The following is a 72,089-nucleotide window of genomic DNA, read 5'->3' as shown; positions in this document are numbered from 1 at the left end:
AACGTTTCCCAATATTTCCCATAGCCTATATCGCTTTTCCTGAAGGGTGTCTTTATTATTTTAACTCGCGTCTTCAGCTTCTTTACTGTTGACTTAGCCTACTGTAGGCCTATTGATGCTTTACTGTATTGATGCTAGCCTTCTCGTGATATTTTAAGTAGGCCTATTTGTAGAAAATATATATTTAATTAATTTTAACTGACCCGCCGGCAAATGACCCGAATATCATTAAAATATTTGGTTTAGGCTATGACCCATAACCGCGGGTGACCTGCAAGCTTACGAGGGGAGTTGTGGGAGATTCAGGTAGGGTTGCGACTTTTTGGACTCGCCCACTCTGTCAAAGAGACGTGAATCATGTTTTGGCCTACAAACCTTTTAAAATATCGAAAACGGATCATTGATCAGGGGGAAAAAATATCATGTATCAGGAAAAAATAATTTTCCTCGGCCCTCCCCCCAGGCCAAAAAAATTCTCCTGGGCCTTCCCCTAAGGCTTAAAAAATTCTCTTAGGCCCTCCCCCCCCTGACGACCGGCCCTCCCCCCCCGGTAAATATCGTACAGGGCCCACTTCCCCGAAAGCATCTTAAGCCTAAGAGCGTCGTAAAGTCCCTCTTACGAACGTCTTAAGATTTGCCGACTGTTTCCCGAAACCATCGTAGCTTAAGAGCGTCGTGAAAACACTCGTAGATCTACGAGTGCTCCAGAGTACTCGTTACCGGCTAAGAGCGTCTTAACAGTACTTCTCACTGAGGTCACCAACAGGACATACAGAGGAATTACAACTTAGAATACATAATCCAACTTACGTTCCCATTCTTTGTTGTGTTTACCTGTGATGAATCAGATTTTAGCGTGCAAAATAGCCTACATTTAATGGTCATAATAATGTGATGAAAAGCGGACAAAAATGCAATCAAGTTATGAAACGAGACGTTGCCAGAATAGTTTGACATTATCTTTGCTAAGTGAATATTTTATTAGGCCTATGAGGTAAAAAGCAGAGAAAGCAACATGTGGTTTAGTCTGTAGCCTACTGCATCAAAATCTAAGCCTACACATTTCCTCTCTTTCTTACTCGACTTCTTTCTTATCTTCAAACGTGTTCTTAAGTGACACCGCGAAAAATTATTGCATGGTGCAACAATCTAATCTTAAAATAATTAAAATTATTTATGTCTCTGTGTGGTATATAACCTACTTGGGATGCTTACATGCAGATGTCAAAGTGTTTCTATTTTCGTATTGATGTGAATTAATGTGTAGATCCGAAGTTTAAATGGTAGGCCTATAGCTGTGACGTGCAGTCACCTGACATCACCGTCAAATCAGGGGATATTTCAGAACTATTAACGTGGACAGCTCCCCTTAAGAGCATCTTAAGAGCAGCGCACGCGCGTTCACGCTACGAGCATGTTCGGGAAACAGTCGGAAAAACCAAACGAACGATCGTAAGATGAATCGTAGAAAACCCTCTTAAGAGCGTGTCTCCGTCGTTATCGGGGAAGTGGGCCCAGGGCCCACTTCCCCGAAAGCATCTTAAGCCTAAGAGCGTCGTAAAGTCCCTCTTACGAACGTCTTAAGATTTGCCGACTGTTTCCCGAAACCATCGTAGCTTAAGAGCATCGTGAAAACACTCGTAGATCTACGAGTGCTCCAGAGTACTCGTTACCGGCTAAGAGCGTCTTAACAGTACTTCTCACTGAGGTCACCAACAGGACATACAGAGGAATTACAACTTAGAATACATAATCCAATTTACGTTCCCATTCTTTGTTGTGTTTACCTGTGATGAATCAGATTTTAGCGTGCAAAATAGCCTACATTTAATGGTCATAATAATGTGATGAAAAGCGGACAAAAATGCAATAAAGTTATGAAACGAGACGTTGCCAGAATAGTTTGACATTATCTTTGCTAAGTGAATATTTTATTAGGCCTATGAGGTAAAAAGCAGAGAAAGCAACATGTGGTTTAGTCTGTAGCCTACTGCATCAAAATCTAAGCACATTTCCTCTCTTTCTTACTCGACTTCTTACTTATCTTCAAACGTGTTCTTAAGTGGCACTGCGAAAAATTATTGCATGGTGCAACAATCTAATCTTAAAATAATTACAATTATTTATGTCTCTGTGTGGTATATAACCTACTTGGGATGCTTACATGCAGATGTCAAAGTGTTTCTATTTTCGTATTGATGTGAATTAATGTGTAGATCCGAAGTTTAAATGGTAGGCCTATAGGTGTGACCTGACATCATCACCGTCAAATCAGAGGATATTTCAGAACTATTCACGTGGACAGCTCCCCTTAAGAGCATCTTAAGAGCAGTGCACGCGCGTTCACGCTACGAGCATGTTCGGGAAACAGTCGGAAAAACCAAACGAACGATCGTAAGATGAATAGTAGAAAACCCTCTTAAGAGCGTGTCTCCGTCGTTATCGGGGAAAGTGGGCCCTGATCTGCCCGCTATTTATTTTTTGATTTCTTAAAAGATTGAGTTTGGTCTGGTGAAAGCCAGACTAGCCATGGACCTCAGTTACACAATGCAAGGGGACATGAATCAGCCTATATTTGCACGAACAATAACGGACAACAGCTCTTCAACTTTGGCCCGTTAAAATGTGTATGAACAGTCTAGCGACGCATTTCATCAAGGCCCATTTGGACATGTCAGTTATTTGCACCACTAGATGTAAAACAGCATTTCGTTTCAGACTACTGTTACTTAATTTATGCATTAACAATAACGTTTCAGACTACTGTTACTTAATTTGTGCATTGACAATAAAGTATTACATGAACTAAAGATGACTAAAATCTTATGTAGAAGAAGAAACATTCACAAAAAAATCCATCCATCCAAAAATGACCTTTGTTTTTGATAGCTGTTGAAAACGGCATGGAACTGACAGAGATGTTTTTGTAAATAAATAAATAAATAAATAAATAAATAACATTATGCTGATACCTTTTGCTTTTCCCAAATACAATGTAGCCTACAGGTGTAAGTGACCTTTCATCAATCCAGTTGCAATGGATGAACTGTGATGAACTGCCCTACTTGTGATTATTTAGAGATTTTAAAGGTTTTATAACAATGCTACATCTTCTTTGGCTATTCTACAATCTATTCACCTTTTCAGCACCAGTAGGCTACTTTCTGTGCAGCCGCACACACACACTCAGGCATGCCAAACAAGCATACACAAAAGTTTCAAGAGTGGGGGATGGAGTAAAATATGGAGACAAATTGAAGTGTGATTTATTTTCGCGGAACGGATGTACAGGACTGAGCGGCGGTCATATTTTGTACCGCTATGCGGTACATCTAGTTTGAGTTATATTTACTTACAAACCGTATTTGGCAGAACAAACGGCAAGTTCTATTTTTTACAGTGCAGTCGAACATAGAGCACCGTGCTGAATAATGGAAAAAAGACATACATGCATGGTTGCATCTCACAAGCAATATTTATTCAAACCAATGGACGGGAAGGTAGAAATTGGTTTGTATTCCAAACAAATGCAGTCGCATTTAGGCTACAATGTCAGTACAACATAATAATACATGCAAGATGCATTTTTGAATTGCATGAAACTAAAGCAAAGCAGCATATGTAAATGAATATTACATTCAGTTACATTCATAATAGGCCTATTGCATTCAGTTATAATTTACTTAATGAATGCAGCCTCTCATATGTCAAATCAATATAGGCAAACAGTGATCTATTACGTATTAACAAAAGGTCTATTAACTTTGGTTAAGTACTAACTCAGTATTGAGGGTTAAAGCAGATGAATAGCTTTCAGCATTACTCTATTTGTTTGTGCTTTTTCTCGTGTGCAGGCCACCAGCAGAGGTGCATGGCTTTGCATATTTTCCCTGGGACGTTCATATGGTTAGTCACAACATCACCATAAATGATATCCAAGTAGCCATTCACAAACTTCCTGCAGACCCATGAGAATAAAACATAACTCCCACACGCTTGATTCATCAGGTTCTTTAGGTGCCCCTGTTTGAGAGCAAACAGAAAAAAGATTTTTGTAATCCTTTACTTTTCGTATTATTTTTAATTAGAATAAAGATTGGTCTTATTACCCTTAGTTGCCCTCAATTTAAAAATAAATAAATAAATACTCGCAACTATTTTTGCAATTTTCACTTCCTCCTGTAAATTATTTACCAGAAACTCTTAAAAACAATGTGACTTCAATCACAATTTTTTAGAAATGTTGCCGCAAAATCAGGCATTTTAGGCTGAAACAATCTCAAAATAGGCCAGCGGAATTCTGGAGGGACTGATCAACAGATTTAAGGCATCTTGCTGTGAAAAAAAGATGCCTATTACAAAGCATGATTATCACACATAGTGTGACCTGTGGGGGCCTATTCAGATATCAGGGGTGGAGAACATAGTGACTTCACACAGAGGCTTGAGCTTCAGGGCCCCCTGAGCCCTTGGGCCCCTGGGCCTGGGCCCGGTAGGCCTGTTCAGTAATCCATCCCTGTCTGTGTGGCATAAGATTACAGAACGTCCAATACCTTTGTCTCATGGGCTGGCACTTCAGGGATGATCTTGCCCAACACCCATTTGCAGACGCTGCAGACACCAGGTATTTTATGAGTGATGTTGAGTCTCTGCAATACAATACAGACATGATTCATATAATTCATGGAGAGGACAAATAGCACAAGGGTGACGTCACTGCACAGTTTTTATTTTCTCCAGCTCTCACACTGGAGAACACAGATATGTACCTGTAACTCCATACGGACATCCTTCAGTTCATTTTCCAAAAGAACCTCTATTTCGTTTTCACCTAGGATGAGATGGGATAGGATGTAATGTCATTTATTTATCCCTGACAGGGAATGTGCTTTATAAAAGAGATACGACGAGACCCTTCCTCATGTATAGTCATTCACATGTTGTATGAGGGAAGTTTGTGTAATGAATATTTAAATGCATATATGTTCTACTTGTAAATTATTTTGGACCAAAGTGTCTAAGTCTAACTGTAATTAGCCTGTATGAGAGAGTACATAATACATATATGGATGGAAAAATATGCTTACCATTGGGTTTCAGGGTATGTTGTCCACGATCAAATCCTTTGGCCTGGCTGCTGTACACTAATATAAAGAAAGGGACATCAGATTCAGTTCAATTTAATTAGTGTGAGTTTGTGCATAAAAGTACTGTAGTTCTATGATCGTTGACTCACCAAAACAGGCAAGGAGGCTGACAGTCAGAAAGAGTTTCCCCATTTTTGAACAGTGCCTATGTTTTAATCTGGATTCCATCAATTTATACTGTTTTGGATTCAAATAAATGTGTGAAATCACATGGGTCTGTGGTGGGAGGGAACTTATAAAAATTGAGAACTGGGTTTGGGTAGAGTGCTTCCATCTGGTGGCTCACATTTTGTGTTCCTAGATGGTTTTTGTTTCTCTTACATAATAATACAACTGGTATGAAGAATGACAATGTTATGTCCAGTGTAATAGAGGTCTTTGTAAACTGGAAAATAAACATAGTTGGGTTCTACAGCTTAGTTTTCACAAAATGGTGACGAGGGTTTGGTTTTTGAAAGACTTGCATGCTTATTGTCATGTTCAGTCCATGGCAAAAAAACAAGTGACAAAGCTAAATGACTTTACATGTAGGTTTTTTTTTATAATACATTAATGAAGTATATTGTAAGCATGAAGACATACTGCCAGAAGCCCCACCATAGCACATCCTCAGCCTTTTACACATCAGGTTAACACCCTCTTTCTGTTCCTCAATTGAGGGAAGACAGTGGAGTCAGACCTACACCCAAACAAGGTCAAAATTTTGATCTGCTGTCGACAGATGATGAGACATGTCATGGTATCATGATGATATTGCAATGGTTGCATTAATGTGGTGTCCTACTTTAGTTGCATTGTAATATGACAAGACAATCAAAATAAAAAAAATAAACCAGATCTTTTGGAGAAATATTACACAGTGGCAAAAGTTAGAAAGAATGTAATTCTTGCTCAGATTAAAAAAAAAAGCCCAGAATCATGGCCCAGATAAATGTTTGTGGAGGGTGATTTATTTCACCCTCAATTTACCATCTCACTCTGTCCAACCAATCAGAAGTTTGCATTCTCACAGGCATTGATAAATTCAAGGCTGATAAAGAACCATCTGAAAAACCAGCACATAAGCATATTGCATTTAAAGTATTCATAATTGCTCTCATCATCAAAATCACACAAACACACCGCTGAATGAGATGGTGATATGAGATGAAGTTGAGCATCACGAAAATCAACAGTGCAGAAGCTCAATTACTCAATTATGAAAACATTCAAGTTCAAACAAATAGCATTCTGATTTATGCAGACATATCAGTTCCAAAAAAATGCATAGCATGAGTTACTTTGGTAACACTTTATTTTAATGTGTCACTGTTACAGTGTACCTACTTAATTAGTATTACTTACATGTACATATGACATGTATGTTGTGTCTTCGATGTCTTGGAACAGGTAATTAAAGGTAATAAAAGTAATTAACTGGTACACTTAATAGGTTTATTCCACTGTATCAAAGAGTAACAAGGTTATAGCAGCACAGCTGTTACATGACTATACCTGAAAGTCCAACCCAGTGCTCTAGTCTGTGTAGTAATGTGTTGTGATCAAGCACCCACTGAACAGCAGCACTCTATGGAGATTCTTGAAGTAGTCCCAAACTGTGCACGCACACATATATTTCCTTGCCTGACCACAAGGCTCGATAGTTCCCCTCATGGAGTATTACTGTAACACACAAATAGTTAACACTCAGTTATGAGTGTTTGTCAGTTGTTATGACCCTTCATTGATCTCTGGTGCATCCTATTTCTATCAATGTTCCTTGAGAGGCTACAACTTGATTGAAGTCCACCTGTGCCTAAATTAATTCATTGGACATTATAAGGAGAGGCAGACATCTGTCTATATAAGGTCTCAGAGTTGATGGTGTATGTCAGAGTAAAAACCAAGCCACGAGGTCAAGATTATTTTCACAGAGGGCACTGTAGCCGAGAGCCAAATTCAAATGTACATTACATACATTTACTAATTTGGCAGACGTGTATAACCAAAGTGACTTACAGCAATAGAATAACATTTAAGCCACAGAACTACAGCTATACATATATAACAATAAAATATGTAAACTTTTAAGCTATACAGTGCAGTGAGGCCAGCTAGGATTTACCACTGCATCTGTCAATATTAGAGGATAGGAGTGCCTATATTTTAGCTAGCCAAAGTATGGTAGGAGGAGAAGTGGTAGAAGGCGTTAGGACGATTCTAACTTTTATTTCTTCTCTTCTCTTCCCTTTCTTCTTTTCATTGTTTTTTTTTTTGCCAGACCCACCTAACAGGCATCCTGCATCAATGGAGCTTTCAGAGGCGTGGGTGTGCCAGGTTTAATTTGCAACCAGTTTGTGAACAGCTATCACGTCCAAGTTGGGTAACACTATTTTAAAGGGGCACCAGGCAAGCCTGATGCTTTTTCTCTACGAAACTCCCCCTCGCTCAGTCTGAAGCTCTTTTCCTTTTCTTTGCGTCTTCCGTCAAGGGTTTTCGCTGCTTCTTCGCCGGCTCTGCCATTATACACACGTTTGCAACAATCTCTAGCGTTTCATTAGCCTGCCTCTGTGCTGTAAACTGATCCTGCTTCGGTCGGCGGGTAGGATACACCGAACTTGCAAGTGGGATATTCTTCCTACAGGCAGTAGGGGCAGGCGAGAGAGCCTTCATTCGCCCCGTAATGAGACATTTAACCATATACCGACTTACGAAGATGATTAATTAACACGAAAACGTTGCCTGGTGTTCCTTTAATGTGTCGCTGTTACAGTGTACCTACCTAATTAGGTACAGTGGTACAACCTGTGTAACAACATGTACTATCAGGTACTATCATTGTACTTGCATTATGCATTTGTGGGTACCTACATATAGTTGTTACATTGTAATACTGAGTGCTTTTACAAAACTTTGCCAATTTGCCTAAATTTTCATCAGAGGCAAAGAGCTGACCTGAGACCTGCTGGATGGGGTAAATCTGGTCATGATAGATTTGATATACAAACCATTCTTAGCTCCAGTCAAGGCCTCATTGTCTTCAGTGCCGTGCACAGTTTGGGACTACTTCAAGAATCTCCATAGAGTGCTGCTGTTCAATGGGTGCTTAGTATAAACCTTTTATGCTTTTATGTACTATTGTCTTGTGTTTTTTATGTTTTCTTTTTTTATTCTTTACTTTTTAAACTATTCTTTGACTATCGGCCTTCTATGCTTTTATTAGTGTTTTTGTAAAGCGCATTGAATAGAGTGGTGAAGTCCCGCCCCTTCCGTTTGCCTCCATGGGACCTATCTTTCAAAAAAATTTGAACGGCAGTCTATGGCGAAACATAAATTATTTTCTGGTCCCGGTTGACTTGTGCCTTGAATTACCCATATGATGTTTGTCCATTTTAAAGACACATTTTCATGTAAAGACATTTGCAGTTTGTTTCGTAACTATTGAATTACAACATTGTGAAAGATCGTAATTCCAATGACTACAAACCCATCAGTCGCGCTAGTGACGTTAGCTCATTCACAGCCACACTAGATTGTACAAGCATACCAGCAACAGGTCTTAATTGGGCTTTCCTTGCCGAAGAAAATACCATGAGTCAGAGGATTAAACTCATCAGGTAAGTTGTATTCGTCCATAAACTGTACATTACATACTGTTAAGTGACATAGCAGGCAGCAAGATGCAACCGTTAACTAGCATAACAGCTCTTATCGTTTCATTACGTTGGTGACGTACATCGTTCGAGACGAGAGATGTAGTCCACTGAGTGGATTCGCACAAAACCAACATAACTTTTGAAGTCTATCGAACAACAGTACTTTCTTGACGTGAAAAATTATCTTTTAAATTCACACACATCATATGTGAAATTTGTGGCCCAATTCAAACTGGACCAAAAAATAATTGTTATCTCTCCATTAACTCCCGTTCATAATTTTTTGAAAGATAGGTCCCATGGACCGGAAGTAGAAGGGGCGGGACTTCACCACTCTATTACCTCTGTGTATGAAATGTGCCATATAAATAAAGTTGACTTGACTTGTGATAATAATAAAACCCAGAATCCAGACAAACATTTGTTCACATGGGATGGTTTTGTAGGACTGATAAAACATGTCAATAATAAAACCACTCTGCAGTGTCCCTATTTTAAGTGCAAAATTGATGGAATTAAGTCACAAAAAATACTGTCTAATGTTATAGATACTTCTCCTTTAAGTGCTTGAATTTCCCCTGGAGATCAATAAAGTATCTATCTATCTATCTATCTATCTATCTATCTATCCTTTAAGGTCAGTAAAATATAAATAAATATAAGTAAAAAGTCCATTTAAAAACCAAAACCAAAAACATTCCACACATCTGTGACATAAATAAATAATAAATAAATAAACATAAATCTTGCTACGTGTGTGTGTGTGTGTGTGTGGGAAAGAGATAAAATGGGAGGCACCTCACAAAAGGCTCTAGGTACTGAGGCCCTAGATCAAATGTGTCCAGACATCGTTAGTCCAGGCAAAGTAGCGTTTTACGACAGCCTAATTATAAAAGATTAGATCATTTCTATAAGGTGCCCAGATACTAAAAGTCCTAAGAAATCCTACAGTAGTTGAGGAAATATGTTAAATTCTCATCAATCCTAGATGTGTGCCAATAAGGCCAGGCAACAATACACCCCAATGGGGCTATTTTTCCCCCTTTACTCCTATCAAAACGAAACTTTCAATGAAAGTACCCATGAAAAGTAAAAATGTTTGCATTACAAGTTTCTTTGCAAATGAATTTGAATATGCAAATGAGCTATACACTCATCCAATATAGGCTAAAGAAAGAACGGCAAGTTCTATTTTTTCAGTGCAGACGATCATTAGCCGAGAATAGAGCACCATGCTGAATAATGGGAAAAAAAGACATACATGCCTGGTTGCATCTCACAAGCAATATTTATTCAAACCAATGGACGGCAAGGTAGAAATTGGTTTGTATTGCAAACAAATTCAGTCGCATTTAGGCTACAATGTCAGTAGGCCTACAACATAATAATACATGCAAGAGGCATTTTTGAATTGCATGAAACTAAAGCAAAGCAGTAAATGAATATTACATTCAGTTACATTCATAATAGGCCTATTGCATTAAGTTATAATTTACTTAATGGATGCACCCTCTCATATGTCAAATTACTATAGGCAAACAGTGATCTATTGACAGAAGGTCTATTAACTTTGGTTAAGTACTAACTCAGTATTGAGGGTTAAAGCAGATGAATGGCATTCAGCATTACTCAATTTGTTTCTGCTTTTTGTTGTGTGCAGGCCAGCAGCAGAGGTGCATGGCTTTGCAGATTTTCTTTGGGACGTTCATATGGTTAGTCACAACATCACTGTAAATGATATCCAAGTAGCCATTCACAAACTTCCTGCAGACCCATGAGAATAAAACATAACTCCCACAGGCTTGATTCAGCAGGTTCTTTAGGTGCCTCTGTTGAGCGCAAACAGAAAAAAGAGATGAAAGTTAAAAGCAAAAGGAAAAATATTGGCATTTCCTAAAGGAACCAGTGGAGGTATCTGTAGCGCATAATAAATGCATGAGCTGTATTAGCTATGATCTGTGTGCATGGACGGATTATGAGCCACTGGGCACAGACATGAAAAAGGCCCCCCACCCCCCGTAAGACATTTTTAAAACAATGTCTCCTTCAATGAAGACTTTCTGGCGAGTTTTGTGGAAAGAAATGGACAGATTGAGACGTATATTAGATAGCTTAACCATCAACCAGTCCCTCCAGGAATTCACAATGTTATGATTATTATGTTGCGACAATGGACGCAAATTGAACCAATCCCCGCAAATTCTGGGCGACGCAACTTTTCTGCAAATTTGACCAGTCATCAATTGAAATTTCACCTACCACAACAGTCCCTCGCACAGAATATTGAGACAGATGCTACGCTCACTTCTGCACATGGGCGGACTGGCCATCTGGCATACCGGGCATTTTCCCGGTGGGCCGACGCACCTTTTGGGCCGATAGAATATATATAATTTAATTATTTTGGCCAATGATCGGCCCAAAGGAAGGACAATCAGCGGCCCATTGGATACATTTCAATATTGACACTGGACTGATCCAATAACAGCTCACGTCAGGCCCCACCCCTCCCATTTTGGCTCAGACCCAGGATTCTGTGAGCGCATCAAAAGTTAATCGAAGTTGCCTACACGAAATTGCGGGGGGTGCCGGTAGTGAAAATTGTGCAAAATTAACACCAATGTAGAAGCTTCAAAAATGCAATATTGCAAGTAGGCTAGCATGTCAGCAACATGTTGAAGTTTGTTGAGTTTGAACGAGGATGTAAGCAAGCATACAGAGCAGAGGGACAGTGAGCAGGTGAAGGGTGCGAGCCTAGTTGAGGCTACATGATAAGAACTCAGTGTTGGAGCAGGTATGTGACATGCATGCAATGCTGACTATGATGATTATGATGACTTATTATTTGCGATAATGTAATGATATGGTAGCCTAATGATAACATAGTAAGGCCGTGTTGTGATTATAATAACAAATAGCGCGCAACTTAAATTTTCTAAATTAATGATTTGCAAATCCAGACAGCAAAATAGTGTCACATCGACGTTAATTGTTGGTGAGATTGATCAGTTTCCGTCAGACGCCCAAAATTCTACATCGATGGCATGAGTGGTGGTTGGGCTAAAAGACTGTAAAACGTCACGTCATGCACAAGCCAACTAAGCTACAGTATATATAACCTATACCAGTGTTTTTCAACCTTTTGACAAGGTTGTGAAGAAAAAATAAACAATACCATAGCCTAAAATTTCAAATAATACACAGATATGGCCTTATTATGGCTTCTATGCAAGACCTGTTCAATAAAACAAGTGCCCTCTGTTTCATTTGTAGGTGACTATATCTAATTTAATTGTTGTTATGAACTGGATAAGTGATGATTCTGCGAATACTGGATATGGGGCCCCCATTGTACAATGCCTGCATACCACAAATAGTGCAATCATACAATCAATGAGAGCATGTTGTTATAAATTCTTTGATGACAGTTGCTTTTCTGGACCAGTGAGTGACATTTGGGTAATTTTCTGCGGCACACCTGATGATCTCTCACGGCACACTAGTGTGCCTCGGCACAGTGGTTGAAAAACACTGACCTATACGATAGGCTACTGGAAAACACTAAAGATAATTAGTTCATAGCTGTACTGTTCCAAAATGTAACAGCAATGTAGGTAGGTAGTAGACTAGAAATCTAGACGCACCCTAGCAGTGGCAAATTAATTTGCTCAGCCTGTACGTCTAGTACCAAACCATAGGGATTTCTATTGGCTGACGCCGTGGACGTCATCCAATCACAGCGCTCTATTTTGTTAGAGAGTCTTAAGGCGGGCTTAACAGGATAACGACAGTCCTGCGACGGTGAACAACAAGGAAGGTGGCTATGGCGAACGAAGAGCGGTTGTTTGAATCGGCGTTGGCGTCAACTTTGGAGGAGTTGGACTTGTGCTTTTCTTTGAAAGTTGAGCAACACAATGCACTTAAGTCATTCCTTTCGAAGAAGGATGTATTTGCCGTTTTGCCAACCGGATACGGATATGGTCGTAGCGCTGGCCTATTGCATGCCTAGGCAGTTTGAAAGACAATGCCCGCCCCTTGGATTAAGCGAGGTGAATGGTTCGATTCCAGACTACACATTTCAATGATATAGAATGGCCCGCCAGGCTAGGTATAGCCTACGGGAATAAAACATTTCCAGCAACAGCCCTGTTTGTGTTGTTTCAGTTGTCCTACAGTGATAACTGGTATAAATTACATTAACCCTTAAAGGAGTACCGTCACACCAGTGTGACGGGAATGTTGGGAAATTAACATTCTAAAGAATATCTGGGTTCATTGAATTCAACATAGATTTTTAGAACCTTCAATTGTTGCGGAACTTAGAATGCTCAAAAACCTACACCTTTAAGGGTTAATGTGTAAGACAATCTGGGTAATTTAACTCTTTACACATAGGCTTCAGTAATTTTTGGTGCTGCTGTCAATTGTAGCCTATTGAATAATTTGAAATGATACTTTGAATTCAAACAGAAACTCTTCTTTAATAATTGCTTGTTAGCCTACTTGAATATGGAGATGCTCCATGCCTACCTCTGATCAGTCAGAGAGATAACCAATGAGGCCTACATCACTTTCAGTGCTCCATGACAGTTGAAAATATATGCATATTTAAGGGTAATGCAAAGATTTTGTATTCAATTAGGTGTGCCCGACCGATTTGAGGGCTGCTTGGGCCAAATATTCCAGGGCCGATTTTTGGTCCCAGTCCGCCCCTGCTTCTGCAGAGACCAGAGACCACCTACATCCTCTGCAGTTTTAATGTAGAAAGCTAACGTTAATGATCTGCTTACTTGCATCTCTCAAACTGGTGTTACTAACCTACCTGGGCTATGAAAGTTAAGTTCATGTAGGCCTACTTTGTAGACAACTGACAACCGAGTAGGCTATGCAACCCATTGGCAACTTTTACATCTGGAGATGTCCTTGCTTCTAGTTCAGGGGTCTCAAACTCAAATGAGCTGGGGGCCAATTCTGCCAACGTCATCTGATTGGAGGGCCGGCTATTTCTGAAAATGCAATGTTCTTTTTTTCAAATACCACACAAAACTGCAAACAGAAAGTGCAAGTGTTTTTATCTAGTTTTAGACACCTGTGCTAGCAACCTTAGCTTATAAATAAAATAATGATAAAATAAATATTAATACAAATTATAAAATAAATGAAAAACATAAAAACAGGTATGTGTGTGTGTTTCACACCAAATAAAAATATTTCCTCTCATAACTTTTTTAAACCTGGCAAACTAGGCATCAGGGTTAAGAAAGCAACACCATTGGATTTTTATATCAAAAGTTCAAAAGGCCATGGCTTGAAAGTGGTCAGAGATATAGTCCTACTGTAAATGTAAAAATCTTTGAGTAAAACAAAAATTTATGAAGGGGGTAAATTTACCCATCTAATTTGTCACTGGATGGCAAGCACCTCAAAATTATGCACCTTTCAGTAAATACTGGACAGGTTTACTTTCCTTTTTTCATATTACCCACATAACAAATGTACAGGAAAACACCTAAGATGTATACCAACACCTAAGATGTTGTGGTTTAGTAATAGATTACTACAATATAGGCCTACAATAAAGTATTCTGGTCAAACAGTTCCTATCGCGGGTAATCTGCAGTACCCAGAAGTTCGCATCATATTGCGGGTGACTTTGTAGTTCTTTAGAGCCCTATTTCTACTAGCCCTGCTGTCTGTACCACATCCATTACGGACACTCATCACGATTACCACTGCAACCTCCAAGCTATGTTGGGCAGAGGGTCGAAACAAGCATGGTATGCTTAGTGGACACCGTTGTATACACGCACCTCCATTCACAGACGCACCGTGACTATCACTGTCATAGACGATCGATCATAATCTCCAAAAGGATATTCTCCTTCAGAATTAGAATAGGTGAATAACATAGCTTACCTAAGACTTCATCAGACGTGAACGTTTTTCAACATTTGGTGTAGGCCTATTTCTGCTTAATTTCTGCTTCAATTTCTGCAACACTATGGGCTGCATCGCTTCCGCGTCATTACATATGCACGTCTTTGTGTTTCTCGCGTGTAGTATTTCCTGAAAACTTTGCGCAGCGATTTTGGGTTTGAATCAAGCTCTGGATGTCTTGCACATAGTGGAGCAGAGTAGGCCTACAAATGAGATTTGTCACCGTACCTGGATCTATCGTCTATTTTAATCAGTATCGTTGTTTGTCGCAATTAATAGCCTCAAGGGCCGGATTACATTATTATTTTGTCATACGTCGCGGGCCGGAATTGGGCAGGGCGCGGGCCGGATTTGGCCCGCGGGCCGGGTGTTTGAGACCCCTGTTCTAGTTCATAGTTCTTACCAAAATCATAGAAATTAATAACATTGCAAGATACTTATCTCTTCAAAGATCCAAGAAAGATTTCATTTGAGTTATTGTTTAACTTTTATTTTAACTAATGCCATAGAAAACATCCCAAATTGCATCCACATAATGCACTATGCAAAACAAATATTTCCACTCTAAAACAGTGAGAAACAGTTAGCAAGCATGTAATTAGGCTACTCTCACGACAGACACTCAATTAGACCTACACCACCAATACAATGTGATGACATTAAAGATAAGATGAACTTAATATGAATTCCAAAATATATGAATGTATTGAAACATATGACACGATGCCATCTTGTTAGGGGGTGGCTGTGTTTTTTGGACAGTTCTACAGGAGGTAAATACTGCTTTGTGAATTACCCCAGCCAAAGCATTTCTTCATTTAGCTACAAATAAAGTACTTTGATTTTTGTAATCCTTTACTTTTCGTATTATTTTAATAAGAATAAAGATTGGCCTTATTACCCTTAGTTGCCCTCAATTTAAAAATAAATAACTCTATAAATACTCTCACAACTATTTTTGGGATTTCCAAAATTTTTTTTTTTGAAAAGTTCAGGCATTTTAGGCTGAAACAATGTTGAAACAAGGCTGAAACAATCTCAAAAAAGGCCAGCGGAATTCTGGAGGGACTGATCAACAGATTGAAGGCATCTTGCTGTGAAAAAAAAGATGCCTATTATAAAGCATGATTATCACACATGTGACCTGTGGGGGCCTATTCAGGGCGGAGAAAATAGTGACTTCACACAGAGGTTTGAGCTTCAAGTCCCCCTGAGCCCTTGGGCCCCTGGGCCTGGGCCCAGTAGGCCTGTTCAGTAATCCATCTCTGTCTGTGTGGCATAAGATTACAGAACGTCCCATACCTTTGTCTCATGGGCTGGCACTCGTGGGATGACCTTGCCCAACACCCATTTGCAGACGCTGCAGACGCCAGGTGTTTTATGAGTGATGTTGAGTCTCTGCAATACAATACAATTCATGGAGAGGACAAATAGCACAAGGGTGACGTCACTGCACAGTGTCATTTTCTCCAGCTCTCACACTGAAGAACACAGATATGTACCTGTAACTCCATACGGACATCCTTCAGTTCATTTTCCAAAAGAACCTCTATTTCGTTACCTAGGATGAGATGGGATAGGATGTGATATCATTTATTTATCCCTGACAGGGAATGTGCATTATAACAGACGAGTTATACAACGAGACCCTTCATTCACATGTTGTATGAGGGGAGTTTGTGTAATGAGTATTGATAGCAATACATTTATGGTTAAAATGGATAATACTTTTAGTTAGCCATGTAACCCTTCATGGTTTTAAACAAAGACACCATCCCCTCCCCCAATGGAATGCTAATGTGCTGGTTAGTTACACAGGACAAAGGATATTACCTTGATATAATGTATCCATGTGTCATGAAATGTAAATGTATTCATGTTTGGTATCATTCTGATAGTCTCATTACAAGGATTTTAATGATGTGATTGTGAGAATGTTTGGAACATTCTATAAGTGATATTTCTGATATGATATCTCTCCTCATGCTATTCAGATAGGTGTGAAGTGGGTGTGAGTAGGTGTGTCTGATGCCAACTGGAGAACCAATCATGTGGGATTGTTCTTGGCGCCATTTTGTTCTTTGTTTAAAGCATTTAAAAGTAACTAAACTTAAACCATTTTAACCATTTTCTTTCTTTCATTTGAGGGACATCTTTTGGGGTTAACATGTTAAGACATATTTTTTTATTTTTGCTTGTATGCCAATGGGAAATGTTTGATACATGTTTACGCCTTGTTTGATGTGGGCAAATATTCAATTGAATGGATTCATACCCACAACTTGAGTTTCTTTATGTTTGAAATTACTTTTATTTGGTTATAGTTAAGAAACTATAAAAAGGGGGAGATAGATGGTATTGACTTGAAATATTTTCTTTTCTAAGTTTACTGGTTTCATTGCTCAAATTGTCATTTTGTTTTAAATGCCTAATGTTTTGTTTTACTGACCCTCACTTCTAATGCAAAAATCTCTTTAAAGAAAGGGATACCCTACCCACTCTCTCCAGAATCTCTTTCATGCCAGAAGGGACAAAGGGAGGTGTGACATGCCTTTGTCTTCGACTACCACTACGCAAACATCTCAAGAAGATCCTTTCAAGATGGCTGATGGCTCCACCAACCAGGCTCAGCTACCACGCCAGGTACAACCCAGAGCAGCCGTGGAGATCAGACCATGCCACTGGACGAGATTGATGGACCAGACAACTCTGCCCTGGGCTCAGGTACAGCCCAGAGCAGCAGCAGTGGCCAGCCAGGCATGTCATGAGACGAGACTGGACGAGGCTCAGGAACCACAGGTCCAATGGAACCTGTGGCAGAACCAACTGCCATGACTCTGGAAGCAACAAAACTGGACTGACTGAAAGCAACGAAAGGGGGTGCCGAAAGCAGCCTCGCACTCCGCATCATCAAAGACACTCATGGCCCATTGTTCATGGACTGTTTGGACTGACACAAGGGTGCACGCCGAACGCGGCCTGCCATGCACACCCTTTGCACTCGCATACACTTACACTGAAACAATGCAGACACATTCAAGTTTCATAAGAGGACCCTTCTTCAACGGAAGAGAAACGCAAGAAAGGATGTATGCTGAACGCTGCTTACCTTGCTCACGCACACACTTACATTGATTATGGACTGATTATGGACTATAAAAAAAAAATTAAAAAAAACAAAGAAAAATGTGTAAAATTGTTCAAGAAGGCTCATGTTATGGAATCTTATTTTAAAATTCAAGTCATTCAGACTTGAAAAGGGGGAATTGATAGCAATAAATTTATGGTTAAAATGGATAATAATTTAACTTCAAGACTACTTTTAGTTAGCCATGTAACCCTTCATGGTTTTAAACAAAGACACCATCCCCTCCCCCAATGGAATGCTAATGTGCTGGTTAGTTACACAGGACAAAGGATATTACCTTGATATAATGTATCCATGTGTCATGAAATGTAAATGTATACATGTTTGGTATCATTCTGATAGTCTCATTACAAGGATTTTAATGATGTGATTGTGAGAATGTTTGGAACATTCTATAAGTGATATTTCTGATATGATATCTCTCCTCATGCTATTCAGATAGGTGTGAAGTGGGTGTGAGTAGGTGTGTCTGATGCCAACTGGAGAACCAATCATGTGGGATTGTTCTTGGCGCCATTTTGTTCTTTGTTTAAAGCATTTAAAAGTAACTAAACTGAAATGAGATTTAGATTTCTAGACTTGGACTAAGGATGTAGCTGAGGAGAGGAGGAGTTGGCTACAGGCCAACCTAGGCCTTTCAGGCCTGGGCTAGGCCTACATAGACCATAGACCTTTTTGTACTGCTTGTAATAGAATAAACTTGATTCCTGAGTTTTTCCTGAAGTTCGCCAGTCTAAGATTAATATTAAGTAATTATTCACCACAATTACTTTCAGTATTTAAATGCATATATGTTTTACTTGTAAATTACTTTGGACCAAAGTGTCTAAGTCTAACTGTAATTAACCTGTATGAGAGAGTTGTAAGATCTGAGACTGTGCAGGCTGCACGTTCTGAACAGACACGCCCACTTCAGCACTGCACAGCTTCCCCGGAGTTTTAGCTACACCTGGGACTAATCACCAATTAACCTCACCCTTTATATTCACTTGAAGCACCTCACACCAACGTGAGGTATTGTTGTTTGTGACTCTACTAAGCCTGTATAGCCTAAGATTTGATTCTGATCTCTCGTTTTTTGACCTGTTTGCCTGAACTTGGATTACTCTTTGGATTCTCCCTTGGATTGTTTATTGGATTTGTGACCAGCTACGTGAACTTTATTAAATCAATTTGCTTGCTGCATTTGAGTCTGAGGTTCATTCGTTACAAGAGTACATGTAAAATACATATGGATGGAAAAAAATATCCTTACCATTGGGCTGTTTCAGAGTATGTTGTCCACGATCAAATCCTTGGGCCTGGCTGCCATACACTAATATAAAGAAAGGGACATTAGATTCAGTTCAATTTAATTAGTGTGAGTTTGTGCATAAAAGTAGTTCTATGATAAATCATTGACTCACCAAAACAGGCAAAGAGGCAGGCAGTCAGAAAGAGTTTCCCCATTTTTGAACAGTGCCTATGTTTTACTCTGGATTCCATCAATTTATACTGTTTTGGATTCAAATTAATTCATAATGTGTGATATCACATGGGTCTGATGTCAGAGGGAACTTATAAAAATTGAGAACTGGATTTGGGTGGAGTAGGGCGTTATGTGACATACACTTGTTTTGCTTCCATCTGGTGGCTCACATTTTATGTTCCTAGATTGTTTTTGTTTCTCTTACATAATAATACAACTGGTATATGAAGAATGACAATGTTATGACCAGTGTAATAACTATGAGAAGTATTTGTAAACTGGAAAATAAACATAGTTGGGTTCTAAAGCTTAGTTTTCACGAAATGGTGACAAGGGTCTGGTTTTTGAAAGACACTAATGCAGGAAATGATAGCAGATGCGGTCACAACATTATTATACACATACCGTAAATACTCAAATTATGGCCGGGATTCTATTTATAGTCGGGCCTTGGATAAAAGGCTGGGTGCGGGTCGATTCGGACAAATAAAGGCCGGCCCCAAAATACAAGCTGGGGTAATAATTGCATACCAGTAGGGCTATCAGTCTACAAGCACTAGAAGACATTGTTTTGATTTAACGTAATGAAATAAAAGAGCTCTTCTTAATATTTTATATTTTTGGTTGGTTTAATAGTGTTGTCCTACACCATGGGTGTCCAACACGTTGCTCTCAAGCTACCAGTCGCTTGCCACCCCCTTCTGAGCTTGCCAGAGGCTGAAGCAGTCCTAGCCTACATTTAAACACAATTGTTGCCGCGAGGCATTCCAGCCTACAAATGTAATAAAAAGTAAATCATGCATAATTACAAAAAAACCTCAATTTAGGGTACTTGGCTAAGTATAGTATAAGTATAAGTATATATACTCTTTTGATCCCGTGAGGGAAATTTGGTCTCTGCATTTATCCCAATCCGTGAATTAGTGAAACACACTCAGCACACAGTGAACACACAGTGAGGTGAAGCACACACTAATCCCCGAGCTGCCTGCAACAACAGCGGCGCTCGGGGGGCAGTGAGGGGTTAGGTTCCTTGCTCAAGGGCACTTCAGCCATGCCTACTGGTCGGGGTTCGAACCGGCAACCCTCCGGTAACAAGTCCGAAGCGCTAACCAGTAGGCCACGGCTGCCCCACAAATAAGGTTTCCATACAGCACAGCACACGTTCTATAAATGAATAAAAGTGGCTGCCTTGTCTCGCAATAAACAGCGGGTGGAAATCCTGACACTCTTTCAGCTACATGAAACTTAATAGTGAACCATCTTTTTTTTTTTTCAGTGGCCATCAGTCCCAACATTTAGCAATATAATATAATCAACAGTCCAAAAGTAAATTAAATCCCAAACCAAACCTAAACTCTTCTGCTTTTGATAGCCTACCGGTATGCCAGTTACAGGAAGTGTTGAACAGTGTTGGCCCACTTTAAGAGTAGCCTTTTACTTTATTTCTAAGAATAAAATTCTACAACAGAAGCCTAATAAGAAATAAAGGCCTGCCTCGAATACAAGCCTGCCCCAAATAAAGACTTGTGCTTTGCACAGCCTAAGTAAATAAAAGCCACAATTTGAGGATTTAGGAGGAGGTAGGTACTTACTTAAAGCACTATTGCTTGTTTATAAATCACTAAATGGATCAGGACCAGGGTAGGAATTTCACGACGGCCATGGCTGTCGTAGCCCCTTGCGTTGGCCATGAAGCCCCTTTGAAAATCATAGGTTTACAGGCCATGATGGCCTTGGTGCCCCCTTCTTTTAATATTTTTTGTGTCCTACTAATAGCAATTTTTATTTAGCCTGTGGCCTGTCAAAATAATCTTAGCATTCACAGCGCAAGAAAGAAAGTGCGTCCAAATTCACCCATTCTTCTCAGTTGAACTACTCGCGAAGTAGCCTATTCTTCACACAGACATCACAAGTATCACATGAAAGAGCTTTTTCTCAGCTTTTAAACGATGTTAGCCGATAATTGCTGTATTGAACGGTTCGCGAGAAAAGTAAATGACAGCTGACTAAGAGTTTGTGAAAGTAGCCTTTATCAAGGGCGTCGTAGTGGGGGGACAAGTGGGAATAAATTACACGGGCCCCAAGTGGGGGGAGGGCCCCTAAGGAGTTGAATTTTATTTTCCTTAATAATAAATAATTTCCTTAATTTAAAGATCTTAATAAATGTTATTAACTAATATAGATGCAAATATTTCGGGTAAATGCATCAGTTGATTGATGTATTAAATTGTGTCCAAGCCAACATTGTTTGAGGGCAGGCACCCTCTCCCTTGCACGAAATGGTTCAGTCCGCCTTCCCCTGCTAGGCGCATTTTTGAAGTAACGTTCATTCTGCCGAAAGCGGCAATGCAGACGGTCACGGTGTGAAGATGTCTAAGTCTAAGAAAGCTAAATCCGGTTCCCAGAAAAAGAAAAGAGAGGCAAGAAAGGGAGAAAAAAAGAAATGAGGGAAAACAAGTGTTAACAGCCTTCTTTCCCAAGAAAGGTGAGCCCAATGTGAAAGCAATAGGGCGTGGGATCCGCGTTGCATTGTGGGACGTGGCGGCCATGTTGATGGCTACGCGAACGTTAAAATAACTCTGACATAACGTTGTTGAATGAAGAGATGTAGCTAGAAGTAGAGTTGAGAAAGAATAGATAGAAAAATAGATAGAAGAAATATGTTAAAATCCCGAAAAGGATCTGGAATAATCCCGAAAAGGATCTGGAATTTACCGGGACGCTTTCAATAGAGAAGCCAGGTACCGGTATGTTGACAAAATCAGCATTATTAACGGCTGAGAGGGAGTACATTACGCAGTAGTCATAGGCAGTAGTCTGAGTAGCGGTAAAGGAGGCAATCAACATGGCGGAGTAATTACGTCATGACGCCCACACCCTATAGTCTACAAATTAAATTAACTCCTGAAGGTTACAAAACACTTGAATACCACCACGAATCCGCGATTATCAGTGCTAAAACAGCATTAACACAAAATTAGAAATAACATGATGCCTGATTTATAGCCTACCACAACATTTCAATAGCCTACTAATTCGAAAATTATTATGAGCTAATAGCTTAACTTAGTAGGCTCTATATAGGTTTATGAGGAAAGGCTGTCAAATTAGTAGCAAAGCTAACTTGTGAAACGCATCACACTCAGTTAGCAATAGATAGCTGTTCTCTCAGCCAAAAGTGTTCGGTTTGTATAGATAGCTGTTCTCTCAGCCAAAAGTGTTTTCATTCATTTCATGTTCTAGCTTTTAAACATTCTTTACACATAAGAAATTCAGTGAAGTCTTGGGTAATAAGATTATTTTCTGTTATACAGTACATATAAGAGTTGTTAGATTAATTCAATGTGTGATTAGATAGTAGGCCTAGTTAGTTGTGAACCTCATGCTTCATGCTTACAGCCGGTGGTTGGTTGGTTGGTTGGGGGGGGGCCCATGGCCACCACTTGTGCATAGGGCCATAGCCTAGCATGCATCTAGGCTATTTGAGTTTCTTAAAGCTGAGCTGTGCTTAAATTTAAATTGTTCAATACATGAATTTTAATAGCAGGCCAAATATAAAATAAATTTTATATATAGCCTAGATATCTGTTTTTATTAGATGATCAGATGATTTACAGTTATATGTAATATGTCATGTTTCATGTTTTTGTAATGTTTCATACAGTGATGCAGGTCTACTGCAGTGAATAGGCTAAATACAACTTTGATCATTTTTATAGCCTACTACTGTATAGTTAACTTTGGCCTTGGTGCCCTGACATGTGGCCTTTGTGCCCCCTACCAAATATGCCCAACTGAAGGCCAAGTGGCCTTGCCCCCAGAATGGTGAAATTCCAAGCCTGATCAGGACCTTATTACCTATCAGATATGCTTCAGCAGTACACACCTTCTAGACTACTCAGGTCTCATGAGAAAAACCTGTAAGTACAATCTGCTGTTAGAACTAAACATGGTGAAGCAGATTTTAGCTAATGTGCAGTTCAGCTCTGGAACCAACTTTTGGATGACATCAAAAAGGCCCCAACTGTAGCCCGTTTTAAAGACTTAAAGACTTAAAGGTGCTATAAGCGATGCAGGGTAACATCACTTCTGTTGACATTCAGAGAGCTAGCTCGCTACTCCCTCTCCCTCCCTCCCGTGCAATTAAAACTCTCCCAAACGCGCATCTCGTCAGTGATTTGCTGGAACAGTTTGTTATGTTTTTATGGGCAAGGTTGCCTAAGATGTTTACAGTATGTGGCCGTTTTTGGAGCCTAGGCTGTCCACGGAGACCGTGTTTTTTTTACAGTGTATTTGGGGCATAGGCAGCTAGCGGATGGTGAGGTGATGTTAGTTGTATGTGACAAAAATGTTTTAGCTTAAAAACTGTGTTACATCGCTTATAGCACCTTTAAGACCAATATGTTCTCAGATGCCTTCTGCTACTTCCTGTTACCACTGAGATTCAAATTCTGAATCTGTCTTTTAATTATGACCGCCGCGCAGCGAAGCGGCGGTCATATAGGTTTAGTCAGATTTTTTCTTTTTTTTTTTTTTTCTTTTTCGCATGCCCAAATTTCCGTCAATGATTCCCGGGACACTGAAAGACCGGGGTACACGAAACTTGGTGGGCATGTAACCCCACATGGATAGCATGGAACCATTGTTTTTCGTTTTGATCTGTAGCCCCCCCGCTGGACTGGACACCCCGAAAGGAGGGTAGGGCAGACACAGTTTTCTGTGAATATCTCGAGAACCGTAGGGTTTAGGAGGACCATTTTTTTTTTGTATGTTGATCTCAAGGGGCCATGTCAACCCATTCCATAACCACTCATTTCATGTATAGCGCCACCTAGTTAAACACAAAAAAGTAAAAATGAGGTGTTCTGCAGGTATCTGTGACCTAACATAGTCAAAACTGCACAAAATTGGAAGTGTAGGATCATTATGACACCCTCTGTATGCACGCCAAGTTTCGTGGAATTCCGTTCATGGGGGGCCACACAATAAATTAATTTATGTTACTATACACCAACTGGCCTGTAGGTGGCCGGAGACAGTTTTCTGTGAATATCTCGAGAACCGTAAGGCCTAGGAGGTCCACCTTTTTTATGTATGTTGGTCTTAAGGGGGCATGTCAACCCATCCCATTACCACTTATTTCATGTATAGCGCCACCTAGTTAAAAATTAAAAAGCAAAAAATTAGGTGTTTTCATCACAATATCTCTGGCTGACAAGGTCTAAACTGCACAAAATTAAAAGTGTAGGATCATTATGACACCCTCCGAATGCATGCCAAGTTTTGTGTACTTTCGTTCATGGGGGGCCTTACAATAAAATAATGTATGTGTACATTTAGTGACGTACACCAACAAGGATTCCCGGGACACTGAAAGGTCTGTAGCCCCCCCGCTGGACTGGACCCCCCGAAAGGAGGGTAGGGCAGACACAGTTCTCTGTGAATATCTTGAGAACCGTAGGGACTAGGATGACCATTTTTTTCCGTACGTTTGCCTCCATGTTAACCCATTTTATGTGCACCCATGTGCACAAACAGATACACACACACACACATACATTCACAGTAATCATACGTATGACACATACTCACACAGTAGACATATGTACGCTTGCATGCACAGGCACACACACAAGCACGCACACACACACACACACACACACACACACACACACACACATAACATAAATATGTACATGCACACAATTCAAGAATTTCTCAGAATTATGAACAGGCAAGATGGAGGTGGGGTTGTATAAAATGAATTTTACATGTGAAATCTATGAACTAATCATGTTTTGGTACTTGTTGTCTAGCAGATATCAGTGAGAATTGAGTGTGGATAATGCAATTTAGTGATACAGTTAGAATCATATAGGCCTTTCAGCGTGATTTATTTTTGTGGAAAAAATGTGCTGGACTGGGCGGCGGTCATATTTTGTACCGCTCTGCGGCACATCTAGTTATTTTACATTGTGTCTTTTATGTTTTCTTTTTATTATGTTATTTACTTTTTAAACTATTCTTTGACTATTGCCCTTTAATGCTTTTATTTCATATTATGTATGCTTTTTATGTAAAGCACATTGAATGACCTCTGTATATGAAATGCTCATGACAAAAAAACAAGCTAAATGTATATCTGTAATGTATAAGTATTGTATTGACGACATACATCCCCACCATAGCACATCCTCAGCCTTTTACACATCAGGTTAACACCCTCTTTCTGTTCCTCAATTGAGGGAAGACAGTGGAGTCAGACCTACACCCAAACAAGGTCAATATTTTTATCTGCTGTCTACAGATGATGAAACATGTCATGGTATCATGATGACAATTCCATGTTGAATTGCATGGCATCAGTGTGGTTCCTACTTTGGTTGCATTGTAACAGAACCCTGGAAGGGTCTTTGCAAGATATTTTTTTGGTGTATATACCCTGTAAATTGTGCGCACATTTCAACAAAACACACACACACACACACACACACACACACACACACACACACACACACACACGCACGCATGCATGCATGCACACACATGCACGTGCACAGATTCACATAAACACGAACACACACACACATAAAGACATGCACACACATACACGCATCCATACACACACACACAAGTATGCACACACACACACACACAAGTGCGCACACACACACACACACACACACACACACACACACACACAAGCACGCACACACTCACATGCACGCATACACACACACGTAAACACACACCCATGCACACACCCATGCACACACACACGCACAAAGTAACACACACACACACACACACACACACAGCATCAGTTAGCTGCCTTAATTATGCGAGCGCATCAAAAATGAAAACGAGCGCAGATTCGGGAATTGATTAAATACAGAAACTGAGGGGTGAAAAATAAGGTTATGAACTCAGTTTCTGAATTTACGCTCTCAATTCCTGAATCAACCACCTCCTACTCCTGTCTCTCTTTGTCTTACTTTTCCTCTACCTCTTGCTCTCCCTGCCTCATGCTTGCAAAGTTCTCAAAATGGCTCAACTGAGGCCTATTTGGAGCTGGCTGATTGGTGTTTAGTGTTGTAAGTAAGTATTTTCAAGTGTGTGTCTAAATATTTTCAATCACCCAATGTGTTTTGTATTTTGAATAGATGTGTTATCCCAATGATACCCATGAGATTTAATTTATGAACGAAGCGTCTTATGTATGAAGTGTCTAGTGTGCAGGAGCAAATGTGTTGCAGAATTGCAACTAAAGTGCAAAGCAGCACTTTTGTTTAAGTTATGGTTACACTGTGTATAGGTATAGTAACAAAAGCTTCAGGTTTTACTTTGGTCTAAGCATGTGTCTATAGTGTTCAAGCAATGGGCAAAAACTGTAACATGTTTTTCACTTAAAATGAACCAAGGCCATAAAGTTTCGGGCTGAAAATTGTTTTTGTTTTTTGTATATTTTTTAATTTAGTGAAAATTAAAAAAGGGTAAGATACATTTTAAACAAGTAACAAATAGTAAGTTGCACCTCTGCCGACTTATTAATGTGTCATTCAGAACTGGTTACCACAAATAGTTTCATTCTCACTCATTCAACAACTTGCACACATTGATCCACCACCTAGCCTACATAGCGGCTTAGCTGAGAAGGTGTGAAGTTATTCTTTCTCATATGTCAACTATTCATACATTTCCAAAAAAGGACAGCAGCTTGGTCCATTGCAATGCATATAAACCACAGTATGCAATGGTAGTTAAAGAAGACAGACACCACGACTGAAGCAATAACTTTGAGAGAACATTGTCACAACAGGAAACCACCAGACAGTTTCACAAAAATTAGACCACTGGTGAAGATGAATTGTGGTGAGGAAACAGTAGGCCTGTAATACCGTATTCCTTAATATTCAATGATCATACAACCTTGTTGAATAGACAAAACAACATGTAATCTGGTGGCACTATATGCTTGGCCAGCTATAGTAAATGGAATGGACATTGGCATACTTACAGTATTTCAGTGGCCTGTTCCTTATGTCACGTCCCAGTCTAGGGGTTCTAAGGGACATGAGCAAATGATAGGAGACAGCCAAAAATGGAAGTATAATTCAAAAATATTTATTTACAAAAATTATAACACTAAGAAAAATGGACGAACAAAAAATAAGGCTGCCCAAGCGAAAGGCCTCAAAAGTAGGCCCAGGTAATCCCCAGCCTTCTCCTCGACTCTCACTCGGGGAACAGGCCGGAGCGACAGCGACGGCCAAAAACCAGAGCGCGTGGCTTGCGCAGCGGAGCGGTGTAGCGGCCAACCCAGAATCCAAGAACGCCCTTCCTGTGACGTTGGAGGCCCCCTTTTAAAGGGCAGAAACCCAATCACAGTGCATGACAATTAGGAGTAGTTTGCCCACCGGACCGTCTGAAAAAAAGAGCACAAGACACAAAGAGAACAAGCTGACAGAAACCCAAAACACATGCAGACGTAACACTTATCCACTATTATGAATAGGCCTACAAGCTTGGCAAAACAGGGTCATTTGTACTAAGAGAGGTGGAGAATGAGGGGGAAAGAATACACTGCTATGCTAGTTAGCCTACAATAACATGGCAGCCTCAGCCAAACTATATAACACTTTGTACAGAAAGTACAGTAGGCCTGTCATTGACAAACAGAACTAAAAAAATAATATAAATAAAAAACAGACCTACTTATTCTCAAAGTGAAATATGCATGAATGAATTTAACCCTCGAGACTCTGCTGCCCTGAGCATAGCATAGGCCTAAGCCTCACAAATGAGTTTGGAAGAAGGAACACATTATCAAAGATGCAGCATAAGATTACCAAGTGACAAATAACACACAAGTTGCAGTGAAGTAAAGTACAGTTTGTTTAGGATCATTTGAGATAAAAGCAGTGCTATCTCTCTCTCTCTGTCTTTCTCTCTCTCTCTCTCTCTCTCTCTCTCTCTCTCTCTCTCTCTCAATACAAACACACACACACACACACATAGGCACAATGCCAGTGCACCATGCAAATAATGTACATTTAGCACCAAAGCATATTTGTTGTGGCAAACTAGTCTTAGTGTTAGTAGTTTGTATAGTGCACAAAAATGAGTAACCTACAGAAGAGTGTTAGCTTGGTTAGCACCAGAGCTTCTCAAAGCACATTTGAGATTCAAAGTTGCTAACAGGTTCGTGGGCTTGCCCAGGCGGCTAGATAAGTGTGACTTTCAAACATATGCCTAGCTTTCCTGGACCTCATCTGAGTTTCAGCTGTCACTGAGCGGAGAGCATGTGAAAGTTGCGGTTTACATGGAGTTGCAGTACAATAAGATGGAAAGAAGTTGAGAAACATGATTTATTTTCTTGTGCAGCGGACCACCATCCACCCACACCGAACGATCTGCCAAGTGCCACCAGAGCAGGGGCGTCCCTCTCTGTCTTCAAAAAATGATACCTCCTCTCCTATGGCTTCTGACAACCTGACAGCTGACGCACATGATGTGCTCTTCCCTCATCTACACTTCCCTCTCTTCCCTCTTCTACACCTTCCTCTCTTCCCTCCTCTACCTCCTCCTTTTACCACTTTCTACTCCTACCACACGTTGATTATGCGTGTATGCACTCCTATCCTCTAGTATTACTATTGACAGATGTGGTGGTAATTCCTAGCTAAGGTCATTAAATGTTATTCTATTGCTGTAAATTGCTGTGGATGACAGCGCCTGCCAAATGAATAAATGTAAAGATTATATTCTCTGACTTGTTATAGCAATCATATCACAGTTTTGCTCAGCCTTAAAGGCACTTTGGTCTGTCACATGTACACTTAAGTTTCATTGTAACCTCTGTGGTGTTTGTGTGTGTGTGTGTGTGTGTGTGTGTGTGTGTGTGGCGTGAAATAAAGGCGTGCCTGTTCCACCACCTGGGCTGCGTTTACGACCACCTGAAGGATCCGCAGCGCTGCAGCGAGTACATCCGCCGCAGCGTCTTCATCGCAGAGTGAGTGTCTGACCACCAGCCAACCTGTGAGCCAGAGCCAAGAAAGAAACCCCTTATTTAGCATGTAATGCTCTGTGCTGTGTATTGTGGAACTATGCAAAGATTGTTTACTGTGCAGAGCAGCAGAAGCAGTTATGTGCAAGGTGCAGTTATCTGCATTGATCTGAGTTCTTCTGGGTTTCATCTCATCACATTGTGTCAGAATATAAGTTTGCATTCTCCCAGATCATAATAGGCATTGATGAATTCAAGGCTGATAAAGAACAATCTGAAAAAACAGCACATAAGCATATTGCATTTAAAGTATTCATAATTGCTCTCATCATCAAAATCACACAAACACACCGCTGAATGAAAGACGACTTTATTGGTGATATGAGATGAAGTTGAGCAACAATTTTCACAACCAATCAGTGCAGAAGCTCATACTCAATCAATTATCAAAATATTCAAGTTGAAATGAAAAGCATTGTGATTTATCTATGCAGACAAATCAGTTACAAAACATGCATGTAACATGAGTTACTTTCTTGTATGCTTGTTCCAGGGCTCTGGCCACCAGCACAGATGAAGGGCTCGGCAGATTTTCCCTGAATCCCTCATATGCTTATTGATGATGTCGATGACAATTTGGACGTGATAGTTGTTCACAAACTGGTTGCAAATCCAACTTGACACACCCACGACTTTGCAAGCTCCATGCAGGATGCCTGTCAGGTGGGCCTGACAGAAAATCAGAAAAGAAGGAAGAGAAGAGAAGAGAAGATAAGAGACAAAAAAGGACAAATGGAAAGAAATTGCAGGTGGAGGAGAACATAAATTCAGATTAAGATACAATCGGCAGTTTACCAGCAGTTTTACCTAAGTGGGATATTTTTAAAGTAATCTCATTTTGCCTTCTATTCACCATACCTTTGACTCATTTTCAGGTATCTGGTTTATCACCTGGTTCAGCACTGCTTTACAGACACTGCATACTCCAGGGATTTGATGTGTGATGTTCAGTCTCTGTAACATAATCAAGAGAGGCTTTTTGCAGGTGAAGTTTGTATATAGATACAAGACAAGATCAAACCATCAAGCCATAGTAGCACAACTTTTCACATGCAAGACATGCATTTGATACCTTCAGCTCCAAACGCAGAAACCTCAATTCATTCTCCAGGACATCCTCTAGTTCACTTGGATCTACATTACGATTAGAGAGCATGCACCGCATTACATCTTGATATTCACAGATGAGAAATATGGGCAGTGTTTATGCCTCAGCTTAGCAGATGTTTTCATTTCAGCTCACTCATATTTTAACTTTCAGAACAAATTTGAAAACAAATTGGAGACCATCCTTACCTTTGGTATGCCTTTGAAAGTGCTGCTCATGGTTGGATCCATGCACAGAGAGGCCATTCACAGCTGCAAAAGAGGAGAAATGTTTAGCATGTTTACAATTTGACAGTTTGTGAAGGAAACATAATTGTTCCTGTAGACATTTTACCCACCGAAGCAGAGGAAGATGCAACCGATGAGCAAATATCTGCCCATCTTCTTAAGAGTGATGAAGAAGGTTATGCAGGTTAGAATTTATAGATGATCTCAGACCTCAAGATGGTCCAGTGAGGTGACACCTCTCACCACAAACCTCTGGGGCAGAGCAGGTTGCAGGTTTCTTTCAGGGCCAAAAAGCCCCCTCGTAGTAGAGTAATTAACACCCAAGGAGTTAACACTCTGAGTTTTATAGAGGTGTAATATGGACATATAGACTCCTGCATTCCATTGTAGCATATGGACTGGATCATTTCTTCAGATTCCGTTACATATAGTCTGGATTAAAGAGGCATCTTTGTAACCCCATTTCCAGAATCTGGAACTGAAAAAATAGTAAGTTGCACCTCTGCAGACTTATTAATGCGTCATTCAGATCTGGTCACCACAAACAGTTTCATTGTCACTCAGTCAACAACCTGTATTCTACATACTGATCCACCATAGCCTATATTTAGTGGTTAGCTGAGAAACCTGGTAAAGTTATTCTTTCTTATGTGTTGACTGTTCATACTAAATAAGGATAGCAGTTTGGTCTATTGCATTGAAAGCATAAACCAGTTTGAAATGGTAGTTAAAGAAGACAGATTTGATGTGCGTGCGTGTGTGTGTGCATGTGCGTGAGTATGTGTGTGTGTGTACTGGTATGTGTGCGTACGTGCATGTGCGCGTACCTGAGTGTGTGTGCGTGCGTGAATGTGTGTGCGTGAGCGTACATGTGTGCTGCGTGTTTGTTTTTGTGTGTGCGTAGCTGATATGCCCCCCATGAAGGGAATTCCACAAAACTTGGCATGAATTCAGTGGGTGTCATAATGATCATACTCTTCAAATGTCGTGCAGTTTTGAACATATCAGCCAAAGATATCTGCGATGACAATGCCTTGTTTTTACTTGTTAATTTTTAACTATAGGTGGCGCTGTACCTCAAATGAGTGGATATGGGATAGATTGACACGGCCCCTTGAGACCAATATATGAAAAAGTTGGTCATAATAGGCCCTATGGTTCTCGAGATATTCACAGAAAACTGTGTCCGCCCTGCCCTCTTCGGGGGTCCAGTCCGATCATCCTCTTGCACCCGTCTTTCAGTGTCCCAGAATCGTTGACAAGAATTACTGAAGAAGAAAAAAAATCCGGAAGACAAAAACTCTGACTAAACCTAAGCAGCGAAGCGGAGGTCATAATACTAAAAAAATACAACAGGCCTATGCTATAGCCCAGGGGTTCCCAAACTTTTCCACGACAAGGCCCCACAAATACCACTAGGTTCTGGCCAAGGACCCCCTTGATGTGTTATTAAACCCATCGACAATACTACGACAAATGTAAAAATACATTAAGCTAATCCTAATAATTATTTTAGCCACAAGCACTTTGTGATGGAGCATAGTGTGTAAACATTTTATTTGGGGCTTTCTGCTGTGAGAGCTATCACAAGGATACAAGGATACAAGGAAGTTTATTGTCACATGCATATAGTTACTGGAAGTAAGAAATGCAGTGAAATTATGTCTGGTGTCAGCCTATTTGTGCATTAATGGGGGGGGGGGGGGTAAAAAGTGCAGCAGAAGAGGGGTTTAGTAGATTAAGTGGCAAGGGCTGCATAAGAAGGGGGGGAGGATTGGGATGGGGGGGGGGGGGGCACCAACAAGGAGCACCCAAGAGCAACAGGGGCAAGGAAAAACTCCCTTACCAAGGAAGAAACCTTGGGCAGATCCACGGCTCAAGGGGCTAACCCAACTGCCAGGGGTCTTGGTGTGTGTGTTGGGGGGATGACAGGGGAGATGGGATAGTGTGATGTGTATGTGGGGAGAGGGCAGTGTGCAATATGTGTGTTGGAGAAGCTTCCTCATGAGACAATGTGCTGTGTATTGGGGGGGGGGGGCAGTGTGCTGTAAGTATGTTGGGGATGTGTATTGGAGAAGCTTCCTGTGCTGTGTATGTAGGGGGGGGGGGGGGCAGTGTACTGCAAGTATGGTGAAGGGACTTACTATTGCAAGCAGAGTACTGTATGTATGATGTATGTGAGTGATGACAGTGAAGATGTGTGTGTGGGCGGGAGGGGAGTGGAGCAGTGACTGTGTGTGTGTGTGTGTAGTGTGTGTGTGGGTAGGTGGGGGCAGTGTGCTGTAAGTGTGTAGAGCAGGGGTCTCAAACACCCGGCCCGCGCCCTGCCCAATTCCGGCCCGCGACGTATGACAAAATAATAATGTAATCCGGCCCTTGAGGCTATTAATTGCGACAAACAACGATACTGATTAAAATAGACGATAGATCCAGGTACGGTGACAAATCTCATTTGTAGGCCTACTCTGCTCCACTATGTGCAAGACATCCAGAGCTTGATTCAAACCCAAAATCGCTGCGCAAAGTTTTCAGGAAATACTACACGCGAGAAACACAAAGACGTGCATATGTAATGACGCGGAAGCGATGCAGGCCATAGTGTTGCAGAAATTGAAGCAGAAATTAAGCAGAAATAGGCCTACACCAAATGTTGAAAAACGTTCACGTGTGATGAAGTCTTAGGTAAGCTATGTTATTCACCTATTCTAATTCTGAAGGAGAATATCCTTTTGGAGATTATGATCGATCGTCTATGACAGTGATAGTCACGGTGCGTCTGTGAATGGAGGTGCGTGTATACAATGGTGTCCACTAAGCATATCATGCTTGTTTCGACCCTCTGCCCAACATAGCTTGGAGGTTGCAGTGGTAATCGTGATGAGTGTCCGTAATGGATGTGGTACAGACAGCAGGGCTAGTAGAAATAGGGCTCTAAAGAACTACAAAGTCACCCGCAATATGATGCGAACTTCTGGGTACTGCAGATTACCCGCGATAGGAACTGTTTGACCAGAATACTTTATTGTAGGCCTATATTGTAGTAATCTATTACTAAACCACAACATCTTAGGTGTTGGTATACATCTTAGGTGTTTTCCTGTACATTTGTTATGTGGGTAATATGAAAAAAGGAAAGTAAACCTGTCCAGTATTTACTGAAAGGTGCATAATTTTGAGGTGCTTGCCATCCAGTGACAAATTAGATGGGTAAATTTACCCCCTTCATAAATTTTTGTTTTACTCAAAGATTTTTACATTTACAGTAGGACTTTATCTCTGACCACTTTCAAGCCATGGCCTTTTGAACTTTTGATATAAAAATCCAATGGTGTTGCTTTCTTAACCCTGATGCCTAGTTTGCCAGGTTTAAAAAAGTTATGAGAGGAAATATTTTTATTTGGTGTGAAACACACACACATACCTGTTTTTATGTTTTTCATTTATTTTATAATTTGTATTAATATTTATTTTATCATTATTTTATTTATAAGCTAAGGTTGCTAGCACAGGTGTCTAAAACTAGATAAAAACACTTGCACTTTCTGTTTGCAGTTTTGTGTGGTATTTGAAAAAAAGAACATTGCATTTTCAGAAATAGCCGGCCCTCCAATCAGATGACGTTGGCAGAATTGGCCCCCAGCTCATTTGAGTTTGAGACCCCTGATGTAGAGGATGTGTGTTGGAGAAGATCCTGAAGACAATGTGCTGTGTATGTAGGGGGGGGGCAGTGTGCAGCAAGTATGTAGAGGAGGCTTACTGTAGCAAGCAGTGTGCTGTATGTATGTGAGGTGATGGTGGGGTGGGGGGGGGGGGGGGGGGCAGAAAGGCTAGGCAATCAAGGACATGGGTAGATGGAGGAGAAATCAAAAATAATAAATAAAAAGTTCTATGGAGATGTGCAAAGGTTGTAGAAAGTCAGATATGTGTGTGTGTGTGTGTGTGTGTGTGTGTGTGTGTGTGTGTGTGTGTGTGTGTGTGTGTGTTTTGACGTGTGATGAAATAAGAAAATAAATAAAAGGTCTGTAGCATAGGGTGAGGGATGTAAAAGTGCTAAAAGTCTTGTAGGTGTGTGTGTGTGTGTGTGTGGGGGGTCATGAGTGCTGAGTAGTGAATGAGTGCAAAGTCAGTATAGTGTGAGTTCAGAGTTGGGAAATGTTTGAGAGTGCTGAGGAGTGAATGTGTGCAAAGTCAGTATAGTGTGAGTTCAGAGTTTGGATGGCCTGGGGATAAAAACTTCTCCTGAGTCTCTCAGTTCTGGCTTTGTGACTACATAGGCGTCTTCTTGATTTCAGCGGTAGGAATAATCCATTGTTAGGATGAGAAGAGTCCTTCAGAATCTTTTGGGCTCTTAGGAGTACTCTTCTGGAATAGATATCTTGTAGAGCAGGGAGTTGAGTTCTTATAGTACGTTCAGCTGAGCGCACTACTCTCTGCAGAGTACTACAATCTCTAACTGTGGAGTTCCCATACCAGGTGATGATGCTACCAGTTAGAACACTCTCAACCGCTGAAGTGTAGAACGCCTTCATGATGGATGTAGAAACGTTGTAGAAATGTTTGAATTTCCTTAGCTGACGAAGGAAGTAGAGTCGTTGTCTGGACTTCTTCAGAACATATTGAGTGTTAACAGTCCATGTTAAGTCTTCAGTAATGTGGACACCAAGGTATTTAAAACTTGTGACTCTCTCTACAGGTTGCCCGCTGATCATTAGTGGGGTGTAACTGTAGTTCTGCTGCTGCCTTCTGTAATCCACTACCATTTCCTTGGTTTTATTGATATTCAGTGTCAAGCTGTTAGATTGACACCACTGTGCCACCTCATCAACCTGATCCAGAGCTGTTCATTGTTGTTACTAATCAGGCCCAAGATCACTGTGTCATCTGCAAACTTGATGATGGAGGTAAGACTACTGTTGGCTTTGCAGTCATGTGTGTAGATGTGTGTAGATCAAAACACAGCCTTGGGGAGCACCAGTGCTGATGGTTAATGAGTCAGATGTCAGACCCCCCACTCTAACCACTTGTGAACGGTTGGTGAGGAAGTCAAATATCCAGTGACACAGGGTGGTGTTCAATCCTAAGGCCTTCATCTTTGTGACCAAGGTGAGAGGTACTATCGTGTTGAATGCTGAACTAAAGTCAATGAACAGCATCCTCACATAATTCCCATTCCCCTCCTCCAGGTGAGTTAAGGTGGTGTGCATGAGGTTTGAGATGGCATCCTCTGTAGACCTGTTGGCTCTGTAAGCAAATTGGAGGGGGTCGAAGGAGGCATGGAGGGATGAGCAGATAATGTTTTTCACAAGCTTCTCAAAACACTTCATCACTGTAGACGTCAGGGCTACTGGGCGGTAGTCATTCAGACATGATGGACTTTTGTTTTTCGGTACTGGAACAATAACAGACTGCTTGAGGCAAGTAGGGACTGTCTCTTGAGCCAATGATGTGTTAAAGATATAAGTGAACACAGGAGCTAACTGAGCAGCGCAGGATTTCAAAACCCTGTTAGAAATTCCATCCGGTCCAGCAGCTTTTCTACAATTTACCCTCCTAAAGGCATTGCTCACATCGACCTCAGAGACACAGAAAGGTGCATCCTCATTTGCTTCACATGCTGCAGCTAGTGCAAGATAGTCTGTGTTTTTCATGTCAAAGCGAGCATAAAAAGCATTAAGTTCATCAGGGAGGGCTTTACTCACATTCATCATAGGAGGGGACTTTCTTTCAAAGCCAGTGATGGTTCGGAGTCCTTTCCACACTCGTGCTGGATCACCCTCCAAGAAATCAGCTTCAACTCTGTCTCTGTAGCGCCGCTTAGCATCTTTAATAGCTCTACGTAAACTATAAGATGCTGCTTTGTAATCCGTATCCCCTGAAATAAGCCCAGCATTATAAGTCATGGTGCGTGTCTTTAATGCCGTTCTCACTTCTCTATCCACCCATGGCTTCTGGTTAGGGAATTATCATGGGAAATATAACGTTCAGATATGCGTCAGATTATTATAATGGCATTGTATAACAACCCTCATAGTAATATTTAAACATTTTCAAATGTATTTATTTGTGTTGCTTTTATTTTCCCCTCCAACTTGCTGAGGCCCCCCTGGCACCCCCTCGCTGGCCCCCACTTTGAAAACCACTGCTATAGCCTACTCACAATGAAACATACATGAATTCATTCAACCTTCGAGATTCTGTGTTGCCCTGAGCATAGCATAGCTATATAAGCCTACATCACGAGTTTGCAATAAACATGACACATTATCACGTTGGAGAAGTAAGGTAGTTTGTTTAGAAGCCTGTGTGGTTGGATAGGTAGCCCACGTAGCCAGCTTTGAACTTGTTGGGAAAACTTCAAGGCGCGCATTGGTGGTTAACGTGAGGATATCCTCAAGAGTGGAGCTTGAAAATATGGTGTGGGACAGGGAGTGAATCGCAAATGGTAGAAGCGCCTGTTTTCCCTGTAGCACACACACACACACAATAGGTGCGTTCGTAAATTGCCACTCCGACGTTTTCACTGGGTGAGATGTTTTTCCCATGAGTATGAACCGGTATGAATGCACCTTGTGTGAGAAGCCCCTGGCCGCACCTTGCAGATCGGGGCTGGGCTCAATGTGGACATGATTAACGTACATGATAAACGGGACATAATTAACGTGGGCAGTAGTTCAAGGAGGATACGCTTTTATAGAGTTAAGCATTCTTCCTTGAGAAAAATTGAACTCCACATTGAGCCCAGCCCCGATCTGCAAGCTGCAGTCAGGGGTACTTGCCTGGTGTCCTGCGTCGACAGTCTGGTGCATTGTGGGTAATATAATGCAAGCCAATCGGTAAGCAAGCCTTCCTTGGCGCGACCTGCAAAGGAAGTCAGTCAGCAACAAAATAACGTGATGCTGAAAACAATGAATATACGCAAGTCTGTAAAACATTGATCGAGGAATTGTTAACGCTTTTATTTGTGTTTAACCTTACGGCATGCTTACGATAACAATAACATAACAGTTCTGTGGGTCTGCAACTCAATGTTTGATGATCCATCGAAGTTATCTAATTTCGGCTATTAGCGTTAGCTAAAGATATCTGGCTAACGTCAACTGGTCTGTGGTTGGTTAAAATGACCTTTTCACGGGAGATCAAACGTAAGAAACGAATTCTTGTTGAGCTGACAACAATGTATAATTATTTTGTTATCATAGCAAAGTTATTTCAAGATCACTGCAACAGTTTGTTACGTGGTAACACCAACGTTAGCGTTACTAGCGTTTATACTGTGTCTGCCTTTCTTACCTGCCTTGTCTGACATGCCCAACGTTACTTTGCAATACAAATGTTGTAATACAGATGTTGCGTGACCTCCGATATTTTCATACAAGTTACGCAGTGATTCATCATCGAAAAGGTCATACCTGTCTAACAAATGAATCTAGTTGGCTGGTTAAATATATCAGTATTTGTACATCTTTTCCTGTAAAGATTTACAGAAGGCCAAAAACAAAGCGCAGAGTAACCACAATTTGAGGGAAGAGGCCAGTCTTTGCAATCAGCTTGGAGAATTATTGGCCAGAAATGGTGAGTGTGCTGTGTTGCACTTAGTATCTTGCATTAATGAGTATGCTGGTTAGATTTGGCTTATTCAAGTTGGCACGGATAACTGTTTTTAACAGGAGATTACAAAACTGCTATTGAGGAACATAGACGAGAGCTGGCCCTCTCTGAGGCTTTGGGAGACGTTATTGGCTCAGCAGTGGCTAATCGGAAGATTGGAGAATGTTTTGCTGAGATGGGAAACACTGATTTGGCTCTCAAGGTGAGTGAATAACCCACCAATTTGACACAGAACAGACCAGACAGTAATAGGTCTTATTCATGTAATTCTGAGACTCTGCACTTGTTGCAGCATCAAAGGCGGCACCTGAAACTGGCATGCTCTGTCAATGATGCAGTAGAGGAACAGAGAGCCCTGGCCACCATTGGCCGGACCTACCTCTTTCGTTACGAATCTGACCAATCACAGGACAGCTTGGGCCAAGCGGAAGAGGCATTCAGGAAGAGTCTGACCATAGTAGACGATCGCCTAGAAGGTTAGTCAAGCATTCGAGAAAAGCCTGACTTTAGTGGACAATGGTCTAGATGTTTCATGTGGATGTGAGTGGGATTGGGAGCTCCACTGACTACCTTTAGCCGCCCGCATCAAATTCAATGGTGCCCCACACACTAGTGCGTCACCTCACACAGGGGTCCTATCCTGGGGGTCCCCTCATACAGCTCACACATTGAGCATGGCTCCGATGGCCTCATGACAAGCCGTCCCACTTCTGACACCATATGTAGCTTAGGGAGAGAACAGTGACCCCTCCCCTAAGGTCTCCTCTGCACTGCACTGTACAGCTTAAATGTTATTCTATTGCTGTAAGTTGCTGTGGATGAAAGCGTCTGCCAAATGAATAAATGTAAATGTAAAGTATAGATTGAGAATTGCGAAGTAAAGATTACATTCTCTTGACTTGTTATAGCAATCATATCACAGTTTTGCTCAGCCTTAAAGACACACTATGCGGTTTTTTTTTAGCTTAATGTGCAGGTTTTTTAGCTTAATTTACCTTAATTTAACAGCTTCAGAGTCATTGGAATGGTTATATGACTTTTTTCGGGTTGAATGGTGGCCGTCTCGCTTCCCCCTAGCGCCTGTGAGCGGAAAAACCACCCTTGCAACTGTGGGTCGCGGGCCGATGGCCTCAGTGTCAGGAAGTATAACGAGTGTAACTTTACTTTACTTGAATGCTTTACTGCGTTCAAATACACATACACGCCAGGCACCGGCTAGAAAAAGGTAGCGATGGAGTTTCTCAGACATTCGTCATGACGGAGCCAGCGAAAAAGAATCAAAAACCGAGAAAACAGTAAGGAATATGCCAATACTGCATAGTTTACCTTTAAAGGCACTTTGGTCTGTCACATGTACTGTACACTCATGTTAAGTTTCAATGTAACCTCTGTGGTGTGTGTGTGTGTGGCCCCTTTAGGTGAGTTGCCAGCACGGGAGCTGAGTGAAATGAAGGCGCGTCTCTTCCACAACCTGGGCTGCGTTTACGACCACCTGAAGGATCCGCAGCGCTGCAGCGAGTACATCCGCCGCAGCGTCTTCATCGCAGAGTGAGTGTCTGACCACCAGCCAACCTGTGAGCCAGAGCCAAGAAAGAAACCCCTTATTTAGCCTGTAATTCTCTGTGCTGTGTATTGTGGAACTACTCTGAAGATGTAAAGAGTGTTTACAGTACAGAGCAGCAGAAGCAGTTATCTGCAAGGCCTTCATTAGAGGTCTGAGGTCTTCAGTTGTGTCATTGATCTGAGTTCTTGACATTTTATTGTGTAGGAAGAACAATTTCTTGGAGGATCTGCAGAGAGCAAACTCCCTAATGGGAAGGATCCATTTTCGCAATAGCCAGCACTCCCGTGCCATGCGGTGTCTGGAGCAGGCCAAGGAATGTGCGCGCAAGATGAAGGACAAGTTTGGAGAGAGCGAGTGTTTCTGTAGTATTGCAGAGGTAGTCCTCTTTGACCCATCCTTCTATCTTGATCTTTGTCCGTTTATCTATTCAATACACACAATGAATAGGACCTCTGGAAAAATGACATAGTTTGAATCTAAATTTACTTTAAGGGGGTGTATTAAGCATACCTCTCTGTAGAGCAGCTCAAAGAGATGTCAGTATTTCATAATTGGATGAAACCACTCAACACATTTCTTAATGTCCCCTCAATGGACCTAACAATCGTGTAAAGAAAATGAGGTTATACCCATAGCTGAAATTGATAGTGCTAGATTTTTAGCTTTGTTCTGTCGTATGTGTGTCACTTTCTACTAGTGGATACTGGTAAAATGCCAGACAATAGATTTGATTCTACATCTCAACTTCATGTGCTGAGTCATGGTTTCTTTCTCTATCCAGATCCAACTTTCTTTAGGGGACTTTGTGGCTGCTCGCCGCTCGCTGAAAAAGGCCTTCACCTTGGGATCACAACATGCTGCTGATCGGGAAGCTGTGAAGAAGGCTCTAAAACAGGGTGAGCTCTATGGGACTTAAAGGGGTGGTTCAGGATTTTGGACATAGGACCTCATTTCCAAGTTAGCAAGTGTGATATTTATCAGTGGAGACCGCTTTCAACACGTTTCATCCAGTCCTTCTAATTGCAGAGTTCGCAGGTACTAGGCTAGCGCAAGTCATCAGTATGTGTTAGCCTGCCACTAAAAATACTTTTAGTGGCAGGCTACACTTTCCCACTCCAAAGTACACCCGAGGCAAATTCCAGACAATCGATGTCTGCGTCTAAATGTCTGTGTTGATTGAATAGTGTTAGAAATACAACTACCCTTGCATCGCGTTGCAATAGTTATACTTTGTTCCCTGAAGTTGGTAGTAGGCATTTAAGCAATGCAGCGGCGGACTGATATTACCAAGGGTACTACTAGGTATCCCTCTGTTTACTTTTCGGCGCAGTACTACTAACCGGAGCAAGTATAATTTCGCCACTGCTAAGAAACTAGTCCCTCAAAATGTAATGCGTTTATTGAAATGCAAGGATAGAATAATGTTAGAAATAAAACTATCAACACAGACATTTACATCGATAGTCTGGCGTTATAATTTATTTGCCTCGGGTGTACTGTGGAGTGGGAAAGACTGTTTTTAGTGGCAGGTTAACACATACTGATGACTTGCGCTAGCTTAGCACCTAAGAACTCTGCAACTTGAAGGACTGGAGGAAATGTGTTGAAAACGGTCTCCACTGATAAATATCACACTTGCTAACTTGGAAATGAGGTTCTATGTCCAAAATCCTGAACCACCCCTTTAACACAACAAAGCCACAGAGCTGCAAAAGGCTTGGCCAGCAGCCAGGCCAATGGACTCTCTGCTGAATTACAGAAGCTTAGCAGGTGTGAGCTTAGTTAGTACTTTGATGGGAGACCTCCTGGGAAAAGTAAGTTGCTGCTTGCTGCTCAGATCCCAATGCTCCAGTACAGTGGGCACGGGGACACTTATTACAAAGAGTGGCGGTTCCTCGGTGCCGATTCGCTCATTCCCTCTCCACTTCAGGCTGGTGTGTTGTGACTGTTCTGGCACATTATGGCCCCCGTGCATCACATTGGTGGTGGTTAGCGAGTTCCCTTTCACTGTAAATCGCTTTGGATGCCTTGATAAGTGCTGCATAAATGCAATGTGTTGGTGTTGCTTCCAAATTCCCCAGGTCCTCTTCCACTAATTATTGAGTGTGTTTTGCTGCAACTGACCAGTTTTGGTTCCCTTTGCAGCCATTCGAGGTGTCCACCTGGAGGAGGCCATAGCTGAGCTGAAGGACGGGCAGACCCATGAGGCCATGGGGCTGGCTGAACAACTGGGGGATTTGTACTCCAAACTGGGTTGCTTTAACAAAGCGCTGGACTCCTACCTCACGCAGGTAAGCAAGCGCATCATAAGCCTCATGCTACTTTATGTTTCTGATTGGCAATATTTTTATACTGATAGACTATCTAGCTTTTCATCTGCATTTGTCCTCCTCTCAGCTTTCCTGTGGTAAGACTCTGGGTAAATCTCCTCGGGAGCTGGCGGTGATTCACGTCTCTCTGGCTGTTACCTACACGGATCTGCGGCAGCACCACAAGGCCATCGAGCACTACAGGCAGGAGCTGGCACTGAGACAGGGCAACCCCAAAGAGGTGAGGGTCCCCCATCACCTAATGATGGAACATTGTCTCAGTTCTTTATCTAATATGCTTTCCCTTTTTTTTCTGTGAATTGTGTTGTGGCACTCATAATCTGTAATTCATGCTGTAACTGTTGACCTTTGCAATGGCATGTTTTGGTTAATATCACCGATCACATAAATATGCCCCCCCCCCCATGCATTAGGAGTGTAAGACATGGTTGAACATAGCGGGGTGTCAGGAGGAGGCAGAGGCGTCTGTGGACGAGCTGGACATCAGCTATGCGTCTGCTCTGCGCTGCGCTGAGAAAGAAGGGACGTCTTTGGCGTCACTACAGGTGAGTGACCACACCCTGGGCCATTGAGGTTGCACAGCTGACAGAACTTCACTTCCTATAATAATAATCATTCAGATGCTATATTTTAAGCAGACTAGTTTTATGGTTATAATAAAATGGACATGGATCAGACACTAGTTTCTGCACTGTGCAAGTTAATCAATTAACTTTGCTGATCCCGGCCTTAGTTCGCCAAGCGTTCTTATAGCTGGACAATATTGTAAAGGTGTCTGGTCTCTCGGTCCCCCATCAGAAACGTGTACTGCGCCAGTGGCTAGCTGTCCAACAACGCTTCGGCTCGCAGCACTCCAGTGACACGCGCCGCAGGCTGGACGATCTCTGCACCGCCACAGGACTGAACCCTGATGCCAGCGACGGAGAGGAGGAAGAGGAGGAGGGCGAGGAGAACAGCGAGCCTCTGGAGGACAGTGACATCCAGTTCTCAGACTCTGGTGTGAACATAGCCCTGTCATTGGCTCCACTGTGGATAGCTGTTCTTTAAAAATGGGATTTGTCCTGGTTGACTGTCAGCATGGTCAATTTACGTCAAATAGTGTGTGTGTGTGTGTGTGTGTGCGTGCATGCGTGTCAAAGAGGCAGTAAGGATGGTAGCAGACCAGGAGTAGGACGGCCCAAAAATGGTGATTTATTAAATCCCAAAATGCCAGAGGTGCAAAAATATTTACAGTGACAAAAAATAAGAAAAATAAAGAAAAAAACATTTCAAAAGCAAGAAAATAAACCTAAATATCCCAACACACAGCACAGAGATGTTCTCTCTCTTGTAGCATCTGTTCCTAGAAAAAGGCTAAAACCCCACCCATAGGCTATACTAACACAGATCAATTACCATAGGCTATACTATCACACATCAATTACCGGTAACAGTACATTAGAAAAGACAACACCTTGCATAATGCTTTAAAACATATTCCCCATAACACATCTGTTTATATCCGGCTACAAAAACATGCATGTCATATACTATTTAATAACATTCCCGTAGCGCATTATTTTCCCCCTGTGGCTCTCTTACGCAATGGAAACTGACTGTACCCCACTACCTGAAATAGGGGAGCAGTTCCACCACTTCCTGTTTGACAGTGGGACTGCATGAACCCCATCCTCGGGTTGGCTACCCTTCTATTGTGAGGATTACTAGCTTACAACTTATGCACATAACCAATACAGTAAACACATTTAGATGTAGCATGTTATGTGTGTCGTGATGTTAAATACACCATTGTGTTGCCGGTAGGCCTTTCCCGACAAAATTTAACAAACATCTCAGGAAACAAACTACAAATGGCAAAACTGTGCACATAACAAACAACAAACAACATATCAACTAATAGCTAATCATGTTGTGATCTATGCTTTCATATGTGTGGAACAATGATGAATGAATGTTGAATGAATGTTGCGGATTCCGCTTGTCAGTTCATTGATGTGGATGTCTTACAATGTCTTTTATCGACTTGTACATTTCATTTGAAATACACATCTTTACTTTACTTTATTTTACTTTACGTATCTTAATTGTGATATTTGGGTGTGTTCTTTCAGATGATGAAGAATTTGACAAAATGTTGTCTGGGCGGAGGAAGCTTGGCCGGGTAAGAGCACCGTCTCATTCTCAGACTCTTCTGGGTGTCCATTCTCTCTTTGGTTAACACATACTGCTATCATGAGTCTGAGCATGAGGCTGGTTTGTAGCATGCTCAGACTCCACCGTTGAGAAACCTCAAAATTGACCACAGTTGAATGGGGTTGGGGTGGGGAGTTAGGGGTGCACCCTGGTGCAAAATAATTGAAAACAAATTTGCACCCGTGAAAATGCTGTAAAAACTGATCTCTCTTCCTTTCTCCATGTTCTTGTGTGTGTGTCACTTGTCTTATGAGAATGGCTTTTGCCACCCTGGAGTAAAGATGCATTATTGCTGGGCAGTGCTTTCCACTTAAGACTACAATTTCTCTTGCATTTTTGTTGAAATGGACCCTGTCTCCTTCTCGTTTCATTTCATTTGCACAAAGGTGTAGGATCACTGGCGCTGGTGAGATCTAGCCTGACCATAGTCAAGATGCACTGAAATAGATATAGGTACATGATGCCACAGGAGCAAATGCACAGGGCCCTTTTGCAGACACCATTGAGAAACATCACAGTAGACTGCAGTAGGATGGGTGGGTATGTGAAGGGAGCAGTAGATGGCCGGCTCTGATGCAGCCCCTCTCTCTCTGTGTCCCCACAGTGGAACCGGCGGAATGAGAAGGGGGAGACGTGTCTGCACAGGGCCTGCATTGACGGGAATCTACGACAGGTGCAGCTCCTGCTAGAACAGGTGAGTGGGCTAGTGCGGGTCAGAAGATGCTCTTATGCTAGATAGATAGATACTTTAGGAAAATTGTAGGCATCCAGTAGCTTATACAACCATAACACAACAAACACACATAGATCTCACATACATAAAAATCACAGAAATGTAAAAATTTAACAAAGGTCGGGTATGGACTGACCATGTGATGCATTGATCATGGTAAGGTGCTAAGGTAGAGTGTGTGTAATTGTGGTAGTATTCCCTTAAGGGCCTTTCAAACCAAGAACGATAGCTATGACGATTGCTATACGATAACGACAAAAAAGTATGGCTATAGTTAATGTGTCGACATCTGTCCACACATAAACGATAACGACACAAACAACGATATCGTCGGGTATTTCCGTTATCGTAATAGTTATCGCTCTTGGTCTGAACGGCCTTTTTATCCCATGGCTTTTTTATTTCTCTTAGGGGCACCCTGTCAATCCCAAAGACTACTGCGGATGGACTCCTCTTCACGAGGCTGCCAACCATGGCCATGAAGGTAGAGCCAAGAAAAACAAAATGGTCTATTCTATTTAGTAGGACAGTAGAAGTTGACAGGAAATGGGAGTAGGATGGGGAAATTACCGTTGGTCGGAATCAAACCCAGGTCCCCGTGGGCTCTTCCAGTGACCCAGTGCCCCCCACTCAAAAGTTTAGTTAGCACATAGACACTAGACCACTGAAGCCTTCTCTTGTGTCCATCCTCTCCCAGAGATCGTGGCTGTGATGCTGGAGCGTGGGGCCAACATCAACGACCCCGGCGGCCCCATGTGTGACGGGGTCACCCCGCTGCACGATGCCCTGAGCTGCGGGCACTTCGCTGTAGCCCGTCTGCTGGTGGAGAGGGGGGCCTCCGTGAACATGCGCAATGCCAAGGTTGGCTATCACACAGTGTGCAGATCTGCACTCTGCTTTTTTTCTCTGGTTATAACACAGACCAGCTGAAAAAACATGGTGCTAAATGAGGTGTGATAAAACACACAATTCTTAACACATTCTTGGTGCGAGTTCATATAATTCAACAGAGCTGTAACAAGTACATGCTAAACACATCTTAAGTGTATAGCCACACATTTCAGGGCGTGCCTGTTGTTATAAGCATCCAGCTATGCTGCTCTGAGCGTGACCTAAACATACATGATGTCCTCTGAAAGCGTGGGTCAGAGTCACATCAGACCATGGCAATGGGTCCATCCATAAGTCTTTGTCTTGCTAATATCAGGCTATGTTAGTATGTTCATTTTTGCCCAAATGCACACAATTCTTTAGCCATGTAGATTTACACACAGACAGACAGACACACACACACACACACGCACACACACTTTCATACATTCTTTCATTTGCTTCTGAAGAAGAAGGGGAAAAGGCTCTTATAATAGCTTGTCTTTTTATTGATTATTTATTAATATTGACCTAATGAGTAAACCGAAAAAATAAGAAAGATGTGAAGTTGCAAAACCTTGTGTAACTATAGGCTATATAAATAAAGACTGCTTGGTTTATTGTAAAAAGGAGAATCTGTAGCTATCAAAAATGGATGTGTTTGTGTTCAGGGGGACACAGCGCTGGACAGCCTTCGTCAGTGGTTTAAGACGTACAGTCGGGAGCTGGACTCTGATGCCAGGCAGGAGTGTGCTGTTACTGAGAAACTGCTGAGGAGAGCCGTGGCAGGAGGAGGTGAGGGTGTTGGGTCGCTCTGTCACCACAACACCACGACACACACCTCTACTTTAGTTCTCACCCTAAAAGTACATTTGTGTGTCAAGTATGAGTTTAACTCATGAGACTATGAGTTCAATGCATTTATTAGTTCTGTGTTAATTTATGCCATGTTTTGGGTATATAACTGAAATAGAAAGGATAGGACGGCTCTCCCCATTCACCTTTTTTAAGAGTTTGGGCCAGATGCCCTTCTTCAGCGTGTGTGGCAATTTCACCCACAAACACAGCTGTGCTTAACTACAGATGTTCATACCTGACACAACAGGTATACCTCAACAGGGGGAGCTCCAATTACACTGTACGTTACAGAAATGTTTCATACAAACAAAACAAACGAGAATTACTAAAAAATGGAACAGTATCTTATGTTCTCTCTCTCTCTATCTCTCTCTCTCTCCCCCTCTCCCCCTCTCTCTCCCCCTCTCTGTATTCTTCCTGCTCGCACCGTCCAGTTCCGACTGCTGCAGTCACTCCAAAGCCCCAGGCTCCTCTGTTGAACAGTCAGCTGTTTGATGCTGAGAACTCTGAGCCGCTCATGTCCTCCCAACGGTCCCCGCCCCGCCCCGTCAGCTCTCAGGAGAGCCCTGCTGCCCCGCGCAGTACCCAGCGGAGACCACCGGCCAGCACGGGCCGCCGCCACCGAGGGACGGAGGACGCCATCCTGTTCGGGGTACTGAAGCCTGATCTCACTTTCACTGACCATTGTCAGTCATTCTCAGTCCTTACAGTTTCATTAAGCCTAAGAAGAAAAACCCTTCTTTATTCACGTAGAGTAGAAGAGGTCCATGGCAATTGAGTCCACTATTTTCTTTACTTTTGCTTATGCAAAGGTTTCCACTGATGGAAAACAGCGGAATGTTTTTTTTTTTAACCACAATGGTTTTCAGTGAGTGTGTGTTTTATCCCATTTCATTTCATAAAAGGTTTTTGATATGGAGCTACTTGTGACTGTACAGTCTTTTATGATTCTTCAGAGTACTAATAGCCTTAGACTGTTCTGGCACTCCAAGTATCTGTATCATTCAAAAAACTACTTTCAGAAGCTAACATGTCTGGGGCACTTTTTAGACCCTTGGTCATTTACAAACAGGGCAGTTTTTACTCTGCTCGGCTTTGTGTAACTCCTAGAACCATCACAGCACACCATGGAGACCAGAGTGGAATGTTTTAGCAGCACTTCTGGTTTTAAAGGGCAAGCGGGAATAATTTGGCTGCATTCAACCACAGGCCCTCTGCTTCCAGGAAAGAGGACAAAAAAAAAGTCAGCAGAAAATCTCTCTTTGGATGTGTGGTTTGCTGCTAAGCCAGTGCCCACATGTAGCTGATTTAGAGGCTATATTGATCAGGAGTGTGTGTGAGAAGAACTGCTTGGGGAGCTTGGAGGTTTCCACTGGTCTAAAATGAGTTGTGTGTGTGATTTTTTTTTTCTAGTTGGAGAGCAGTTGCTCGGATCAGAGTGACTCCGATGACCCCATCAGCCCCCTGCGGCCCATCCGACCCAGACTACGTTTCCCAGCAGCCCCGTCGGCCCCAGACACTCCTCCTCAACAGGAGGCTGTGTCAGCGCACATGTCCAGGGAGCCGACGGCGGCGGCCATGTCCACATCCGCGTCCACTGCCCCATCTAGGACAGAGGAGTACCGGCTGGCCATGAAGAGCCTGGGCAGTGCCACCACCCGCCTCTTCTCCCAGAGCCTGTCCGAGCCCGCGTTCAGCAGCACGCCGGCCAGCGACCGGACAGCCCTGGTCCCCGAGGAGGAGTACTTGGCCGACGACTGGCTGGAGGACGACCTGGGCGAGATGCAGCCCAAGAAGAAGAGGAAGATGGCGTCTGAGCTGGAGGGCAGGAGAGAGAACGTCGAGCCTCTAAGCCGTACTTCGGCCTCGGCCTCTGTCTCCCACACAGCCTCTTACTCAGCCTTCGCCTCGGCCTCATCTGAGTCATCCTCATCCAGGGGTACGCAGCGCTGACTTTCGGTTTTTGTACTGTTCGCAAACTCAAATACAAACTCACACTCACACTTTACTCACTGCAGTGTTCTTGTTAGACCATGTTCACACAGTTTCCCACACATCCACACGTACACATAGACACCCACTCAGCCGCAGAGAGATGTGAAACTTTGTTGAAGCTGAGAATAGCCCTATTGAGGGACGTTTTCTTATTAATTCACCATCTCTACCTTCAGGTGTTGGGCATATATGCAAAAGGTGACAGATCTCAAGGTGCATCTCTAATCCTGGTCAGAGAGTGTACCCCCATAGTCCACACTTGCACATTGACCCACACACGCTCACACAGAAACTACACAGCTATCAGTGTTGCGCGGGTTGATCTAAATTGAGCGGTCGCCCGCGGTTTCGAGTCATAAAAAAATAGTTATCGGGTCATTTTCGGGCGGGTCAGTTAAAATTAATTTAATATATATTGATTAATAATATAATGAGAAGGCAAACATCAATATTTAACTCATAATAGCTTTTTAAAGATATCATTGGCTAAATGAATCGATGCAGCATGAACTTGCCACATAGGCAGGCTATCTGTGTGATAGAAGGATGAAACTGGAGACACGATAATTTAAAATAATATATACACTCCTCCGGGAAAAGCGAAGTATTGGAAGTATTTGGAATATTTCTTAAAAGTATGAAAGCCACAAAACAGACACGACCAAGATGGCTTGTCACAAATACGGCATTGCCCTCCCAGCATAACTGAGTAGGCTAACTTCAAGTGCAATTCCCAGACCTCAAGCAATATATTGCTTCATGCACAATGACCACTGGAACAGATTTTTGTTTTAAAGCTAGGCACAAGACCTAATGACAAGTAGCTTGGCTCAGTAAAATAATGCTGATACCTTTCGTCAGCCTACCGGTATTTTAACTGCTGTGTGCGTGCGCTCTCTCTCCTGCACAAACATTCTCTCTCCTGCATGCTAGTTGTGTGTAGTTCTACTGCATAAAATTCAACAAATTAGTTTGTTTTACACATATGGCCTATTGACATGCAGTTAATATAGGCTACAGTGCAGTGAACAGTCTGGAAATTATGGTAGGCCAACTTGGAGTGACACAGAGGAGAATTCTCTCACTCCTTGTAGCCTGATGGTACGCACAGTGCTTACGGCCGTACACCTGCAGGCACCGCTGATTAAGGGCATTCTGTTCCTGTTTATGTAAAGGTTTTACACAGCTCAATAAGGATACACTGCATGTAAGGCTACACTAACCAAAAGTCGGTCGTAGATCGGTTAATATTCGTGTTACGAATTGCGGTATGGTTGATTTAAATATCGGGTGAGCATAGGCCGCTTGTGACAGCTATAACTGCTCAATTAGCACAACTTTTCTCACAGAATGTTGCCTTCCATTCTTCAACCTCTTTCTCTACCCGTTCGGTAGCCCTAATTATGTATCCCCCCTCTGTGTCTGCAGTACGCACCTCCTCCAATAGGGGTCTCTCGATGAAGAAGGGCCAGGCTAAGGCGAGGCAGGTGAAGATGACCCAGCTCTCTGGCATGGTGATGCTGGGCCGCAGAGAGGTCAGTAGGTCACCCAGCCCCACCATCACCCAGGACGACGACCCCATGCAGTTCACGGCTATGCACCAGCACAGTGTGCCTGTAAGGGTGAGGAACTGATGATGGCCTATCTTCCATTAGTTGTCTTGAGGCTTGTTATATGCTATATCCATCTTTGAGTGTGAATTTTAAGTGTGAATTTTTGCATCAATGTCTTGTTAATATCAATAGCATATTTGGCGCTAGACATGGCTTGAAACAGCAGTGATGTAGTTGTATGAGCTTTATATTCAAGATGGTATATGAGCATCTTTGGCTTTGCTGCTGTTGGAGTCATGCATTCCCTCTGAGGAAAAATGCACATTCAAAACCATTAGCATTTAGAATGCCCATTTCTTTTAATTAATTTCTATCAGGTGTCATGATGGCCTAATAAGCTGGAAGCGTTCGTAGTTTTTGTCTGGTGTTTACCATTTTGTCTGTCTGTCTGTCTGTCTATATTTCCCCTTGTGTTCTGATCTTATGTCAGGCCCCAGCCGTTGCTGCCCCGATGCCTGCACCTATCAGGATGAGGGTCAGAGTTCAGGACAACGTCTTTCTCATTCCAGTTCCCCACAGGTTTGTCTGCGCTCACCTTCACCTGCACCCATGCGGACTGTAGAGCACACAGGAGAGAAGAACACACAATACACCATGATACCAAATGGTGTAATAGTCCTGCACGAGAGGAGAGGAGCACATGGGCATCTTACATGTTAAATGTTACACTTTAGAGCAGGGGTGGGCAACTTATTTCCCCAAGGGGCCACATGACAAACTGGGACTGTTGAGGAGGGCCGGACCCAAAATACCGAACTCAAGTCTGAACTCAATTCTGTTCAATTCTATTCTGTTCTTGTATAACATTAAGTAAATCATATTGCTTTTGTTTACTAATCGTAAGAACAGATGAAAATGTGAGTGAGACAAAGGAAAAACAGCAATATTTAATCTATGTCCAGTATTTAATCCTCATTCTCGAAAATGATTTTTTGACATTGACATTTTTTTTCAGTTTTCAAAGACTGATATAAAAAAGTACTACAATATCTATATAATAAGGCTAGGTCATGAAAATGTGAAGGAGTCAGTACAACCGATAGGCCTGTGCCACCATTTCATCAACACAGCAATATTTCATCATTAAATCATTACCATCATTAAATTAACTCTATGCAGAATTAGACTACGAAAATGTGGAGCAGACAATAGTAGGCTGTCATTAGTTTATCAACATGCACAAAGAAAACTATTTTAAAAATGTAGGCTATGTTTTTGCTTTAACTTTATGCACATAACTGTGATTGGTCAACTCGCTCTGTGTGTTGAGCCGGCTGCTTCAAGCAACCTGTGGGTAGTAGCATCATACTAGTTCGCTAACATAAGCTTTGCAAATAAACTCAGACATATTTTGGTTACAATTACGGGGTTATCCGATTGTAAACTGTCTATCTGCCAGTAACGTTTTGAAATGAACACTTCGTATCGCCAACGAGCAGCAGTAGGAGTTCGTTCTAACAACCTTTGCGGTGGTGAGCGATGCAGACATAAGAGACACAAAACTTTGAAAGGTTTACGCCGACGTAAAGGCAACTGCATTGTGTCGACGCAGAAGCATAAATGCACATCAGTGAGGGTGTTTACGTCGTATGCATCCACGCACAACGATATTGATTTGCATGCATTATCTCTATGCTAGGCTCTTGACTATTGTTCTTTCACGGACCTTACGCGGGCCGGTCAGGGAAAGCCCACGGGCCGTATGTTGCCCATGTATGCTTTAGAGTCTGTGAGTGTGAGTTGTGAGCTGTAACACAATGCCCATTCCTTCCTCTAATAACTTTTTTGTGTTATTTACTAATCTCCAATTTTAATGTGTGAAATTTGTTGAGTGCTTTTTTACCAAGATATAGTACTCATCAACGTGTGTGTGTGTGTGCACGTGTGTGTGTGCACGTGTGTGTGTGCACGTGTGTGTGTGCACGTGTGTGTGCGCACGTGTGTGTGTGTGTGTGTGTGTGTGCTTGCGTCCGCTCTCAGTTCTGTCAGGATGAACTGAACTATAGTTTGCATGTGTTGACCAGAGGCTCTCCTCTCTACAGCACGGCCGACTCCTGCACCGTGTCTTGGCTGTGCGAGCAGGCAGCCCAACGCTACTACCAGACCTGTGGCCTCCTGCCACGCCTCTCGCTGCAGAAAGAGGGCGCTCTGCTCGCACCGCAGGATCCCCTCCTGGCTGTCCTGCACACCAACGAGGAGGTAAGAGGGCATGGCAGGGCAGGGCAGTAGAAAATAATCAAAGAAAGAAACTTAGAACTACATCATGCACAATATATTGGTGATATGAAAGTAAAATAATTTAAAATGCCTCTATATCTAAATTGCCACTATAGGGAGGGAAAGTAATCTCATCGCCAGCTACTGGTTGCGTTCCTAGTTTAGCGGAGTGGATGGGATTTTTTTTTTTTTGAAAAAACTTAATTTAATACCTCCCATTTGCTATGCACTGGGGTCACCTCTATTGCTTCTAGTGGTCATACCTTATTTTTAGGATCAGTTGAATTGTTTTGAGTTTTTTATGTAACATGGTAATAACAAACTACAGTTGCATGCGACGTCACAGGTTTGGACGCTTCATCTCTAACTGATCAAAATGGGAAATTTGCTTGACTGGCGTAACATATTTTTGTAATAACGGAGCGTGATGTAAACTGCATGGTGATTACCTTTATGTCAGGATAACTTGTGTTTTGCTCCTACTCACAGGAAGAGATGACCGTAAGTGTTAAGTGTCAATGCTAACGAGGCTAATAAACAAACCATGCTACCGTGAGTAACGTGGAAGGGTAAAGTCACGTAACTTTTTTTGTAGTCCGTTTATGAAACCAAACGAGCAATTTAAATTTTTTAAAGAAGGCAAAATAGGGCCAGACATTTTCGCAGTTAGTAGATTATTACTGTATACACACTGAAAAATATTTTTGGTGGATAACTTCGCTGATTTGGCTTCACAATATTTTTTTAAGAATAGGTCTATACATGGATTTCTATGCTACGTCACGAAAACATGCGTGCGCAACTAAGAGGCAGAAAGCACCATACATGGATTTCTATGCAACGTTACGAAAACATGTGTGCGCAACTAAGAGGCAGAAAGCACCATACATGGATTTCTATGCAACTTCACGAAAACATGTGTGCGCAACTAAGAGGCAGAAAGCACCACAGAACAGCATAGAGCAGTGCTGTCCTAGCCTGGGTGCCATTCCGAATTTAGTCCTTAACTTAGTCCTTCCTTAATGCAAATGAACGGCAAACTCTGAAATATAGTCTGAAATGAGATGTTGTTATGATTGAGACAACAGGGTATACAAAAAATTCCGATTGTAGCTTACAGCAGCCGACTATTTAGGTTAAGTTTATAACGTTGTGGACGGCCACCAAGCGTCTTCTGCCCCACGGCTGCGTGCACATTTAGTTTTGTTGGTAAACGGGAAACCTGTGTATGGGACTTAATATTGGAGCTTCTCTTCGATAGGAACACAACCATTTGGGTCACTGGTTTTCCCTCTCCCTCCCTATTGTAACTGCTGCTGCTGCTACCACTATGACTACTCCTAGTCGAGTTGTAACTTGTGTCTAGTGTGCCTTTCTTGTGGTTAGATTCTGTGTGACTATATTGGAGAGACAACGTGTTCCTGTTTGTGTGTGTGTGTGTGTGTGTGTGTGTGTGTGTGTGTGTGTGTGTTGTGCTGAATGGTGTGAAGGTTGTTGCCAAAGTGTGTTCCTGGGACCTGCCCCCTCTGCCTGAGCGCTACCAGAAGGCCTGCCGCAGCCTGGCTGTGGGTGAGTCACCGTGGGAAACCAGTCACTCTTCAGCCCCTCATTATAGCACCTTCTCTGTGCTCTGATGAGCAGTTTGATGTACTGCAACCCTGTCACCAAATGACCAAATATCTAGGAAAGAGATGAATGTGTCTTTTTGTGACACTTTGTCACACAAATATTTTTTGATCAATGTGACACTATATAATAGCTTTCATTGTATGTTTGTTAAAGTTTTGTGCTGGGACAAGTTTCTCTAAAACTTAGGTTAGGGGTATATGTCTACTACAGACAGAGAGAGACATAGAGTGTATTACGCAGAGCAAGGCTTCAGAGTCTTCTTCATTAAATTCTGTCTCACACATCACACCTACAAATAGCATGTGAACATGATCAAAATCCCCCAAGGCTAAGAATTCGGTTTCGTTTAACATAAGGTGTGAACACTAATATTAACTTCCTTCACACCTTGCACAAGGCACACACGCAGCTGAGCTCCTCACACTTTACTTGCACGGTCCCTGCCCCATCTAGTTGTTCACACAAGAGCTTGCTCAAAGTACAGTTCACAAGTACAGTTGTTTGAATTTGTCAAAACAGTTCCGGTTCTCTTTGTTTCATGTTTCTTGCACCAGTTTGAAGGATGTGCAAGTTAAATGTTCATTCATAGCAAATGGATGTGTCCACTGAAAAAATGAACGTTCATGCATTGCACTGACCACAGAGGTGTCGGATATCAATTTGGCATGTCAACTCTTATCACACAAAGATGAAAGTTTCTTTTAACTGGTTCAGTGTTGATGGGCATTTTTGTCAATGCCTCCTCGAAGCAGTTGTTGGCAAATGGAAATGTGTGGCACATTCAGTGTTTGTACATTATGTAACATATATATCTTCAAGAATCTAGACAGAAAAAAAGTTCTTGTATTTAATTCATTTCTATGTGTTTGTGTGCATGTGTGTTTGTGTGCATGTGTGTTTGTGTGCATGTGTGTTTGTGTGCATGTGTGTTTGTGTGTGTGTGTGTGTGTGTGTGTGTTTGTGTGTGCACATTCCAGACGAGAGTGTGCGCGTGTTGCGTCTGTGCGAGGCGCAGGACGGCAGCTCCTCGGTGAGCGTGTGTGGACTCAGCCTGGCCTCCACGGCCCTGGCCCCTCTGCTGCGCGCCCTCAAGCTCCAGGCCAGTCTGACGGAGCTGCGGCTCGCCGCCAATCGCCTCGGTGACGGCCTCCTCCCTGAGCTGGTGGCCGCCGTGGCCACCATGCCCAGGCTCCGCCTGCTGGATGTGTCGGCCAATCTGATCACCGGAGAAGGGCTCAAGAAGGCTGCTGATTCGCTGGATGGGAAGAGTCAGCCCACCTTCCCAGTGAGTATCCAGTGGGTGGCCAGCAGGGCTCATTCCCTGGCTTTACAGAAGGGTTTGGATGATCTTTTTGTAATTAAATGGGATTTGGATCACTGATTTGTTGTTTGGCATATAAGGTCAGATGTTAGCAGTTGTTTACACATATTTGTAAAAAGCCTCTTTACCTCAAGAAATACATTACACTAATTTAAAGGTCCCATTTGTGTCTCTGTTTGACTGCAACATATAAAATCAAATATAGTCTTGTTTGTCTAGACAGTGGTTTATGTACCTGGCCCAAGAGGTACAAATACATCCTATTAGTGAGGTTAATGAGGGATATCCTGAGCCTTCAGAACTTCTCTCCAACCACATCAGATAAGACTCCACATATCTTAAATATATCACTTGCTTGCACACTTCAGACTGATGGCCTGAAATATTAAGTTGAATTAAATTTCAACAAGGTTCACCATAGTCCATAATCAACAGAGGGACAGAAAGGCACAGAGAGAGAAAGAGAGAGAAAGAGAGAGAAAGAGAGAGACAGAGAGAGACAGAGAGAGAGAACACTTAAGCGTACTACATACTCGCCGCACCCGACCGGTAGCGCGACAACGTGACGTCAAAATTGCGGTTCAGGTTGTGCACAGTAGATTTTTTTTCAGATGCGCGCGACAAGCAGAATGAGCTTGAAGCCAAGATCATGCAGGGAGCATGCGTGCCTCTATACACATCAACCACATTCAGGCATTTCATATAGCCTAGCCCACATCTTAAATAAACATGTTTGAATAGTCAGTTTGAGAAGAGAGGGAAATTAACCTAGGTTACCAGCGAGAGTTCGTGATTTTTAAATAGTCTGCTGGATAAGTTAAAGAAGCTACCAGAGAGAGGAAATTAAGATGAAAGACCTAGGACCCAGGAACATGCCAATAATCCAGCAAAAGGTAACAAAGATATTTATTTTTTTATATTTATTTATATAAAATTTCCCTCTGGATGAATAAAGTATCTATCTATCTATCTAGCTGCACACACCTTGGAAACTAGATGGGAATTATGGTAGTTGTGAATAGCAGCAACCGAAGTCTGAAGTATCATCACAGAGGGTAGTTTTTACTGCCATTGAGGCCAATGCCAATTCAGGAGAATATTGCAACTAGTGTTGCGACCACCACGTGCGAGTATAAATGGTCACGGCGCTCCTGTGACGTCACATTGTCCCGCTACCGGCGGGAGTGGCGAGTATGTAGGACGCTTTAAACACCAACTCTCAAACATATTTGAAGCATCAATAAACCCTCTTCCCCTCTTCCTAGCAAGCCAAGCAAGTGTGATCCCAGTGCACGTGTTAGAACCACAGATGTACTGAAAGGTACCCCCCCCCCTCCCCCTCTTTCTTGTCGTAGTGCCTGGAGGAGCTGAACCTCAGTATGAACCCACTGGGCGATGGACACACCCAGGCTCTGGCCTGCCTACTGTCAGCATGCCCCCTGCTGGCCACTCTGTCCTTGCAGGGCTGCGGCCTCACCGCACGCTTCCTGCAGCAACACCGCCTCCTGCTGGCCAGCGCCTTGACCGGTAACACAGCTCTCATTCTTACGCATCCTTTTCTACTCTCATCAATGTCTTTATGTCCTTATGTTTACATGTTAGACTTTACTTTGTTGCAAGAACTAGCTATGTGTCATATTTGCCTAGGGCTGAAACAATGCATCGATATGAATCGATTGTTACAACCCGGCTCTAAGCCGCAACATAAAGAGGGAGTCGGGACAACAGAGATAACTTTAACCAATAAAGTATTTATTTAAAAGTAACCAAAAGCAATAAATAACCATTACCAAAAGATGTCTAGGGGAAAGTAAAAGCAAAGTCCTTTTAGGCAAGTCCCTCCACTTGGCAGTCATATTGCAAGGCTTTTTGGACACTCATCGGGCATCCTATTCGGCAGAAATGCGCATGCGCAAGGCTTCACGACACCAACCTTGCTCCAGCGGCAAGTTCACAACACATAATTGGCACGATGTCTTCACAACACACCATATGATTGCCTCAATGTATTCACATCACACCACATGATTGGCTCAATGTATGTCGACGGTTTGCCGAGGAAGGGGTGGGATATGCGTAGACAACGGCCATATTGGCGTTACAAACTAACCCCATGCATTTCTATGGAGGATTTTTTGAGTGTTGTGTCTCCTCATTAGAAAGTCTCTGGTAAAAGCATGTATGCAAGTGTGTTCATGTGGGTGTGTGTGTATGCCAAAGTCAGTATGATGTTCCAAGATAGAAAGTGTCAGTGGGAGAGAGAACCCAAAGGTGCCTGCAACAGAATGTGCCTAACAGAAAAGTGCCCAAATCAAGAGAGAACAACCCCTTGAATACCCACATACCTTTACCAGGTGTGCGTGATTAGCTAATTACAATACAAGCTATGCCAAGCTATTAGCTAATACAAGCTATGCCTGTTTTTCCCATGCAAAGGCCACGCCAGGCCTGAAGGGGACACAGCGGGTTGTAACACGATGCATCAACCTAATTTGCCTTATTCACCCGGCGGCAACGAGGCTACAGGGTACACTTGCCATCACACTTCAGTTCAGCAGATGGTGGTAATGCGCTCTGTTTGCAAACTGCCCAAAAAAAACTCACTGAAGAAGAAGGTTACTCTGGCAGGCCCTATGGGCAGGCCAGCGAACCCTTCTTCTTTTTCTGTGAGCTTGTTCTGTGAACCAAAATCTATAATTTCTTATCGACAACAGACCCCATTATCGCATCAAATCGCTACAAAAGTATTGAAAAGAATCAAATCGTTGGCTTAAAGAATCCATATTGTATAGAATCGTGATGAAACTTGTGATTTACACCCCTTGCCACTGCCTTAATACTCTGTATCTCCCCACAAAGAACCGTTTTGGTACCATTAGTGTTGGCCAGTCAGTGGCATCCTGATCAGCGGGTCTGTGTTAGTAATGGGGCTCTCCTGATGCAGGCACTGGGCACCTGAGGACTATGACGCTATCCCATAACTCCCTGGGCTCCACGGGCTTTGAGCTGGTGTTGAAGACGCTACCCCTCCACCTCCTCTCCCATCTCCACCTGACCGCTGTGTGCCGCGGGCCAGCTGACCAGCCAGCTCTGGAGCTCCTGGCCACGCATCTCGCTCAGGTACCTCTAACCACCTCCGTCATCTCGCTAATCACATGGCAGGCTTGAGAACCCCAAATGAGTTTTGAGGGTAGCATAGTGGCTTGCATTGCACTGGTAGCACAGTGGCTAGGGAGCTGAGTTAGCATGTAGCAGCCTGAAAAGTTGAGGGTTCAATGCCCTACTGCAACCATTGTGCCCTTGAGCAGAGCACTTAGCCCTGAGTTACTCTGGGCTGACTGGCCCTTGTAGTAATTGACCTAAGTCGCTTTGGATAAAAGCATCAACCAAATGAATGAACAAGACTATGTAAGAGGGGAGATGGGTGACATTTTTAGTTTCTCCATATCTATGTCTGTTACCACCTGCAAACTGACGAGATCAGATCACCGTTTTCATCTACTTGATCAAGTGTAGGAACCTTTGTCAGACCTTTTCAGAAGTCAAGTTTGATATTTAAATAGCGTTTCAATACCTTCTATATCCGCTCAAATTTGTTGAATTTGTTGTCTTCCTCTTGTGTTTCTTCCATAGAACGACTGCTCACTTACCCACCTCAGTCTGGCCAGCAATGGACTGACTGACCACAGTGTTGCCTCCCTGGCCAGGTCTGTCTAATCGCTACTGGCCACTGCTCCACATGTGGTCATTTATCGTGTAATTACTTGTATCATTCTGGCTGTCTGTGATCTTTGGTGTGTCTAGTTTGCATGCATCATGTTACTTGAATGTGCTGCTGCAAGCTGCCTGCATTAACAGGATGTGGTGTGAATCGGAGGTCTATTTTGGGTTATTACTGTTATTGGGGCCTCTTGTTGTTGATGTGTAATCTACGATGAACCTAAGGTTGGCTGTCTTGCCTTCTTTGCATTGATCTGCTCAGATGCTTGCCTGTCTGTCCCTCACTGGTGTCCTTGGACCTGTCGGCCAACCCGGACGTGACGTCCGCTGGTCTTCACAGTCTTCTGATGGCTCTGCGGGAGGCCCGGCGGCCCCTGGTCCAGCTCAACCTCCAGGGTACAGAACACTGACCTCTTACCTGCTCCTCTGAGGCACATCTCTACTCACTCATAGCACATAGAGAACATTCTTAAAGTCACTTCACAATCTTTCTCTCTCTCTCTCCATCCTTTCCTCCACCTTTCTGTCTCTGTGTGTCTCTTCCCTCACTTTCAAATAGGGTGTCAGGTTGCTGGTCCCTGGAATACTATTTGCTTGGATGACCTTGCCGAATACGTCCGGGACTTGTCTCTTTGCTCCCAGAGGCTCAACAAGCTGGACCAGCAGGCCTTGCAGCAGAGCTGGCATTTGCAGAGCCGAACGCTTCTCCGTCAGTCCAAGTGCATGATGAGCACGACCGGACCCATATGAACACCACCAGCAGCAAAACATGACCTTCCGGTGCTTTCCTAAAAGTTTCCAGGTTGGAACAAAGCCCCTCCCCTTTTATTACTGTATAAATGTAAAGTATTCCTCTTGTGTAATACAATGTTTAATTAGACACACTATTACACGTCATTGTGTTTTTGGATATGTTGTATTTAAGTGGTTTTGAATGTTTAAGAAGAAATGCTATTAAACTTTATCAGGTGTCATGATTAGCTGGGTACCTTTTTGTTGTAAATGGGGTAAACACTGGGAGCTTCACAAAGGCTCATACCGTACAGGTTTCTAGTACATAGCATAGATTCAAAGTACTAGAACTGAGAGTCCTAGGATCACTGTTTTCAAACATGGCCCTTGAGGTCCAATGTTTGGTTTAGCAATTCTTATCTTATCTTTTTAGTTTACACTAACCAAGTCCCCCAATTGTTAGTGCCTTATAAACGTTATTCAAAGTAAGGCTGCATGATTTAGGGAAAATATCTAATTGCGATTTTTCTGACCGATATTGTAATTGCGATATAATTTTTGAATGTCAATTAATTGGTTCAATTCAATAATTCCAATGTCTCTTTCATTTTTGCCACCCCTGTTTGGTGAGCACACCTGGTGCACAATAAGCACAGCACCCCCGATCGACTATGAAGCTCACCAATCAGAATTTCTGTGCCCCTCACACACTACGCACACCCACCAACCAGAAGTGGCATAGTCAAGGAGGACGAAATGAATATAAAAGTCAGAAATTTGACAATGAATTGCAATAGGTAATTGCGTTGGTTCATATTGCGATTGCTATAATTGTGCAGCCCTAATTCAAAGCATAGTTGGGAAAACCAATATAATAGTTTCATATTATATTCATATTTTTGTTATATATGATAAAACAAGTGGAGACCAAAATATTTTCTGCACAGTCATCCAAGACAATCATGGTTTGACATCACCATAAAACCTCATTCAGTCACAAAACTATGTACCGGTAAGAGCCAGAAACTATTTTCATTTTCAAGAGGAGGCGATCTCAGGAAACCACAATTAGTTTCACTACATACAGTATAATTCTGACTCGCACATTTCTATGACTTTGATGTTGAAAAAGAATCACTATACAGATGCATGTATCTCTTAACACAGTTCTGACCTTGACTAGTCTGCTTATGTGCTAGACTAAGGGCCCCACTGCGCTGCTGGGAGATTGATGAGGTAGGCTTTTTTTATTCTGAAATATAGGCCATTTATTTAATATGATAACATTTCTCATAATCTCTGTCAAGTCATTGTAGCACATTAAGGCTTAATTTAATATATAAATATAAGCAAAAATAAAGTTTATTTGAATCCAACTTGTTTTTAAAATGCTGATGTCCTTAACTGCAGATAATGAAATACACTGGAAAATAATTGTTAACAATTGAAACGGAGTCTTCCGGGGTTCCCAAGTTGTCCTCCCTTTTGTGTCTCACATGTAGATGAGTTCCTTTGGCCTGCGGGTAAAAGACAGACAGGATTTGTATTAAACTTGCCTCAACCTCTTCTTGTCATAATAAGAGGTGTGCAGCTTTACTGGAACTCACTTGCAGGCCTTGACGTTGACACAGATGGTCCTCACGTCATCAGTGGTGGAGAGCTCCTCTATCAGCACAGGCAGGTATTTTTTAACAAAAACCTTACAGGCAGACTTGAGGAACCCTATTTTGTCACAAGCAGCCTTTAGTTTCCCTTGAATCTCATCCTGTGGAAGTGTCAGCATTAGCAAAAGTTCACATAGGGTCATTCCACTTTAATTCAACCAGGGCCCACGCACTTCAAATTCTGAAAATAATACCATGTGCACCTATGTTACTTAGGAGATGCACTGTAAAAAAAATGTTTGGCCTCCTTTTTTTGTCAAAGTTCACAGGCCCATAGCTTAAGAACTAAACCATGTAGGAGGCTCAAATGTTGCATGCTGGTACATAAATGGGAATAGTATGTAGCAAAATGTCATGTCATGTGGGGTCTGGATGATGTTTTCTTGATTTTTTCCCCTTATTGAGATAAGTAAAAACACTCAAAAAATGCAATAAACAGAAAGGAAACTACCAGTGTTTTGCAGACCTCACAAGTCTGAAAAATAATTTTGGATCTCATTTTCAGAGCACCCTAACACCTTGTGGGAATGTACAAAGATTTTATATTTATTTCTTTATTCTCCATGATCCCTTCTTTTTAAAAACACCAATTTTACCTGTCTTATGCAATTCCCCCCCCCCCCCCCCCCACCCTGAACATGGGCAAAATGCACCATTGAGTAATTTTACAGTGTCTCCTGGGTAACAGGTACACCTGGTCATTTTTTTTCAGATTTTTGTAGATTTTTGTAGATTTTTTTAGACCTAAGTGGGTGGGCCCTGGTTGAATTGACGTGGATTGACCCCAAAGTTTAACATGTAGCTTCCGCTAGATGAATTCTCACCTGTGTGGTGCCGTTAGAGATGGACTTCTTGACCTTGTTTAAGATCCACTTGCATCCCCAGCACATACCAGGTAGCTGTGCCTTTTCCTCACCCTTGACCTGAAGCATGCATATGTTAATAAATCAGAAAGATAACTTAAGCTAGAGTACTGTAAAAAGAATTGGGGGGGGGGGGGGGCCTCCATGCCTTCATGCCTTCATGCCTTCATGCCTTCATGCCTTCTGTTTTGACAAGCAAACAGGCACTTAACCCTGAGTTGCTCCTGGGGCAGTGGCCCTTGTAATATACTGTATGTCACTTTGTATAAATGTGTCTCCTAAATAAATAAATGTAATGATGGATATCTCACCACTTCAAAGCTGTTGCCCTCATAGTCAGGACCCTCCCAGTCATATGCCAAAACTGTTTCAAAAGAAGAATTTTTGTTCATGTTAACTTCCAATATACTTCACAATATACTGGCTACTGGAAATATGTCACATTAAATTTGATGAAAGTGATGCTTTTTAAAACATTTATATTTCTGACAATAAATGAAAAGACTTTTGAAATGGCATGTCTATTGTCTCAGCGGAGCTGAAATGAGAACAATCGGAACAAGGCCGTAGGCCTTCTTGTTCAGCTATAATCTCGTTGTCAATCGACCATCGCGAACCGCTCGCGCATGCATTCCATACGCAAGTGCAATAGGCTATAGGCGAATACAATGCCATGAATTATGAATATTTGTTTTTTGCTATATTTTTTTGATGAATGTTCCTGGGAGATCCTTAGTTGAGCGTGATGTGGAAGCGCAAAAGTTTGAGAAGACCCACTGCCTTGGGAAAAAAAATATCACGAGCTGCGGGCCACCGCTGCTGCAGCAGATCAACTTTGTCAAGTTCATCTGAGAGCACAGCGTTGGTCGTACAAAAATTGCCCTGGCCTTGAATGACAAAATAGGCTAAGGAAAATAAGAATCTCAATTAAATAACCAAGACTAGGTTGACCGTGAGATTTTTCTCAGGAGATGTTTAGAGCATTTTACTTCAGACACCGCATTATCAGCAAAAAGTTCTGCCATGAGAACTGCTAGTTGGCTACTCAAAATAAACTAGCAATCTATTCAGTTAGCATATTTGTGTTTGATCTTTGTGAATTACAGAAATATCAGACTTGCTAGACCTACTTCAAGCTACCAAGCAACTTTTCCACAAGGATAGATTGATTTTGTTTATGTGAGGTGTTTTGAGTTGGTCTTTGTGAGGTGGTCTCTTCTAAATGCTTTACTGATGAAACATCTCACTTTTCTTGACCTTTTTCACAACATGTGGCACATTGTATGGGTCACTTTTTATAAGGTAATACAATGTGCAATCAAGTGATGACTGATTAAATGCTAAATGCCCTAATACCTGTTGATACTACAACAATGCAAAGTATAGGCTCTTAACCTTGCGGTTTTGCACATATTATGTAAGACTTGATTTTTCCATTTCTTTGCACAAAACTCTCCAGAAAGTGCCATTTAATGTTTTTTTTTTTTTTTTTAATTCATGGGGGGCATACCCCAGGACCCCCCTAGGGAGAGCCCCCCCCACACATAACAAATCCCAATTTAACCCCTGGTCATATTGGTCAAATTACATTAATATACCTTCCTATTTCTGCCCTGTAAACAAATATTTCTTGGTTTACTCACCTGAACATATGAAGACAGAACCCAGAATGACAGAGGTGATTTTCATTTTGATAGACAGGCGCAGCAGTCTTTGAAGGTGATGACTCCCCCAGACTTTTATACCTCACTGCAACCACACAGTTCACACAACTCCTTGACCAAAATGTTATTTTTAATGCTGGGTGTGGGTTACCTACCTCAAGTGAAAAGAAGATGTTAGGTATTGTTTCAAATGTATGACCTGAGCAATTCTCACCTCTTTGCTCCAACTCATCTTTGTGCAATCGTAAAGATTCCCCCGACATACATGTCCTCACTTCCCGGCAACCTATAGCACAGATGGAGAGTCAAAATGTCTGTGCTTCTTGTGAAAGGTCAGCCTCAAAGAGATTGAAGAGATCTGTGCTAAGTAATTGATCTGAATTCCCTGCAAAAAATGAAATCTAACCAAGTGTTAATAATCTTATATTAAGATCAAAGCGCTATAGCGCTCTCTCGAAATATCGTTTTGACTTAATTTAAGAAGACTTTGACTTATTTTAAGGAGTCTTCAAGACAGATTTACTCAAAAACCTGGCAGACAGATTTGCTTAAGGCACTGGCAGACAAATTTGCTTGTTTTCATGATGAGATGTCTTAAGTCAAACTTTTCTTAGTGAAATGATTTCACGAGAAAGCGCTAGGTAAGTCTCTCTATACTGAAAACAATACCAACTAGTTTTTTTTTATCTTGATATAAGATTAATAACACTTGGCTAGATTTTGTTAGATAAGCAGTTTTTGCAGTGTTGGAATTGATCAAGAACTGTTAGGGAAATGTTATGGATCAAAACGTTCATACCAACAATTAAATCTGTATGATTAGCAGTGAACACAAAGACACAGAGATCTATTCATCTGTGCATGTTCATGAGCATGTCAAGCCACTCATGGCTGACTCATACTGTGGTTTCTGGTTCTCACCAAAGAGATAACCGAGACTGTTGCTGACCGCTATAAAAAAAAAAACAATAAATGTTCCACTCTAGTAGCTGCAAGTCACAGTTGCACATGTACATGGCATGTAGTGTAAAATGTCCATCAGAGCTGGCACTATTAAAGCACACACAGTATTTTTGTTTTTATCATGATACTTTATTTTCTCCTTGACCGTGGTACAAAATATGATCAGATGTACAAGATGAGATTACTACACATTTCATGAAGCCTGATGCTCGACAGTGAAGTGTAGCACAGAGCAAGCAGAAGTGCAGATAGCTGAGATCTTGTCCTAAATGCAGAAATCAGTATGCTGAATTAGGGAGGGTTTTTAAAAAAAAAAAAAATCATTATTGATACTTTGCAAAATAGTAATAATAAACAATCTCAAAAGTCTCAGAAATATACATTTGGATCCATAGGTAAAGCTCTTTGAAATCCAGCCTCCTTGCCAACTTCATACAAAATCGCAGGTCTCTACCAAAACATGCGTAAAACAAACGTTTTCAAACAGAAAGCAGAAGCTAGCTTTTGTGTTTTTGAACAAAGGCATTAAATGACAGTAAGGCCCAGTGTCACTGATGTTGTTCAGCAGTCTCAATCTACAATTGATGACTACAATTTGAATAGGCCCTACTTACTTCACATAAGAGATTATCGCCAAGACTCTGTGACTACAGGTTAGAAGAATAGGCCTACTCTTCCCCTATTCTTAATGCTGTCATCATGACATCTGTCAACACCCAGTGAAAGGAAATTATAGGCGTCGAGTGGTTTGACAACCACAAAGGAAATACACACCTATACAGTTCACACATTGCAGTCAGTAAATTAGTCAGTTCAACTGGGTGCTGGAATGGCATAGCGTCTCTACTGAATGTGCACATGGTTACACATCACAACCAGGGGTGTAGTGGTAAAAAAAGAGGTGGGTAAACTATAAATTCTGTAATCAGGCAGTCCATGAAGGCATGGTCACCAATAAGGCAGACCACAGTATACCGGTGTGTATCCTGAACACATCACTATAGGCTACCATTTGATGGTACCAAGGGTATCACTGGGCCAATCCCAAAGTCCGGACTCACAGACTCTGGTGCGCGTTCTCGCGAAATTCGTAAGGGCTTAGGGCTGTCTCAATGTCGAATTTCAAAGGGTGTGAGGGTTTGAGTACACACTTACGAGCCCTTTCTGTGAGTCTGCATCGGTAGAGACTTAACCAAAGGGAATTACCCACAGTTCAAAGCGTTGTGACCTCTACCGCAGAGACGACAAGGAAATCCAAAAATTACAAAGGTAAACAACAGCACGACACACGACCAGCTTGTAAAACAAGACTTTGAAAAGATGTGGAATCAGGCAGTTGTCTCCTGTGCCTTGGCCATGTGAAAAGCAACAACCTTAAAATGAAAATTCCCAAACCAGCAGGTATCAGCAACATCTTTCTTATTAAAGGAATTATCCGGAGTAAAATGCACTTTAGATCAAGGGGAAAGGGGAAAGTTCACAATTTCTTTGCCGTTAAAAAAAAAAAAAAAAAAAAACATAGTCCAGTCCATACAACTTCATTTCAATTTTAAAAGAAATAGGGAGGGAAAGTGAAAACCAGCGCCCCAAGTGGTTGCGTTCCTATCGAAGAGCAGCTCCAATGTTAAGTCCCATAGACCTATTTTAAAAAAAATACTGTGAAGCCAAATCAGCGATCTTATCCACCAAAAATATTTTTCAGTGTCTATACAGTAATAATCTTCTAACTGTGAAAATGTCAGACCCTATTTTGCCTTATTTAAAAAAATCGAAATTGCTCATTTTGTTTCATAAACGAACTACAAAAAAGCCACGTGACTTTACCCTTCAACGTTACTCACGTAGCATGGTTAGCATTGCCACTTAACACTTACTGCCAGCTCTTCATGTGAGTAGAAGCACAACACCAGTTATCCAGACATAAAGGTTATCACCACGCGGTTTACATCACCTTCCGTTATTACAAAAATATGTAAGCCAGTTAAGCAAATTGCCGTATTGATCAGTTAGAGATTAAGCGCCCAAACCTGTGACGTCACATGCAACTGTAGTTTGTTATCACCATGTTACGACAAAAACTCAAAACAATTCAACTGATCCTAAAAATAAGGTATGACCACTTGAAGCAATAGAGGTGACCCCAGTGCCTAACATATGGAAGGCATTAAATTAAGATCCCAATGTGCACCGAGATATATTTTTTCTAAAAAAAAATCCCATCCCCTCCGCTAAACTCTAGGAACGCAACCACTAGATGGCGATGAGATTACTTTCCCTCCCTATACTGGACTATGTTTTTTTTTTAAACGGCGACGTAATTGTGAATTTCCAGAGCACACTTGGCAATTGACTCCTACGGACTTTCCCCTAAAGATGGCAGCAAAGGTGACGACATTTCCGGAAAGGTACTGGCTTGATGAAATTCATTCTGGACTCTCTATCCGACCACATAAAGACCTCGGGATACTTCGGTTTGGCTTTAGGGACCCTCTACTCACTACCACGTAAGTGTAATGTTGTTTGGAACTGTAGAAGAGGTATAAAAATAGCGTTTTGTAGCGGCGAAATAATATGCCCTTCTCACTTCTACGCTAACGAGTTTTGACTAAAAACGGTAACATCGAACTTTCTTTAAACACATCCGAATGACATGATTTGGATGTCAACTCAACGTATGTACTCCCAATCATCTGTAAATTGATCTAAAGTGCATTTTACTCTGGATAATTCCTTTAAGTGTCGCCAATGTAACATATGATCTCGTGAAGTGCTGTCCCAAACCCATTTATACCTATATGAGCCCATGTGGCCTCACACACTCACTTTCTTAACACCTGAGATTAATTAAGTCTGTGAGTCTTTTGTCCTTAGTCCTCAGGGCTCACTTTGGGATTGGCCCACTGGGTGAATCACTATTCAGTTCCTACATTTAAGGTTGTATCAGCGATTGCAAACATAAATGATCACATTCATCTAATTTTTCCTAACGATCCGCTGATCCGTGTTCCAACCAATAACCGACGAGATGCGTGTTCAGGAGAGTTTCACGGGAGGGAGGGGGAGGGAGGAGCGAGCTAGCTCTCTATTTTGTTTGAATGTCAACAAGGAATAAATATGAATATAATTATTGAATCACAATAAAGTGAACAAATATGTCAGGATATATGTCAGAATGACACTTCAGAAATCAGTGTACATCCTTAATGTGGCAGTTTTGATACTGAATGATCTGTCAGGACTTAATATTAAGAAATTAAATAAGCGCATTGTGTTAGCTGGCCTGACAGCTGCTAAAAAGATGATTGTGCTACGATGGAAGCTCAACATCAGACAGTTTTAAAAACGTCGCTATTATGACATTTTCTCCCGTCGGTGAACTCCATGACATTTGAATGATTACAAGACATAAGTTTGTCTCCTCATCTTTCCAAAAGTGTGCGCGTTGTTTCATCATGATTAGGAAACTGCATGAGAGACAATTGGTTCATTTTATCCTAATTCTGTGTGAATTGAGCATGCACAGGCATACAACACTCTTCCTTCTGGGAGCATATTCCTTTTAAGGTGTGTTCATGACCCAATATTCCGTTTAAAACAGGCATATGCTAGGGTGGGCAAACGGTTTATTAGTAAACCGAATATGGCCTTTTTCGGTTTATTTCAATCAGAATAAGGCGTTTACAAGACACACGCATATTCGGTTTATTCCCAATAAACTGTTTTTGCATTTTGGTTCCAAGTTACATTTCCCTTATCGGTCCGCTGGATCAGATGATATTTGAATTCATATGTTGGTCTGTTTATGACTCTTATGTTTGTGTGTGGCTGTTTTGTTCTGAATCTATGATCTTCTTTGTCAAAAAAGAAAGGCATTATTAAAGGGACACCAGGCAACGGTTTTGTGTTAATTAATCATCTTTGTAAGTCGGTATATGGTTAAATGATTCATTACAGGGCGAATGAAGACTCTCTCGCCTGCTTGCAAGTTCGGTGTATCCGACCCGCTGACCTTCAGTCTCACAAAGTCTCAGACATCGCGAAAAGCAGGATCAGTTTACATCCTGCATCCCCAGCACAGAGGCAGGCTAACGAAATGCTAGCGATTGTTGCAAATGTGTGTAATGGCAGAGCCGTCGAAGAAGCAGCGAAAACCCTTGACGGAAGATGCAAAGAAAAGGAAAAGAGCTTCAGACCGAGCGAGGGCTCGCACGTACATGTACAGACGCTAGGGGGAGCTTCATAGAGAAAAAGCATCAGGCTTGCATGGTGTTCCTTTAAAGATAGGCATTTTCCATTGCTTTGCTGTGTTCTTTCTATTAAAACGAGAATAAATCTATTTCAAGAGGTGAAAATCACTAGATAGTGTTACGAAAATACATAAAATACTGATTGTTTTGTTTATTTTTAATGGCACCTGCTACACAACAATTACGTGTGGCTGACGGTCCCTCAGGGGGTGGGGCTACACCCTTAATTGCAGAGGTGGGACCAAGTCATTGTTTTGCAAGTCACAAGTTAGTCTCAAGTCTTTGCCTTCAAGTCCCGAGTCAAGTCCCGAGTCAAGACAGGCAAGTCCCGAGTCAAGTCCCAAGTCAAGACCGACAAGTCTCAAGTCGAGTCCCAAGTCCTACCGTTTGAGTTTCGAGTCCTTTTAACAACAGAGAAATAATATTTACACAGATCATGTACTGTATGCTTTTAAGATTTGTATATATTTATTGTAGTAGAGTGGCTGTTAACACTCTCGGGCTTCCTGATTTCGTCACTCCAATGATTGTCAATCTAATAGCGGACAGCTGTTAGGTAGGTAAGTATAAAAAGCATCGGTTACGTGGCTGGGAGCTACGGCAGTGTTTGTTGTGCCCCTCCTCCTTCGGTTGATGTGGCGTTCGTCTTTATGCGGTAGGTGTACTTCAATCGGTATTTTGAGTTGCCTTTAATAGCTACTGGGCTTATTTTGTGTCCTGTTTTTGTAGCTTCGTAGTTGCAGTGTTTGGGTTCTGTGGCCTTCTTAGCTGCTGTAGTAGGCTCTCCCTCTTCCTGGTCCAGGTATGCTTCCATTTGACCAACTATTCCGCTGCTTAATCTCCGCTACTTAACCATTTTGGCTTTGGGCTAAATAACGCTGTGTCTTTGTAGAGGGATTCATGAACGGTTGTCGTTCGACTCCTCCTAACTCCTGCCTTGCGTTAAAATTCCTCCCTGCTTGCTCAGGTATGTTCTTAACTGCATATAATATATAGATTCCAGCTCATTTGCATACACTGGTTTTTAACAGACTAATAATTGCATTTCCCAGCCGTGAATTCCAGATCGTGCTGCCAATACGGAGTGGGTATGTAATACAATATTTTAATAGAGATAATAGATTAATCATGGCGTGTGTTTTAAACTGTATTCTGCCTTTCAGGTGCTATACTATAATCCCGCAGGACTGAAGTCCATTCCAATAGGCGTTGCTGTTTTGTCTAGATTGTGACACGGCCTCATCTCAACTGTCGGTCTGTATACATGGCCCACTGGAGCTTTGCTGCGCTACATGGTGCCTGTTGCATGTCCCCTGAGTGGTGACTGGTGCATGTTGCATGTGTGTCTGTTTGTCTTGCTTAGTGCTGCTGGGTATCGCTTTTGTTTTGTTTTGCCCTTTTGTGGTTTTTCTTTCTTTCTTTTTGTGTTTTGTTCATGCGCTGCATTGCATGGCCTGCATGTTGCTATTATTTTATGTCTGGTTATTGAAGGTGTAACTGCAATTTGTTTTGTTTGCTGTGCAGTGGCTCGCATGAGCTTTGGTTTGGCTTACTGTTATTATATGTGTGTTTGTCTTGTCTCTTACTCTCTTCTGCTCTTGTTTCTAGGCAGGTGTGGGTGGTCCAAAAGGGAGGCCGAAGTCCCCTGGTGGCGGGTCCAGATATTGCATGCATGGTGTGCTGTATTATAGAGGCTGTACCTCTCTTGGAGTGTGTGTGTGCATATGTGTGTGTGATTCTGTTTGTGTGTGCAGTGCCTCCCTCACAGAGATCACTTACTGTGTGCGTGCACGAGTGGTGTGGTTTTGGGATAGGCCCACATTGGTGGACGGACTGCCCCCTTCAGGTAAGCCCTACCTAGCCGTACCTTTCATCCTTGCACCTAAGTGGTTCCTCAGTCTATTCTAATTAAGGAACCTGTTAATGTCTTGACTAATTTGGTACATTATAAACATAAATAAATATTTTCTTGTACTCTCGCTAACTGGTGGAGTCGTCAGACTGTTCTTTCAACAGGTGTTCCCCTTTTCCCTTTCCCCTGACTTATTTTTCAATAAATGTGTTTAAAGGAATGCACGTCTACTGTCAGTGCATTGAACTTGTGTGGGTAATACCTGTGATGGTAGTACTGTCCCTGGGTGGTAATTTATAATAATCCTCTGGGGTGGCGTAGTCAACTATCTTTTGGGGACTTACACTCCCCTTCCTTTACCGCTTTGCCACATTATTAAACCTTTTTTTGGAAGAACATTGTTCAAACACTCATTTCAAAACCTAAGTGTAACCTTAACATTTTCAACCATGTCACCACGTTATAAAATATATCCTCACTCTAAAAAATTAAATTAAAAAATAAATAATAGGCCTATACATGTAGCCTAATATATGCCTCTATCAGTTTTATCTACCGCTCTGGTTTTCACATACAAAGCAACACTGGCTTGATTGGCTGTGCTCGAGTCTCATCGCTACTCTTTCTACCGTTCACTATAGGTTCTCGGCAAGTTCCAGTAATCAACCGATCACATAAGCCTTTCTAGTGCATAAACTAGATGATTGTATTCAT

The 72,089-nt window shown here is 42.0% G+C and overlaps 2 protein-coding genes and 1 long non-coding RNA gene across 5 annotated transcripts; 2 read left to right on the top strand and 1 right to left on the bottom strand.

Moving 5' to 3' along the window:
* Positions 1 to 37,610: 37,610 nt before the first annotated feature.
* On the top strand, positions 37,611 to 60,364 carry tonsl (tonsoku-like, DNA repair protein). 2 transcript variants are annotated; one of them, XM_076299489.1, is made up of 28 exons: positions 37,611 to 37,881; positions 38,216 to 38,311; positions 38,407 to 38,549; positions 38,640 to 38,823; positions 39,766 to 39,895; positions 40,116 to 40,287; positions 40,693 to 40,807; positions 42,057 to 42,202; positions 42,309 to 42,461; positions 42,655 to 42,786; positions 43,040 to 43,238; positions 44,353 to 44,402; positions 45,039 to 45,128; positions 45,579 to 45,651; positions 45,865 to 46,028; positions 46,709 to 46,832; positions 47,330 to 47,547; positions 48,309 to 48,834; positions 50,319 to 50,506; positions 50,934 to 51,022; positions 52,546 to 52,702; positions 54,211 to 54,289; positions 55,327 to 55,634; positions 57,026 to 57,197; positions 58,615 to 58,790; positions 59,304 to 59,377; positions 59,653 to 59,786; positions 59,950 to 60,364. In XM_076299489.1, exons 1-28 carry the CDS (start codon positions 37,857 to 37,859, stop codon positions 60,138 to 60,140), a joined length of 4,308 nt encoding a protein of 1,435 aa, XP_076155604.1. In that variant the 5' UTR covers positions 37,611 to 37,856; the 3' UTR covers positions 60,141 to 60,364. The 2 variants fall into 2 exon arrangements, with proteins under 2 accessions (XP_076155604.1, XP_076155603.1); XM_076299488.1 differs by having other exon boundaries at positions 50,319 to 50,512.
* Positions 60,365 to 61,468: 1,104 nt separating this feature from the next.
* Positions 61,469 to 64,561, bottom strand: LOC143138979 (antimicrobial peptide NK-lysin-like). 2 transcript variants are annotated; one of them, XM_076299490.1, is made up of 5 exons: positions 64,293 to 64,392; positions 62,961 to 63,013; positions 62,611 to 62,709; positions 61,730 to 61,887; positions 61,469 to 61,639 (listed from the first exon to the last, which is right to left on the bottom strand). In XM_076299490.1, the coding sequence occupies exons 1-5, from the start codon at positions 64,336 to 64,338 to the stop codon at positions 61,615 to 61,617; spliced, it is 381 nt and encodes a 126-aa protein (XP_076155605.1). In that variant the 5' UTR covers positions 64,339 to 64,392; the 3' UTR covers positions 61,469 to 61,614. The 2 variants fall into 2 exon arrangements, with proteins under 2 accessions (XP_076155605.1, XP_076155606.1); XM_076299491.1 differs by lacking the exon at positions 61,469 to 61,639 and adding an exon at positions 64,528 to 64,561 and having other exon boundaries at positions 61,726 to 61,887; positions 64,293 to 64,398.
* Positions 64,562 to 69,770: 5,209 nt separating this feature from the next.
* Positions 69,771 to 71,553, top strand: LOC143139404 (uncharacterized). The gene is made up of 3 exons (XR_012990397.1): positions 69,771 to 70,325; positions 70,416 to 70,490; positions 70,576 to 71,553. It is a non-coding gene; the product is annotated as an uncharacterized LOC143139404 (long non-coding RNA).
* The last annotated feature ends 536 nt before the right edge of the window (positions 71,554 to 72,089 follow it).

This window comes from Alosa pseudoharengus, unplaced genomic scaffold (genome assembly GCF_046254945.1).
Source record: "Alosa pseudoharengus isolate Yale_2024_CS ecotype anadromous, Long Island Sound unplaced genomic scaffold, YU_APseudo_1.1 YU_APseudo_1.1_scf_22, whole genome shotgun sequence".
In the NCBI taxonomy this organism is placed as follows: domain Eukaryota; kingdom Metazoa; phylum Chordata; class Actinopteri; order Clupeiformes; family Clupeidae; genus Alosa; species Alosa pseudoharengus.
This window is presented reverse-complemented; position numbering and strand designations above follow the sequence as displayed.

Excerpts from the sequence above, each read along its gene's own strand:
- LOC143138979 (XM_076299490.1), bottom strand. The coding sequence starts at position 64,338 with ATGAAAATCACCTCTGTCATTCTGGGTTCTGTCTTCATATGTTCAG. Across the intron at positions 62,710-62,960 it reads AGGGCAACAGCTTTGAAGTG|GTCAAGGGTGAGGAAAAGGC; the intron begins GTGAGATATCCA and ends TGCATGCTTCAG. Across the intron at positions 61,640-61,729 it reads GTCAACGTCAAGGCCTGCAA|GCCAAAGGAACTCATCTACA; the intron begins GTGAGTTCCAGT and ends TTTTACCCGCAG.
- tonsl (XM_076299488.1), top strand. The coding sequence starts at position 37,857 with ATGACCTTTTCACGGGAGATCAAAC. Across the intron at positions 42,203-42,308 it reads TGGACTCCTACCTCACGCAG|CTTTCCTGTGGTAAGACTCT; the intron begins GTAAGCAAGCGC and ends TCCTCCTCTCAG. Across the intron at positions 45,652-45,864 it reads TGCCAACCATGGCCATGAAG|AGATCGTGGCTGTGATGCTG; the intron begins GTAGAGCCAAGA and ends ATCCTCTCCCAG.